This window comes from Medicago sativa, chromosome 6 (assembly GCF_051527215.1).
Source record: "Medicago sativa cultivar Bolivia chromosome 6, Bolivia_mono, whole genome shotgun sequence".
Lineage (NCBI taxonomy): Eukaryota > Viridiplantae > Streptophyta > Magnoliopsida > Fabales > Fabaceae > Medicago > Medicago sativa.
Window position 1 is genome coordinate 65,735,473 of NC_140754.1, and position 72,089 is coordinate 65,807,561.

At 34.3% G+C, this 72,089-nt stretch overlaps 6 protein-coding genes and 2 non-coding genes across 8 annotated transcripts; 4 read left to right on the plus strand and 4 right to left on the minus strand.

Moving 5' to 3' along the window:
- The first annotated feature begins 2,607 nt into the window (after window positions 1–2,607).
- Window positions 2,608–3,015, plus strand: LOC146916395 (uncharacterized). The gene has a single exon (XM_085721613.1). The coding sequence runs from the start codon at window positions 2,608–2,610 to the stop codon at window positions 3,013–3,015; it is 408 nt and encodes a 135-aa protein (XP_085577739.1).
- A 16,827-nt stretch (window positions 3,016–19,842) lies between these two features.
- LOC146916396 (small nucleolar RNA R71) lies at window positions 19,843–19,949 on the minus strand. Its single transcript, XR_015017154.1, has one exon. It is a non-coding gene; the product is annotated as a small nucleolar RNA R71 (small nucleolar RNA).
- Window positions 19,950–23,083: 3,134 nt separating this feature from the next.
- Window positions 23,084–28,072, plus strand: LOC146916397 (uncharacterized). Its single transcript, XM_085721614.1, is given in 3 exon segments — window positions 23,084–23,415; window positions 23,650–24,332; window positions 27,888–28,072. Coding segments are annotated over 3 exon segments (1,200 nt in total).
- LOC146916398 (small nucleolar RNA R71) lies at window positions 23,447–23,553 on the minus strand. The gene has a single exon (XR_015017088.1). It is a non-coding gene; the product is annotated as a small nucleolar RNA R71 (small nucleolar RNA).
- A 1,763-nt stretch (window positions 28,073–29,835) lies between the features above and the next one.
- Window positions 29,836–33,583, plus strand: LOC146916399 (uncharacterized). Its single transcript, XM_085721615.1, has 2 exons — window positions 29,836–30,576; window positions 33,287–33,583. Exons 1-2 carry the CDS (start codon window positions 29,836–29,838, stop codon window positions 33,581–33,583), a joined length of 1,038 nt encoding a protein of 345 aa, XP_085577741.1.
- A 17,461-nt stretch (window positions 33,584–51,044) lies between these two features.
- Window positions 51,045–51,887, minus strand: LOC146916400 (uncharacterized). The gene has a single exon (XM_085721616.1). It carries the CDS (start codon window positions 51,885–51,887, stop codon window positions 51,045–51,047), a length of 843 nt encoding a protein of 280 aa, XP_085577742.1.
- A 6,233-nt stretch (window positions 51,888–58,120) lies between these two features.
- LOC146916401 (putative NADH dehydrogenase [ubiquinone] 1 alpha subcomplex subunit 5, mitochondrial) lies at window positions 58,121–60,404 on the plus strand. Its single transcript, XM_085718528.1, has 2 exons — window positions 58,121–58,504; window positions 60,132–60,404. The coding sequence occupies exons 1-2, from the start codon at window positions 58,189–58,191 to the stop codon at window positions 60,221–60,223; spliced, it is 408 nt and encodes a 135-aa protein (XP_085574654.1). The 5' UTR covers window positions 58,121–58,188; the 3' UTR covers window positions 60,224–60,404.
- A 1,244-nt stretch (window positions 60,405–61,648) lies between these two features.
- LOC146916402 (uncharacterized) lies at window positions 61,649–65,145 on the minus strand. The gene is made up of 2 exons (XM_085721617.1): window positions 65,098–65,145; window positions 61,649–62,719 (listed from the first exon to the last, which is right to left on the minus strand). The coding sequence occupies exons 1-2, from the start codon at window positions 65,143–65,145 to the stop codon at window positions 62,141–62,143; spliced, it is 627 nt and encodes a 208-aa protein (XP_085577743.1). The 3' UTR covers window positions 61,649–62,140.
- Between the last annotated feature and the right edge of the window lie 6,944 nt (window positions 65,146–72,089).

The window sequence follows — 72,089 nt, forward strand, 5'->3', positions numbered from 1 at the left end:
TGACGAAGCATTAAGAACGAGCATAATCTAATTTAAATCTCATCATAATAAAAAGAATAAACTGAATGAAAACTTTATTAATAAATTCAAACAAATTAGAAGGGGTTCATCGTGGAACCCTAATCAAGAGGGAAAGGGTCTCTATTTAGAGCATTAAGTTGAGGTTGAGTTCTGCTTATCATCTTCAGACTGATTGTCAGACAAAAAGTACTAACCAATCTTTGGAAGATTCGTTGAGAGCTTGTGTTTCGAAACAAGGTGTAAGTTGGGATGAATGTTTACCGTTGATTGAGTTTACCAACAATAACAGTTTTCATTCAAGCATTGGGATGGCAACATTTGAATCTTTGTAAGGGAGAAGGTGTAGGACTCTTCTGTGTTGGTATGCGTTAGGAGAGAGTGCTTTGTTAGGACCGAAAATTGTGCAGCAACCACAAAAAGGTTAAGACGATTCAACAGAAGATTAAAGCGTCTCATAGTAGGCAGAAGAGTTACCATGATAAGAGGAAGAAGGATATTGAGTTTCAAGTTGGAGATCAAGTTTTTTTAGGTTGAATCTCGTGATCGATGTTAGATGTGCTTTGAAGTGTCGGAAGTTGACACCGCTTTTTGTTGGTCCGTTTGAGATTATGGAGAAGGTTGGAGCTGTAGAGTATCGGATTGCGTTACCATTGTCGTTGTTGAATCTTCGTAGTGTGTTTCATGTGTCTCAGTTGAGGAAGTATGTTTATGATCCATCACATGTGATTCAAGTGGATGACTTCGAAGTAAGGGATAATTTGACCATTGAGATGTAGCCGATAAGGATTGAGGATCGAGAAGTTAAGAGCTTAAGAGGAAAAGAGATCATTTTGGTGAAAATGATTTGGTTTGGACCAACCGGTGACAGTGCTACTTGGGAATCGGAGAGTCAGATGAAGGATTTGTATCCGGAGTTGTTTTCTTCAGGTAATTTTTAAGGGAGAAAATTCTTTAAGTAGGGGAGAGTTGTAACATCCCATTTTTTGCTAGGATTATTTTATGTGTTTAATTGCTTGTTTGTGTGTTTGATTTGGGATTAGTGGATTTTGTTTAGGCGAGAAAGGTATTTTGATCATTTTTATGACTGAGGGTATTTTGGTAATTTGAGGAGCAAGAGTAAATTAGTAATTTTAGAATGTAGAATATTTTAGTGTTTTAGTGTGAATAGTTATTTTGAAGTGTGTAGTAACTTTTTAGAATTAAGTGCTAAGAGTTTATAGGCCCATTATGAATTGATGTAACCTAGCCCATTATTGGAGTATATAAACATAACTTATGAAGGGAAATTAGGGTTTGGTTATTCATTACACATTTACACACAAAAGTGGCTATAGAATAGAGAGAGAAAAAGAGATAGAAGAGAAAGGAAGAACAAGTGAAGAGAAGAGGGAAACAAGAGCTAGGAATCATATAAAGGGAGTGAAGATTTTGGTGGATTAGCTTTAGCTTAAGGAGAAACAAGGTAAAAGGGGGTTAGGTTTGCTCTACTAAGAATCTATAATCAACTTTTAGCTTATGGGTCATAATTAATTTGATTGATTTGTGAAGATTAATGATTATACGTTTTGATTTTCGTGCTTGAATTTGTGTGGTGAATTTGGGTATGTGAAAGTTGATGAAAACTTGTTGTTGATGCTTAAATGTTATTATTGTCAATTTGTTTACTTTGAGATTTTGGTTTAAATTGATGGAAATGATGATGTTGTTGCTGATTAATTGAATTCATGATTTATATGCCATGAATGTCGTTGGGTAAATGTTTGTGTTGAGAATTCATGAAATTGGTTGTGATTAATGTGATATTTGGCTAAGTTGTTGTGTTTTGATGACTTTTGTGAAAATGGATCAAAAGTGGGGAAGTATGATTTTGATGTTGTAAATGAATTCATGAAGTTGTTATATTGAATTGAGTATAAATTTTGTTTGGATTGATATGTTTTGGTTAGAAATCATTTGAGTGAATACTGTTTTAAGCACTTTTGTAAAATAAGTCATTTTGGGTGGATTGAATTATGTTGTTTTGAGATAGAAAACAATGTTTTAAAGTGGAACTTGAGTGGTTCAAGTGATTGGGATGCATTGGTGAAAAAAGGATTCAAAACGGGATGTCGATTTTTCGTAGGGTTGGCACGACCTTATGAGTCCCAAACACCTAAACCTATTTAATTAGGGTGTAATTGAACTTATATGAGTTGTTTAACCTAGCTTTGCTTTGAAAAAGAAGTGATTTTTGAATATGGTGAAAATGAGACGAACTTTGCAAATTTTGGGATTTAAATGAACTTTGTGAAACCAAGATGCTATGGTTGGACTATTGTAGTGTTAATTGATATATATATATATATATATATATATATATATATATATATATATATATGAATTAATTTTTGAGATATAGGAGCATGGTAACTTACTTTTGTTGAGAATATTGAAAATAGACGATTTTTGTAAAAATATACGAACTTTGGGGAAATGAGGTTTTATGATTTGAAAACTTGCAAATGGCTTGTATTTGTGTTAATATATTATGCACGAGAAAGGTTCAAGCTACTATTAAAGAGGTGTCCAAGTCACAATTTTTCAGAAATGGATATCATGCAAGCCTTCACGAGAGGACTCAAACCAGATACTCGGATGTTACTAGATGCTTCTGCAGGAGGAACAATGAAAATCAAGACAACTGATGAAGTACGTACACTGATCGATAACATGTCTCTGAATGAGTATCGAGGACACACCGAGGAAGAGGCGACCCCGAAGAAGAAAGGTATGATAGATCTCAACACTAAGGATGATTTACTTGCTAGTAATAAACTTCCCAGCTTACAACTAGAAACTATCGCAAAAAGGTTGGAAGCTCATGAAGTTGCACACCTATCTGCAAAAATCAACTGTGAAATTTGTGAGCAAGCTTATGAAAGTGGTGCATGCTTACCAACAAGTTTGGGGTTTTCAGAAGAGCAGGTAAAGTATATGGGGAATTATTCCAGGTAGCAGAGGAATCCATACTCCAACACTTACAATCCAGGTTAGGCTGAACATCCAAACTTTTCTTACATAAGCAACAATGTTCTACAACCACCACAAACAACCCCCCCCCCCCTAAGGAACTCAGAACCAACCACCAAGGCCAAGTCTAGACGAGGTGATATCCCAACACATGAAGAATACTCAAGGGCAGATTGAGAGGCTGACTAAGGAGGTTGATGAAATGCAAAAGCGATACGAAGTTTTCATGAAGAACTTGGAAGTGAGGATGGGACAATTGTCTACTGATCTGGCAAATGCTACAAGAACAGGATTTTTTGGAACAACTCTAGATAATCCTAAGAATGAAACCTGCAAGATGATGGAAGTGGAAAAGGATGAAGAAAAGGAAGTTCATCCTCTAATATCAGAACACAAATTATTAGAAGCATACAAGCTATTGGCAAAGGAATTAAAAACTCTTAGGGATGTTATACAAACCAGGAGAGTTACCATAAACCAATGTTGCAACAATCTTCTAGAATACTTATTCTCTCAAACGGGTAAACTACTTTTCAATAAGATGGTAGCTGTTACTAAGGAAAATAGCAAGGACGGAGACAATTTCCCCAAGGAAAAGAAAGACGTTGGATGTTTCAGTGTACCAGTCACTATTAAGGGATTCTATGTTGGAGAAGTGATGTGTGACCTCGGATCCAGCGCAAATATGATGTCATTATCACTATTCAACACGATTGGTGGAATGGAGTTGAAACCTTGTGAGGTAAGAATAGGACTTGCTGATGGATCTCTCAAGAATGAAGAAGGTGTTATAGAGACTGTGGATATCGTCATCGATGGATTCATATTCCCTATTGAGGTAGTGGTTATGGAAATGAAGGTCTTAAATAGAGCTCAAATGATCTTAGGGAGACCTTTTCTCGCCACTGCCCGGGCTATAATAAATCTGGATCAAGGGAAAATTATCATTAGATTAGGAGAAGACTATATAACCTACAAAGTTTATGGACAGTACCATTTCCTTAAGCGGGATGGAGTGCCAAAAGAAGAACCCATCTGAATTTCAAGGAAGAGGAAGAAATCAAGGAGCCTGAAGGACAGGGGCTCCCAAGCACAAGTTAGAGATATCCGTCAGGCTTGAGACGCTAAACACGCACTGAATAGGAGGCAACCTATTTCGTCAAGCTAATGACTCAAAAGAAGCGTTGAATAGTAGGCAACCTATTGACCGTCTGGACTCAGACGTTACACAAGCGCTGAATGGGAGGAAACCCATAATTTTTATTTTTCGCATTTTTATTTTTGCTAAGCTGAGATGATCTGACTAATCAGTTTCTTTTCTTTTACTGTTGCTTTTCTTTCAAGTATTATCTAATAATTTTTATTTTTTTTTGCATTACATTTACAACCTTTCCTTTTATGCTTAAATTTATTTTAGTCTTAGGTATTCATTCAAAGCATTTAACGAAGAGGCTAGTTTATCCCTACATTCAAGAGCATAGTTTCCTTCTTCAGCCATAGGAGGTAAATTTCTAGGGCTTGCTAGTAAAGGTACTTATAGGATTACCAACTCTTTTCTGAATAGCATAACCGGTAAGATTCAGATCCAAATATTTCCATATCCATTCTAGGTTGTTATATACTTAAATATTTAAATACATATTATGAGTGTTCCATATGAATGCTATTTTTGCTTGAATTTGATGTCGTTCTTTATGGACGATCGATTAGGTTATTATACACACGAGGCAATTTTCTTTGGTAACTTGATCCTTTCAAGACACGCTTTATATATTCTTATTATCATTTTTGAAACCATTTTGAGCCTCCAGATGAAAATTTGCTTTCTTTATTAGTGACGATTCATGTCACAGTCCTGCACTTACATGAACCTTGTTTGATTTCACTTGGAGTTAGATAGGAAATTATTATGACTGCACATGATTTGAAACTAAGTTTGGGGTTGCTCGTTGGAATTAGCAACATTTTAAGTTTAGGGTGGGGTTAACAGTATAACACATTTGTTAGAAAAAAAATGTAGATGATCATGGATCTACACAAAAAAAAATAGAAAAAAAGAAAAAAAATCAAGAGCCAAAATTATGGTGTCTTAAAAAAAAGTAAGTTTTTGTCAAATAAAAAGACAAAAATTTATACTGTTATACCCATTTTGATAGAACCAAGGAAGGAAAGATGGTAGTGCATTAATGTTTAGTAGGAATCCCTAGGTTAGTAAACTGACTCCAAGTTTCTTTGTTAGCCTTCTTTTCCAAATATCTCCACCCTTAACCTAAGCCAAGTTATAACCCTCAAAGTCCTCTAAGTATGTAAATAATCTTATTTTGACTATCTGTTTAGAATTTCTTCAAATTTATAGCAAGGTACATTCATGTGACGACTGGAGTGGGCAAATGTCGTGACCAGCCCTACTGGCTTTAGGAGATACATACGTGTATCACGGAAAAGAGTACGGTTGTGAACATAGGTTACTTTTACCAAGCCAGACCCGCTTGAATGTACTACGGTAATTTAGTTGCTACTCTGCTATAAATGTGATGGATAATGTCCTAAGCACAACTCCCGAAAAGGTATGTTTTTCCCAAAAAATGCAAAGAATAAAATGTTTTTCTTTCGTTACTTGAGGACAAGCAACAGTTTAAGTTTGGGGTTGTGATGACAGGTCATCTTACGTTATTCTTAGCATGTTTCTCAGTCATTTTCAGTAGGATTTAGCAGCAAAAAGGAGGAGTATAAGAACGATTGCCTATGATTTTGGGACTTTTGTAATGTTTCCTATATTTGAGTCTGTAATTCTAATTTTCCCGAAACATAGCAATTTTAGGGGGTTTTTGATGTAATTCACGAAGAAATCATGCAAATCGGCAAATCAAGAACAACTGAAGAATTATCAAGACTTTGGGAAGACAAAGACTGAAGATTCAATTGTCTATGATTTTAGGACATTTGTAATGTTTTCTATTTTTTAGTCTGTAATTTTATTATTCCGGAAACATAGCAATTTTAGGGTGTTCTTGAAGAAATCAAGTAAATTAGGTAAAGCAATACATCCGAAGATTTACATGGGCTTTGGGAAGATGAAGAATAAAGATTCAAGATGAAGTGGAAGAAATAGTCACAACAAAAGGGGAGTTTGAATTGTGACCCTTTAAAAACTATTCCTGAAACTTAAATAAGTTTATATACTCAAGAAGGTTCTTGGTAAATGTTAGTCTAACAAGATTAAAGTATTAGATATATCTATCTATCTATCTATCTATCTATCTATATATCTTTGAATTAGAAGCTTGAGTCTTTCTTATTCAAGAGTTTTGATGATGTGGCACATCTAAAAAAGCTTCTCATTCTCTAATATAATAATATTCTCACTTCACTTATAACTTTTCACCTTTGATATATCTCATTAATCCTCCACTCTCTTGAAAGCTTGCAACCCTCCACTATATCAATTTAATGTCTCATTATTATAGAACTCAAACAAAAACTATTTTATTAAATATGTTAATATATATATATATATATATATATATATATATATATATATATATATATATATATAGACACACACACACACACTAATAATATAACTCAAAATGGTTTGATATGCTTATACTCATTGGCTTCAGCCACGTAAAAATAAAAGCCCATAATAAATTAAAAAATAAATAAATTTTATCAGTTACACAATATATATGATACAACCGATCCATTGCTTTCTTTGAGTATTGAATAAAAAGAAACCATTGTCATTATAAGTAATAAACAATAGAGATAGTTGTTAAATATATTAATTAACTAATTTTCGGTTACAAAATATGTAAAGATATAAACTCCTCCATCCAGCAAGAGAAAACATATTTCATATTTATCCATATGTTCAACAAACAAAATGATAATGTAAAGTTTGGTTTTGGATCATCATCACTTTCTTCAAGCAATTTTTGGGTAGTTTCTTCAATTTTGTATTCTGATTTTTTGTTATCTTTCTTATTCTTCACATATGTTTTAGCTATTCATTAATGGTTTATGTAACAAGATATAGACTCAAGTTACTTGATTATATAAATTGGTTAAATAATATAACTATATTTTTTTTATCATTAGCTAGAGAATTGATATAACATTTATAAGTCTACTTTTCTAACTTTTTTCTTATTTTTTTCTATTGCTTAGTATAGATATACCATTTTTTTCCATGTGAATGAGGAAGACAAACTAGCTAATGTAAGTATATGTCTTTAACCATAATTGTTTACATCAATTCAACTAAAAATTATGGATTTTTGACTGTGATTGTCTTATATAGTAGATTATATAGATCCTCCATATGTTCGATAAACAAAATATTTTAATATAATTTTTGTTTAGATGATTGTCACTTTCTTTAAGCTACTCTTGAATGATACTTTTCACATAGATTATATGGATTTTTGTATCGTAGTTTTTATTTATCTTTCTTAATCCTCATATATGTCTTGACTATTCATTAATGGTGTAAGTGTTTATGTGGCAGGATATAAACTTCGTTTACTCAATTACATAGGTTGGTCACATACTTACCTTTGTAAACTAAACTTGAATCATCACTCTAATGCTAGGATTGTCCCTACGTGACATCTCTAAAAAAACTTCATTTCTACTCTCTTATTCTATCTAATAATATAGTTATAATAAAGTATAAATAAATAATGTGCAATTAAGTTTTTTTTTTTTTTACCAAAATGTGCAGTTAAGTTTAAGTTACATAAAAATATAAAGATGACTTCTCACATTATAAATATAAAAAATGTAATGTCTCGCGCCACTAAATTAATACATAGACCAAAGAGTTGATTTTACGGTTACTCTACGTATGTTCTAATTTAATCTGTCAAAAAAAAAAGCTCTAATTTAAATATGCTTTTAATATTCAAAAATAATTCTATATATGTTCACATTAAAAACTTTTAGAACATAAAGGACCAACTTTTCCTTTTTTAACGAGTAAAGGACCAACTTAAGACCTGAAATAAACATAACAGATCACACATGCAATTAAGCCAAAAATTTATAATATTTATAGTTTGAACTAGCTCATAATAAAAGAAAAAAAAACTTATAATATTTAAGTTAGTATTTGTGCCTCCTCTAATTTTTTGGGCAAGATCCGCCACTCAGGATGATTCCTTGAAATTTGGGGTTATCTTTACGTTTTTGGTCAGACTATTTTTTATTTTTAAATTCCTTTTAATCTGTTTTTTTTCTATGGAGCAATTGTCTTTTCAACCAAAAATAAGGTAAAATATAATTTCCTTTTAATTCCTTTACATGTCTTTCATAAATAGCAAATATATTCTTTAAAAATAAAAGAAAATTTACAAACATGCACCTTTTCTATATAACAAAAGAAAAACAAACAAAAATTATCAAATACAATGCATTTAAGGTTGTACGATAAAAATATCTATACACCTCTATTTATTTTTTTAGTGTCAATAAACCTTAAACTTTTTTTAAATTACCAGTTCTAATTTTAATTCTATCAAAAGAAATGTTCATTATTTTTTCAATTATAAACAAAACATTTTAAACCAAAATTGAGTGTACTTAAATGAAAAAATTATAAGTGCAAACCAAAATTGAGTGTACTTAAATGAAAAAATTATAAGTGCACTGTGTATCAATATTACAGTTTTTTAATCAATTAAATATTTTTTTATTATTTAACCGTATTTTAACAAACCCGTGCAACGCACGGGTTGAACTTGGGATGAAATAAATCTGTGTACATCGAGGGGATTGGGACTCAAGCCATTCGAAATTAATAAGTGATGGGAACCCAACCTTTGTGATTGGAGATCCCATGAATAAGGTTCATATGGGTAAGACCAAGTCACTTATTAGTTCTGCTAGCACAAAAAAAAATTAGTTAATTAATTTTTGCTCTCGTCCCTTTCCTATGGTGTGTGTGTGAGAAGTGCTAGACACTGCATTATTGGGAGGATAAGCGTATAAAGCTTTTAATGAATTTCATATCCCTTATGGGTGGTGTATGATTTGCACCATACACTTGATGAAATCACCTATGTGAGTGTCAAGTGGGGCCGCTTGTATGAGATCTTGGCGAAATATCTGGAGCACTCATGAAATAATCCAGGCACGCACACGACCTATTCGCGCACCACAGCGCCAACGGCAAGAATTGTGGGGGTGTGATGCGAATGGTATACTGCTAACATACATCAAGTGATTTTAGTTCATATAGCTTGCTACACCAACTTCATTGTGTGTTAAGTATTATCAGTCTAGGGCTGGTTCATATAGCTTGCTACACCAGTTTGATGCATCACATCTAGGATGTTAACCCAGGAAGTCCTTTTTCTAACTTATTTTAAACTTTTGAAATATGTGGGGGATTGTTGTATTTTTATACTATTTATTATATTTCAAAAGTTATAATTATCATATTTTATTTCATGCTGATATAAATACATTTTAATTATGGTTTACTTGAACATCATCTCTTGGGATCACATGGGATGAATCCCTCACATACTTCCGAAGTTGCGACACATGAAACACATCATGCAAGTTCGAAAGATGTGGTGGCAAACCCACCCTATAAGCAACCGTTCCAATCCTTTCTGAAATCTGATACGGACCAATGAACCGCGGAGTCAACTTCTTTGACTTCAATGCACGTCCAACACCTGTGACAGGAGTGACCCTCAAAAACACATGGTCTCCTTCTTGGAACTCAAGATCCTTCCTGCGCTTATCATGATCACTCTTCTGCCTATCTTACGACTCTTTCATCTTTTCTCTAATGATGAAAAACAGACATAGAAGCAAACACGCTATACATGACAGAGTCGTTGAATTTGTTGTAATCAGTGGGAATTTAGGCATTAAATGACGAGAAGGTTCAAAGTTCGATCCAAGTCGTTGACAAATTTTCTCCCCCAAACAAACTAACCACTAACACTTATATATAGAAAAGAAACATTATACATGACAAAGGAAAAAAGTGCTAATAGTAGTTGAAAATACGGAATGCATCAAGTTACATCCCCCAAGATTGTAACAAGTGAAATTAGGAATAAAATTACCTTTGTGAAAATTTAGTTAAAGGTGCTAGAAAATGCAACATATGTCTATTCTACACTCAATGTTGTAGATTCTCGTAACACATAATGAACATGTTCAAATAGTCTTTGCAAGTGATTTGTATTTGTAACTAAGTTTCCAAATATATTTGTATTTGATATGAATTGATCAAACGTCTACAAATGTCTTGACTGCGTGGATGTGGGGAATCCCTGACTGCGTATTAAGTAATATTTAACACTAAAGATGGAATTGAGAGTGAGAGTGAGAGTGAGGAATGTTACATAAAAAGGCGATAAGGCGAAATGGGTTGGCTCTTCATCAAATGTTGAATGTTTGGGCGAGTTCGCTTGGGAACGATTCCTAGTAACCTTTTGAATTGAATTTGTTGGAGTCACAATACTGCATATCAGCCAAGGCAATAGGAACAAAAACCCACATGTTTCACTACATACACACATTCAATTCAATTATAACAAGTATCAGCACAAACAAAAAAATGAAAGAAAGTAGAAAAGGAACATTGAATTGAATACATATGTATACCATTTGAAAAAGGCACTTCCATCAGGAGCACGAGGAATGGCACAAACCCTCTTTCTAACTCTTCTTCTACGAGCCATCAGCATTGATTGATTGATCGATGATGAAACAACAACTGATGTTTGTGACCAGCTGCTTTAAGGGACAGCTGAATTTTCCTTTCCCAAAAATGAATGTGATTCAATCATAATAAGAGGGTACTGGTTTTTGCTTTAAGGGATATGAAATGAAACTGGAAAAAGGGTAACACTTTTTTTCCCGCTGATTTGAAGAGTACAACTTTTCCTCTTCCCCAATAATTGATGCGTTTATTTTATTTTTAAAATAAATAAATGGGTAAAATAGTCCATTGAGTGGTCATGATAATGTCTCAAAGTATTGAAATTACAAAAGATTGTGCAATTCGTTAGTCAAAATAATATCCAGCGTTAAAATTGACATTAATTATTTTTATATAGGAATTAATATGATAGTAAATAAGTAATGATAAAGACTGATATGATAATAAATAAATACATTGGAGGACTAAAATGATACTATTAACAAAGTATTTTAATGCAAATTATTATTTTGATTAAGATAGTGTTCAATTAAGGACTATTTTGAAGAAACTATTGTGACTACTCGTTACACATTTAGGGGCCAAAATGATTATTGTCAATTTTTTAAATAGAGTTAATGTTGGCTAGTTTTATTAATTATAGATGAAAATTAAAATATCTCACATAATTATTTATTGACAATCAATATTTATTGGTCCGAACTATTATCTAATGAGCTTCAAGGTGTGTGTCCATCATAAGATATTGTCTGACTTCGGATCCCAAATCGGGTTCGGGTCTAAAAAGATTGAACATTAACCTAGTTCAAAAAAGGTTGCTCCCCAAATTGTAGGCTGAAGGAGTCAGATTGTAGCTTGATATTTAGATGGAAATAGAGTAATAGTCTGTCTGTTTTTGCGGTGCAACAAACTTAAACCACGTTTTGGCTAAAGCTCCAAATTGGAGCTTCTACTTTTCACGTTTTTTATGCATTGGGAAGCGTGAATAGTGCATTGGGAAGCGGTTTCTAACTTCCAAAAGCCTTCCCAAACACACACTAAGGCTCTGTTTGGTAAAAATATCGGATGACTGATAAGCTAGCTGATAGCTTATAGCTGATGATTGATAGTTGATAAGCTACTTGAAGTGTTTGGTAAAATTGGCGGTTCAATTAGCTGACAGATGTAAAATTACATAAAAGGACATTTTTTAATTCACAATAAAGTTTATATCAATTAATGTTAAGTATTTAAAAATTAAAAATTAAACATTGTTAATGATATTATTATTAAATTAATTTTTAATTCCTAAATGTTAATTTATATTTATTTTCATTTGCCTAAAAAAATTAGATATAAAGTGTTAAAAAGTTTAAACGTAACAATAAATAAAATATAGTTTGTACAAATATATATATATATATATATGTATATATATATATATATATGTATATATATATATATATATATATGTATATATATATATATATATATATATATATATATATATATATAGTGAAGGTAAACGTAACGTTCTCATTTTTTTTTTGTTGGAGAAAAACATATTGTCCTTATTCTTATTCTCTACAATTCTGATATATCACACAAAAATAACGTGTAATTTCGCAAAAAAAAAAAAGGTAATATTAAATATTGAAATAGTCACACAAAAAAAAAACGTAACAATTGTAACGAAAAAAAACTTAAACGTAACGGTATAAAAAATATCTTTTTCTATTGAGGAAAAAAAAGGATCTTTCATTCATAAAAAAATAGCATTCATATTTAAAAAATATGTATTTTACTTTATAATATAATAAATGATTAAGGGTAAAAAATGGAATTTAGTTAGAATAATAAGGGTAAAACTGGAATTAAAAGTGAGAAGCTATAAGCTATAAAAGCTCAAATGCTACTTGGAATAGCTTCTGAAAAATAAGCTTGTGAAATAAACTATAAGCTCATGGTGAAAACGTGTCACCAAACAGAGTTTTTTTTGTCAAACGAGCTTATAAGCTATAAGCTATATATATAGTTATAATTTGTGAATAAGTTATAATTTTCTTTGTGGAGGGATAAATTATAATTTTCAAATAGCTTCTACCTACTTAATTTGAAGCAAAATTATACTTTTCAGTTGACAGAGACATTGCAGCATGTAAAGATCGGGGTTAGAACCAAATCCCCCACTTATTCATCTTAAATATAAATAACAATTGATTTGTACAGGTCCAGAAATTAAATAAACCTTAAGCGATTAAATAGTTTTGACAATGACCAAAATGTTCTGGATGAATTAAAGCTTAACTCTTTTAATTTGTTTTAACAAGGACCAGAATGTTTTGGAGAATCATTATATAAGCAGAATGAGAAAAATGATATTAAACTGAAATGTAAAAACTATTTTATCATGGACCAGAATGTTCTAGAGAATCATTATTATAAAAGCATAATGATAAAACAATATTTATAAGCTGATTTTAAACGTGAGTTTATCTTTATATATTTATGTAGTTGTTTTATCTTGGACTAGAATGTTCTGGATGCATTTGTTCAATTAATATTGACTAAAATAATAAAACAATATTAATGATTAAGTCAGGAACAGAGAACTCTGGATTAATTTGGTTGTGATTAATTAGTACCAGAATATTCTAGAGAGATTAATAAATATTATGTTGATTGTGATTGTGTGTGTATATAGTGTAACTTAAATAAAAAGAGAAAGGGAAGAAAAATAACACATGAGATTTATCCTGGTTCACCAAACCCGGCTACTTCCGATCCCCACACCTCATTGATGACAGGTCATCTTATGTTATTCTTAGCATTTTTTTCAGTTATTTTCAGTAGTTTTTAGCATCGAAAAGGAGGAGTATTAGAACGATTGCCTATGATTTCAGGACTTTTATAATGTTTTCTATATTTGAGTCTGTAATTCTAGTTTTCCCGAAACATAGCAATTTTAGGGGGTTTTGAAGTAATTCACGAAGAAATCATGCAAATCGGCAAATGAAGAACATCTGAAGAATTGTCGAGATTTTGCGAAGACAAAGAATGAAGATTCAAGAGGCTTCAGGCAACTTTACATACGAAGGAATTCTGTTTCCAAGTTCTGGGGTAAGTTTTTTGAAGACGAAGACCTAAAAACGACGAAGATCGAAGAAATTGGGCCCGAAAGCACAACCAAATGCGCCTAAGGCATGGCAAAGCTATACCATGCACCTAGGGCATCAAGAATGTGCCTCAAGCATTGCTTGAAGGTAATATGTGCCTCAAGCATATGTTGTGTGCCTCAAGCATATGAAAATGTGGGGGCGCAGGCGTAATTTTATTCTTTTTTGTGGGTAAAGCCTGCGTTTTTAGCCCAAACCCTGTTAGAAATCTCCACTATAAATACTAGCCTTCCTCATTCAGAATTTCACATTCAGAACTGTGGCAGTTCAAAAGGAAGGCTACTTTGGAGCTACGGGAGAGAATTTATCTTCTCCTTGATTTTCTAGGGTATGTTTTTATCTTTAGTAATTTGTTTTTAGTTACCATGTGTAACTAAATCTTTTTAGGTTAGAGTTCTAAGATGAACCTCTGTATATTTTTGTTGGATATTTATTTAATTCAATATTTCGTTTATTATATTTATTTATTCTTTTGTTCGCTATTAAGTTTTATTAGGGTTTTAGTTTTATTTCTTTGAGAGGTGCAACCCTAGATTAGCTACTTAGGTTGTGATAGGACCTAATATTGCTATCACTAACTGGATGCTTATATCTTGATATTTATATCCCTTTACTGATAACTATCTGTCTAGGAAGTAAGTGATTATTAACTAGTCAAAGATGCCATAAGAATTGTTGACCCTAGACGTAGGTACTCAGTGGATGATGCCCATTGAGTCTGGTGGTGCCTTACCGAATGTAGGAATTAACTGGTTGGTAATTAGGGAAACATGCACCTAGTTGTCCGACTTAAAGTTATAACCTAACAAGACCATTCTCTTGAAACCCGTAGTAACGTAGACGTGGATTAGGGTTGCCCATTTGTAGAACTACTAAGAAAGTGTATAGAGTGTTCTATGAGTGTCCTAAGATTCATAGATTGGCAGACCTTAAGGAACCTTGGCCTTCATTGCCTTGGGAAACACTGGAAATCCAATACAAAGTTTATGTTTCAATTACCTTTGAATTAATAAGACCCCTGACGTAAGGATCATCGTGCGATCAGCAGGTACAGTTAGCCGTTGGGTCAGGTGGTGCCTTACCTAAGTATGAACTCCCAACGGCCTCATCACTTGTATAGTCTACCTAAGATAAATAAACGCAACATATTTATTACTTATTATCGAACAACATATATAAAGAGGGGATTCGAAGAATCCTAACCGCTGCTTACTTTTCTGCAACCAAAATAGGTAAACTTGCTCTGTTGCAAACAGGCAAAAATTGAAACCTAACTTTTATACCGTCAAACATACAAAAATAAGTAACAAGAATTGTTCGGACGAAAGGACAATCCATGTGCATAGGATACTTTACTTATTACTTTATTACTTGGTTAACGATTGGTACACTTGCCATATAATCGTCCCATCACTTGTGTGATATTATCCAATATAGTATCCTAATAACAAAAACTTATGACTAGAACTATAAGTTCTTGATCACAACAGATCAGTCTGTTACACCCTATATTATCAACCTCATCAAGCTTCTACAATTATTTGCTTTCGCACAAGAAAGGTTGTTACACTTCTTTCTTAAACTATTGTTACGAATAGACTTGAGAATACAATACACTTTGTATGATGAGATTGGTTTGGGATCAGATTTACACTCAAATCTTTTTTGAGGGTATGATGATATGAACACACTCACAATATGTGATCCACTAATCTGTTATGGGCTGGAGTGTGTTATAGATGAAGAGATTATGATATTTGCACTTAAAAGTGGATTATGATTAAAATCAATCTCTTAACCTCAAAGGCTTCTCAACTCATGTTTGAGATTATTATGAACAAACTCTTGATATTAATCAAAGATATAGTGAGTGAGTTGGAGTTTGTTTGTTTGTGAAGAGTTTTTGAAAGTATTGATGATTTCACTTGAGAGATGATTCCTTTGTTGTAAAAACTCTTTATATTTCCATTCAAGTGTTCCTCTATTTATAGAAGATGTAAAACTTGGTGACCACTTCATAAAATAGTTATTGGGACATGTTTTCCTATGTAGCATGTGCTTCCTTTAATTGCTTAGAGAGAAAGCATGAAATTTTGCACTTTCAAAATGTTATCCTGAACGTTCTGGAATTTCCAACTAGCGTAAAGAAGAAGTTCACGTGTTTGCAAGTTGCAATGAGTTGTTCTCTTGATTGTAGAAGCTTTGAGACCACTTATGATGATGTAATCTTGATGTAATTGCATGATATCATAAGATGATGTGTTTGATGATGTTATATGATAGTAACTTTGAAGATATATTCCTTAATGAGCTAAAAATAATGAAGGCTTTTTGCTGATTTTACTTTCTTGTAGGTTTCATGGCCCATGTGCAATAATGCCTTGATTTGTATTTTGATGTAAATGATTTATTTGCTATGTGAAACCAGAATGTTCTCGTAACAGTGACCAGAACGATCTCCAGAATATTTTCACTGAAACATTCTCATAAAACACATTACCGGATAACAAAATAATAATTGTAATATTTTTTTGATCTTTCAAAACATCAAATGAGGATGTTTTCTTCACTTTGTATGACCAAAATGATATTTGTAGGAACATGAGAAACCTTTCTCAAAGTCAAAATTCTTTTGATTGATTTCTATTCTCCAAATCATATCTTGAATAGTGATGGAAGATTCGTGGACCATCATAAGTCTTTTATGATAGAATCTCCAAGCATATGATCATGAATTTTCTTCTTTGATATTTCTCCAATCAATATCATTAATGAATGACTTAATAAATATCTCATTCATGAATTGATTTATCTTTAAATTTGATTATAATCATTTTGATGAAATGATAAGAATAATTCCGAGTGTAATGTGAATCCTCATCATGAGAACATTCTTTCATCAGAGTTGATAATGTTCTCTTCTATATGAGATGACAATACATTCTCGATTAATTAACCTTGAATTATTTTGTTGATGATGCAATTTATCTCATAATTCCTTTTGGTGATTACACACAATGTTTCTTGTCCATTGAGTATCTTTGAGATATTTTAGTTTAGGCATGTCTTTTCTTCCTTGAATCTTTAAGGCATTGTTGAAAACCCTATGGTGACGATGATAAATCAATTAATCATAAAGTTCATCTTCTTGTTGAATCTTCACTCAACACTCTTTTGATTCAAACAATTGCTATATCTTCTTGAGTTTGTGATGCTACTGGTTTGGTATTACTTCTTGTCTACGTTTGTGGAAAGACTCAAGTGCAAACTTCAGTAGATCACCATTCATAAAAATTATTGTTTATCCCATAAGGTTTGTTATCATTAAAACATTCATCAAAAAGATTTTTGTTTCAACACAAGAGGCCTCAGAAGACTTTACAGAGGGAGGAACTTTGTTCCCAAGTTCCAAGACATCTTACAATGAAGAAAACACATCAACAGACGAAGAAAACTGGCAAATCAACACAGAAAATGCATTGAAGTGCCAAGGTGCACCACAGGGGGCTAGGAGTCCAAGAATAACAACACTAAAGTCGCCCATGCAAGGGGCGCACGCCCCATTTCTTGCGAAAAAGTTACTTTTCGTGACTTTTTCGCCCCTGAATCCCATGTTTTTAGCCCAAGTTAGGTGGAAACTTTTCCTATAAATACCGCCTTCCTCATTCACAATTTCTCGTTCATAATTAGAGTAGTTCAGGAGGAAGGCCATTCTAGGAGCCAAGGAGGAGTTCTATCTTCTCCTATCTTTTCTAGGGTATATTTTCATCTTTTTGTATTTTATCTTATTTATCATGTGTAACTAGATTTCTATAGGTTAGGGTTCTAAAATAAACTGATGAGTCAATAATTAGTGTTTTTTATATAATATTTGAGTCCATTTTATTTATATTTTATTTAGTTTTATTTAATTTTATTTCCTTTTTAGAACTATTTTACTTCAATTGCAAGTTATTTAATTTCGGGAACAAATATTCTAAAGATTGAGTCTTGGAGCAAAAGAAAGGAGAATTGGAGCTGATTTGTGCCAAAAATATGAAGATCTTATACAAAAATATCTTGTGCAAAGAATTTGAAGATCATTCACCAAAATATGAAGATTTGGTACTAAAATATGAAGCCAACCAATAGAAGCTTGACACGTCCCCAATTTGCCTTTTGCTGCTTTTGCTTCTTCGACAAGCTGCCTATTTTAGTTTATTTCTGACCTAAAGCCCATGGTTTCTTGTGCAACACTTTAGTGATTTATTTCTTAGGGCTTAAGTCAGTGTTAGACTATAAATAGAGCAGCCACCAAACTTGTATTCTCATCTTTTGTTCTCTGAAATAATAAGTAACAATTGTTTCTTTGAATAAAAGTTCACCTTGAACGTGAGTGAGTAGACTCTCCTTATCTTGGGATTGTTGGATAAGATTGTTGGATAAGTCTAAATGACATAACCCTAATCAAACCAAGCCTTGAACCCTAATTTTATATAAATCTACTTTCTAATGAATTAACAAATATCAAACTCATGAAGAGAAAGTGGAGGGTTAGTATTTGTTAATTCATCATCTCCAATATCAATTCATAAAGCGAAAGTGGAGTTTTGATATTGGAACAAGTGAAATTAGACAATGATTGCAAAACATGAGAAGTCTAGCAAACCTTGAGACAAATAAAGTTTCGTTCTTCAAGGATTCCATTAGCAATCAACCATGAGAATAGGCGTGATTGCTAGAGGAACACACTCACAGAGACCGAAAGGAGATGTGATAGGCTTAAGAGAAACTTGTCATTAGAAAGTGAATCCAATATAAAATTCTGGTTTAGGGTTTGTTTGTGAAGGACTTGTTATTTAAATGAACCAATAATCCCAAGGCGCTTTTATTTTTATTATTTTCTTTTAATTAAAAATCCAAACTTTATAACTCAAAACTCTTTTCTAATCATTGTTGAAAGTTAATTGAATCCAATATAAAATTCTGGTTTAGGGTTTGTTTGTGAAGGACTTGTTATTTAAATGAACCAATAATCCCAAGGCGCTTTTATTTTTATTATTTTCTTTTAATTAAAAATCCAAACTTTATAACTCAAAACTCTTTTCTAATCATTGTTGAAAGTTAATTGAATTCATAGCTCTTGTCGGAGCGATACGCTTTTATTACTACTTAGGTAAACCGTGCACTTGCGGATTTATCTCATCAAGTTTTTGGCGCCGTAACCGGAGAGTTATTGTAATTTGATTAACTTTTTAATAGTAGTTAGACTAAAAAAAACATATATACATATATATATATATATATATATATATATATATCTATATATATATATATAAAATAAAAATAAACATAAAAAAATATATATTTAATATTTCTTTTTCCTTTTCTTTTTCACCTTCAACTATAAAATAAAATATAAAAATATATAAATCTCTCTCTCTCTCTCTCTCTCTCTCTCTCTCTATATATATATATATATATATATATATATATATATATATATATATATATTATAAAATTAAAATATTCTTTTTCTTTTTGCTTTCAACTTTTGGAGTTTTTTTTTCTTTTGTGCGAAGAACCATAGATCTTGGAGAATTCGTTCCTGAGATTGAAAGGTTATTCCGTGAAAGAGATGAAACACACATAATAATAACGATATAGCTGAGGAGAGCACTCTCAGAGAGTATGCAATCTCATCTTCATGAGTCATACGCTGTTATTGTGTACCCAATGGTTGAGGAAAATTTTGAAATAAAACCTGCACTTATTTACTTAGTGCAGCAAAATCAATTTTTTGGATCACCCACTGAGGATCCGAATCTTCATATTTCAACTTTTTTAAGACTCAGTGGAACCTTGAAGGCAAACCAAGAGGCCATAAGGCTGCACCTCTTTCCTTTTTCCTTAGGGGATAAAGCTAGTGCTTGGTTTCATTCATTGGATAAAGCTTTTCTTGCCCGATTCATTCCCCATTCTAAAATTGCTCAATTAAGGGATGAAATCACACGATTCACTCAAAAAGATGGGGAATCTCTTTACGATGCGTGGGAGAGTTTCAAAGAAATGCTTAGACTTTGTCCCAATCATGGTATAGAGAAGTGGCTTATTATTCACACTTTTATAATGGTCTTTTATATACCACAAAAATTTATGTTGATGCAGCTGCATGTGGAGCTTTGATGAATAAAACTTACACAGCAGCATATGCTTTGATTGAAGATATGGCACAAAACCACTATCAGTGGACAAGTGAGAGAGTCATCACTGCTTCTTCACCCTCTAAAAAAGAGGCAGGTAAGTATGAAATTTCTTCCCTTGATCATCTAGCTACTAAGGTTGACGCACTCACACAAAAATTTGATAAAATGAATATTAGTGCTGTCACACCTGCCCCTGTATCATCTCCTTGTGAAGTTTGTGGTGTATTTGGCCATATTGGCTTTGATTGCAAACTAGGTTGTGCTGCTGAAAATATTGAGCAATTGAATTATTATAACCAAGGGATGAGGCTAAACCAAAACTTTTATAAAACTCCACAAAATCCCTTTGGACAAACAGCACCACCCGGTTATGCAAACAACCAAGAAGTCCCTAAAAAATCCAGCTTGGAACATTTAATGAAAAATTATGTTATAAATCAATCCAAGAAGCTCCAATAGCTTAAAAATCAAACTGGATTTTTGAATGACTTTCTTGCCAAAATCACATCCAAGGTAGACTCCATAGCAACAAACAATAAGATGCTTGAAACCCAAATCTCTCAAGTGGCCCAACAAGTGGCTGCTTCCTCAAAAACCACCAGAATCTTTCCAAGTCAAACTGAAACCAACTCCAAAAGCCGTATAAGTGCTATTACTCTTAGGGATGGTAAACAATTAGAGGACCCTGTTGTGAAAGTTAAGAACAATGAGGGAGAAATAGGGAGTGATGAGCCTTAAAGTGTGAAAGCCATAGGAGATAATGAAAAGCCACTCGTTTCACCACCTCATGAGCCTAAAATTCCATTAACACAAGGGTTTGCTAAATCCCAGTTGGATGAGCAGTTTAGGAATTTTATTGAAATATTTCCAAACAAATTGCCACCTAAACTTAAGGATCCAGAAAGTTTTTCCATACCTTGTGTCATAGGATCTGAAACCATTGAGAAAACCATGTGTGATTTGGGAGAGAGTGTTAGTTTGATGCCATTGTCCCTTTGTGAAAGATTTGGTATAGCGTAGAGAAACCTTTTGATTGTCAAGCTAATGACTTTAAACGAGCGCTTCGTGGGAGGCAACCCACGAGTTTTAATTGCTTTTATTTTGTTTGTTTTGTGTTATTTTGTTTTGTAGGTATTTGTCCAAATTTAATGCGAAAAAGCGAGAGAAAAAAATTATTTGCCTAGTTTGTCAAAAAAAAAAACCACCCTCATTTTCCAGAGAGTTGGCACGGCCCGTGCCTGTGGTGGCACGGCCGTGCCAACCCATCAGCCAAAAAAAAAAATTTCCTTCCCCCTCATTCAACCAACACAAACTTTTCTCTCATCTTCAACTTCTCCCTAAACCTTCAAACCTCCATAACTCTCTCCAAACTTCACCAAATCACACACAATTTTTAAACCAAATCAACTCTAAACTTCATCCCATCCACAATCCACCCTTCAAAAACAACAATCATCCATCACAACCCACAATTCACCAAATTCGTGTGCCCCTAACCCTAACCCAAAAACCTCAATATCTTCATCAATCCTCACCCCCACACTCAAATTTCTTACTTAAAACCCAAACCCATCACTAAATGATGAGTCAATAATTAGCTAGTTTTAATATAATATTTAGTGTCGTTTTAATTAGATTTGAGTTTATTTTATTTTAATATTATTTCCTTTTTGAGATATTTTACTTCAATTGCATATTATTATATTTCAGGAATAAATAATTGATGGATTGAGTCTTGGAGCAAAAGAAAGGAGTCTGGAGCTGATTCGAAGAAAAAATACGAAGTTTCGGAGACAAAAATATGTCTCCCCCAAGTCAGAAGCTTGGCACGGCCCGTGCTAAGGTTGGCACGGCCGTGCCACCTCCCAGGATGGCTTTCTGCTGCTTTTGCTTAGGATTTAAGCTACTCTATTCTTGTTTTGACCAAAAAGCCCTTTGTTGCTTGTGGAACATTCTATTGATGTAATTGCTTAGATTTTAAGTCGAATGTATCCTATAAATAGCGTAGCTAGCCATCACAAACAAATCATCTTTATTCTTGGAATTCAATAAGTGACAATTGTCTTTCTTAATAAAGTTCTTCTTTTATTTCTTTACTTTCTTGTTATTTACTTTATGCTTTTCTTCTTCTTCTCTATGTCTACAATGAGCATGAGTGAGTAGACTTCTTTGTCTTGGGATTGTTGGATAAGTCTAATGACGTAATCCGAATCAAACCAAGCCTTAAACCTTAATTCTATGTAACCCTAATTTCTAATCTAAATTCACCGTTTTAATATGAATTAACCATTATCAAATTGTGGAAGCGAACGCGGAGGGTTTGATAATTGTTAATTCATCATCTCAAATATCAATTCATAAAGTGAACGCGGAGCTTTGATATTGGAATGAGTGAATTTAGACATGGATTGCGAAACATGAGAATAGTCTAGCAAACCTTGAGAAATATAAAGTTTCGAGCTTCAAGGATTCCAAAGGCAATCACCCATGAGAATAGGTGTGGTTGTTGGAGGAACACACTCACTGACTTCGAGAGAAGCTTTGATACGCTAAAAAGAAACTTGTCTTTGGAAATTAGGACTAACGTAAAGTTATAAGTTTAAGGGTTTGTTTGTGAAGGATTCGTCATTACGATGAACCAATAATCCCAAGGCTCTTTTTATTATTGTATTTCCTTTCAATCAACTGAAACCCTCCACTTTATAATCTTTCTTCTCCTCTAATCATTCTCTAAAAGTTAATTAAATTGAACAACTCCCTGTCGGAACTATACTCTTTTTTATTACTACTTCGATAGACCGTGCACTTGCGGTTTGTCCTATCAAGTTAATTTCTTTTTGATTAGAATTCTTTTCTCTCTTTTTTTTTTCTTTTTCTTTCTTTTCTTCTACTTCTTCCTTTTTGTTACCGTTAATTTCTTGGGTTCTCAACCTTTTATGCGAAAAACCAGAAATCTTGTTGAATTCATTCCCGAGATCGAAAGGTTTTTACATAAAAGAAAGAAAGACGCACAAAATAATTCCGCCATGGCTGATCGCACTCTCAAAGAGTATGCAACGCCGTCTACGGCTGAGCCACAAGCTATTATTGTGTAGCCAACGGTTGAGGGTGACAACTTTTAAATCAAGCTTGCCCTACTTAACTTGGTGCAGCAAAATCAATTTTCGGGATCCCCCGCCGAGGATCCCAATCTTCACATCTCTATTTTCCAAAGAATTAGCAGAACCATAAAAGAGAACCAAGAAGCCGTAAGACTTCATCTCTTTCCCTTTTCCTTAAGGGATAGAGCTAGCGCTTGGTTCCATTCCCTTGAAGTCGGTTCCATTACTTCATGGGATCAAATGAGGCAAGCATTCCTTGCCCGGTTCTTTCCCCCCTCTAAAACTGCTAAACTAAAGGACCAAATCACACGGTTCAATCAAAAAGATGGGGAGTCTCTTTATGATGCGTGGGAGCGTTTCAAGGAAATGCTTAGACTTTGTCCCCAACATGGTTTAGAGAAGTGGCTCATAATTCACACTTTTTATAATGGCTTGTCTTATACCACTAAGATGTATGTTGATGCTGCTGCAGGTGGAGCTCTAATGAACAAAAACTACACGGAAGCATACGCCTTGATTGAAGATATGGCTCAAAATCACTACAAGTGGACCGACGAGAGAGCCATCACCAATTCTTCACCCTCCAAAAAGGTGGCAGGTATGTACGAAGTCTCTAACTATGATCATCTTGCTGCTAAGATTGATGCATTAACTCAAAAATTTGAAAAACTAAATGTTAGTGCTATCACTTCTGCTCCTGCTTCTCCTTCTTGTGAAATTTGTGGTATATCTGGTCATATTGGTGTTGATTGCCAACTAGGTAGTGCTATTAATGGTGTTGAGCAAATGAACTATGCTCAATACAACCAAGGGATGAGGCAAAACCAAAACTTTTATAAAAACCCTCAAAATCCCTATGGACAAGTAGCACCACCTGGCTATGCAATCAATCAGAGAGTCGCTCAGAAACCAGATTTGGAAATTTTAATAGAGAATACTATTGCAAATCAATCTAAACAGCTTCAAGAACTCATTAACCAAACCGGATTTCTGACTGATTCTCTTTCAAAACTCAATACCAAAGTTGATTATATTGCTACTCATTCTAAAATGCTTGAAACCCAAATCTCCCAAGTGGCCCAACAACTGGCCACCCTTTCTCAAACACCTGGGGTCTTTCCTGGTCAAACCGAAGCCAATCCCAAAGCCCATGTTAATGCTATTTCTTTTGGGGGTAGTAAGTTAGGAGAAACTATTGCTAAGGTTAAAAACATTGAGAAAGAGATTGTCAAGCTTTTAGGTGATAAAACGGTGATAGAAATTGAGAAACTGCTTGATGAGACCAAAGCTCTTTCCCCTTTAAAACTTGCTAATCTCAACTTGGAGGGTAAATTTAATAAATTTGTTAACATACTTAAGAAAATTTGCATTAAAATTCCCTTTGCGGAAGCTTTGACTAGGATGCCTCTATATGCTAAGTTTTTAAAAAATAAAATTTACGAAGAAAAAGACTATAGAGCATCATGAGACAATAGCTTTGGCTCGGGAAAGTAGTGCAATCATCCAAAAGACACCCCCTAAGCTTAGAGATCCAGGTAGTTTTGTCATACCTTGTATGATTTGGAGTGAGATTGTTGACAAAGCCTTGTGCGACTTAGGAGCTAGTGTTAGTTTGTTGCCTTTGTCCCTCTTTAAGAGGGTGGGGATAGGAGAATTGAAACCTACCGAGTTGGTCTTGAAATTAGCTGATCGCTCTACTATAAATTTAGTCGGTTTTGTTGAAGACATATGTAACACCCTACTTCCAATAAGCGGTAAAACGCGCGAATATACAAATATATTCTAGAAATAGATGCTACGTCATCAAAACAAAACAGCATACATGTATAAATTGTCAAGTATCATAAATATAGCAGCGGAACATATATATAAACCATATGAATAACATCTCCAAAATCTCATGACAATAAATACATCTCTCCGATACAATCAATATCTCAACTCCAAACTACATAACCAAAACAAAATCCAACATGCAAGTACTATCCTAGATCAGAGCCCTAATCTAGACACTTGCACATAAAAAGAGGAACTCCGCTCCTCGACAACATCAAGCATGTAGTCTAAACATCCTGCACTCCATCTACCCGTCCATACGGAAAGGCAGGTGGTAAACCACTGAGGGTTAGCATTACATCATCATAATCCATATGAAAACATAGCATTCAAGGATTCATACATATCACATATACATAACCATCCCTCCTAGAATACTAGCATCACAAGATTATCCCCCATCATTTGCGCTTCAAGCTATCACGTTATCATCATAGCACAACAGACATATTTAATCTTTAATCAAGTCATCGACAAGAGTTCATCATTTATCAACATCCATCAAATGAAAATATTACTCACCTCATTACTCATCTAGCATGCTTAACTCAACAAGTACAATCCATCATTTCAAGTTATAAGCTAGAAATCATCATTATCAAAGGAATCATATATATATATATATATATATATATATATATATATATATATATATATATATATATAGAGGGCATATCAAATGAGAGCACTATTTAAAATGAGAGTGAGAGGGTTAGATCACAACCCTTAGATCAAATCGAATGGCTGATATTTATTTGTGATACTTGCACTGCTGCACACACGTGATTGTCTTCTCTTGTAGTTAACTGGGTAAGCGCTTTCATCCCTCTTCCTTTCTTCTCTCAGAATTATGTTTTTTTCTTTTCCAAATCGACTTCTCCGATTCCAGCCCAAATCATCATGTTTCATCAACTCTATTCCTCTTCTTTTTTAGCTATGAGTATGAAAGTGATTTCTAGAAGAAAACTATTTTGTATCAAACCATCAAACTACTACTAATAAATGAATTTGGGATAAATTATGAAATTCAATGAATAAAATTCTGCATTCTTTAATTAGTGTCAGGAACATGAAGCAAGTGCAGCAGAAATGAAATCCATGAAGATTTAAAAAAGATTAGTTTTTGTTCTTCTTTCTTTTTCTCTTCTATAAACTGAAGGTAGATTACCGAATCATCATCACAGCTCATTTACAAGGTTTGATTTAATGATAACCCATATCCCAAATTTGGATTTGATGTTTCAGTGTTTTTTTAACGGCTTCTATGATTCATACTTAATTAATTTACTGTTAAAAGATGAACCATATGAGAACAATTCATATTTTCCCAACATCTCTTTGGTGTTGATTCTTAAGGTGTGATTGTTTTTTTTATTAAGTCAGCCATGATACATCAAAATTGCCTTGCACTGGATCTTGAAAAATAACATTTGAAAGAAAAAAAAGAAACTGAAATATCATAGGGAGATGAATAGACGGCGAGAGAAACTGAAGCAGGCATATGGGGAATGAAAAAATTATACTGTGCAGCTTTAAAAATTAAGTAACACAATAAAGATTGATCTAAGGGTTGTTATTTCACCCTCTCATCTCTCATTTTAAAAGGTCCACTCACTTGATATGCCCTATATATATATATATATATATATATATATATATATATATATATATATATATATATATACACATATACAATTCTCACCTCATTAGTATTATCAAAGTAATTATCATCAAATAGATTCACCAAGTGTATCAGCACAAGCAAGTAAAACATGCAATTAGAGCATAGTTCGTTATTCACAATCATCAACAAAATTCACAAATGTACATATACACTAATCCACACAATCACCACATTCATCAAAAAATCCACTAATGCACAAATTCACCAAGTCACATATTCAATTATGACACAACTTATCAATTATTCAAATGCATGCAATGTTCTAGACTCTTCTAGATGCATGTGGTATCATATCACCTCAAGGTCGTCACCTTCGATGCAACAAAAACATCGTAATCACCTCAATTGGATATAAAATCCACCACCATCAGTCATGAATGCATGAACATATGACTCGACTCAATGCATATGTTCACACAAACAATAATCACCTCACCATCACCATCATTTTGCATACATGCATTCACCAACAAGATCACCATCAATATTAGCATGTATGAATTCACCACCAACAATCAACATTTAACATATTCAACAAACAACATAACATAAACATGTTCATCCCAATTCAATTAGTATATATGCATCGATAACAATTCACCACCACTTGACATATCTACAATCACCAACAACATCCATAATTCAAGCAACATATAGTTGTCACATATATACACCACCAATCATCTTCACATAAGGTATAACAACTATCCATAAAGGATTCATATACGATTGGCTCTTAAAACTCAACTTCAATCAAGTTCGTCTCTCAAAGCCACAACATTAAAAATAATTGAGCATTTAAGCCAAAACAAGGTAAACAAGTTCAATTGCCTATGCCATGTATTCTCACAAGTCACTTGTGCGTGCAGTAGAGGTTACAAAACCAGACATTTATAAAACAAAACCAAGATAGAACCTTCACACCATAAGTTGAATACTCTAAAACGCCTTAATTGAACTCATAAAACTCAAGTTTTAAGTTAGGAAACAATCCATAAGGTTTGGGTCGACTTAGATATAGTTATGCGGATTTTTCGTAAAACTTCATCAAGACCACCTTGGAGTATTTTCATCATAACTCAAAAACCAAACATCATTTTCAAGTTAAACCAAAGCCTCTGGAAAGCTAACAAAATTATCTACAACTTTCATGTTTACACCGAAGGCCAATTCAAAACGAAAAAGGGTGAAAAATGTGAATGTTTCCAGATTTGCCTGACAGAAAATCGGTGGCCGATTTTGACAAATCGGCGGCCGATTTTTGCAGAATCAAAACTAGAAAACCAGCTCAGAAATCGGTAGCCGATTTTGGCAATTCGGTGGCCGATTTCGGGCTTCACAACAGTTCAAAAATCAGCTTAACAACAAGTTTTTCACTTAGGAGTCACTCTTAAATCACTAGATTCAAACACAAGACTCCCAAATTAAATCAAAACATTACCCATAATCATAACACTTGTAATAAACACTTATACCACTTCAAATCACTTAAACAAGCGTAAGTTTTGAAATTAAAACATCAACACAACAAAATTCATCAAATCACCAAACTTCCACAACTTTCAACAACAACAACAATCCTCATCACCAATTCACCAATTCATGATACCCAATGCATCAATTCATCAACAACACATGTTAAAACAATAACAACAACATTTGAACATGAATTCATCATCAATCTAACAACCACAACATTATTCATCATCAATTTCATACAAAAACCTACCATGTTCATATCTACCCACTTTGACATACAAATTCAAGAACAACAACACAATTATCTTACAAATCATGTCCTCAAACATAACAACAAAAATCATGCATGAATTTCATAAAAATGGGTAAAAGGGAAATGTTATGAAATTATGAGTGAAGCCTAACCCTCTTACCTCTAGCACCAAGAATCTCTAACCTAAGCTTCAATTTAGCTCCTAGATGATGAATTTCTCTTCTAGCTCTAGCCTCCAACTCCTTTCTCTTGTTCTTCCTCTTGAACTCTTATATTCTCTCTATCTCTATCTTAATTGAAAAATGAAATAAAATGTTGGTAAAGCCCCAATTTCACTACCAACTAGTGTTTATATAAGCTCTACTCAATTGGGCTCAACTCACAATGTCTTAATGGGCCTAACCCATTTCTATTCTAACCCAAAATGTTACTGCTCACTTAACAGTAAAATATAACACTAACGGTCACTTAACGGTAAACTAAATAATTACTCCACTCTCCAACACTTAGTAAAAATAATAACTTTCACTAAGCACTAAAGATAACCTTCAACAAGAATTACAAAATTACCTCTGCTCTCAAAATGACAAAAATGCCCCTAAGTCCAAAATGACTAAAATACCCTTCTAACACCGAATTCTGCGAATCCCAACCAAAAATACACACGGAGGCAAATAATCACACACGAGCACATATAACACAATTAAGAATAATAAAAATAAATCTAATCGAAAAATCAGGCTGTTACAACTCTAAAAGAGCGCTTCGTGGGAGGCAACCCACGCATTTATTTGCTTTGTTTTGTTCGTTTTTCATTGTTTTAAGTTGTTTTGTAGGTAATTATCCAAGTTTGATTCGAGAAAGTTGAAAATTTTGAAGCCCCCTATGTCCAGAACATTGGCACGGCCCGTGCTCTCAGATGGCACGGCCGTGCTAGACTTTGCAAACCAAACCAATGCCAAAAACCAGAAGGTTGGCATGGGCCGTGCCCCCAGTTGGTACGGCCGTGCCCGATACCTAGTGCCCTATAACCACAAAATTTTTCTTCTTCTTCCCTCATTCTCACACACAAACATCTCTCTACCTTTAAACTTCTCTCTAAAACCTCCATAACCATCACCCTTCAAACCTTCATATCTCCATCAAATCATCACCAAATCAACCAATTTCTTCCCCAAATCAATTCCAAACATCATTCTAAACAAAACCCACCAATCAAAAACAACTTTCATCCACCCAAACCCATAATTCACCAAATCCTTATTCCCTTTAACCTAACCTAAAAACCACAAATTCATAACCAATCTCCACACCTAAACTCATAAACCTTACTCAAACATTAACCCCAAACCTAAACCAACCTTTTCCACCAAAAATCTTTCCAAACCCTAACCTTCATCAAAACACACAGTCAAACCAAGGTTAATGGCTCCAAGAAGAAGTGGAAAAGAACCAGCAAGATCTTCAGGAGGACCTCCACCAAAGAGGCAAGAACAAGAAAAGAATTATGGAATTAAGTTCAAGGACAACAAGCAAAGGGATAGGTATAAATTTCTAATCTCTAAACCCTTGCATCCTTCTCGTTATCCTGATTCTCATAGTTTGAATGTGCTAGGCATTAGAGATGATGTTTATAGGTTGCTAGGAAACCTAGGATGGATTGATATGCTGAGACCTATGAGAGGTTATGAAAATTTCACCTATGAGTTCTTAAGTTCAATTGTTTTTACAAAGGATAGGTTGAATTTTGATAACCCTAACCATAGAGTAACCTTCCGGCTTATGAATATTGATTATGATGTGTCTCTTCAGCACTTTTTTGATGCATTAGGCTTCGCAAACGAGGGGTATATTTTTGATTCTTGGGATCATAGTCTAAAGCCGGTTGACTATCAACCCGCTGTCTTTTGGGAACGTATCACCGATCTTAGGCAATTCGTCACAAGAGCCAACAAAGCTAGTAACATTCACAACCCCGTGCTTAGGTACCTTCAGAGGGTTATGGCTTGCACTATTTGGGGTAGAACCGATTTAGGGAACACTAGAACCGATGAGCTTTTCATGTTATGGGCTATGCTATATAACCACCCTGTGAACACTTGTTTCTACTTGCTTAATTATCTTGCCGATGTAGGTAATAGGCCTGCCGGTAAAGGAGAGATAGTGGTGGGTGGCATCATCACATACATAGCTAGGCAATTTAGAGTGGGTGAAGATGAGGGGATAAATCCAATTTAGGGAAACAATAGGCTTAATATAGAAACCCTCATCCCTATGAACTTCATAAAACATCATCTGCCAATGCAATATTCACTCAAACTAAATGTGCCTATTTTGTTCTTACTTCCTAACCCATCTCGGACTAACACCGAGGTGGAAGAAAATTTGTTGTATGTTGATGATGATCAGGTGCATGAAGAGCAAAATCTAGATGAGGGAGAAGGTGCTCACTTGCACCATGATGCGGAAGAAGGTGCTAACTTGCACCATGATGGAAGGCACCATGACCAAGAAGCCAGTGAGCTAAATGACAATGAAATATGGGCATGGATGCAAACTGAGGTTGAGAGGATAAGCACCGAGCAACAAAGGCAAGGTGTTGAATTATCGGGGCTAAGAAATGATGTCCAAAGGGGCAACCGCATAACTGAAGAAAACAATGAAATGCACCGAAGGATGATGCAACACTTTCATCTCCAAGGTCCTCCTTATGGACCTCAATGATATATTGTGAGCTTTCCTCTTCCTCTCTTCCCTTATCTATTCTCTCTTTCTCCTACTCTTTCTCCTACTCTTTCTTCTACTCCTTCTTCTTCTGCTCCTTCTTCTTCTGCTCCTTCTTCTTCTGCTTCTTCTTCTTCTTCCTCTTCCTCTCTTCCCTTATCTATTCTCTTTTTCTCCTACTCTTTCTCCTACTCTTTCTTCTGCTCCTCTTTCTTCTGCTCCTTTTTCTTCTGCTCCTTCTTCTTCTGCTCCTACTTCTTCTGCTCCTTCTTCTTCTGCTCCTTCTTCTCCTTCTCCTTCTTCTCCTTCTCCTCCTTCTCCTTCTCCTTCTCCTCCTTCTTCTGCTCCTCCTTCTTCTGCTCCTTCTTCTCCTTCTCCTCCTTCTCCTTCTCCTCCTCCTCCTTCTCCTCATCCTCCTTCTCCTCCTCCTGCTCCTTCTTCTTCTGCTCCTTCTTCTTCTTCTCCTCCTCCTCCTTATCCTCCTCCTCCTCCTTCTCCTCCTCCTCCTGCTCCTCCTCCTCCTCCTCATCCTCCTCCTCCTGCTGCTTCTTCTTCTTCTTCTTCTTCTTCTTCTTCTTCTTCTTCTTCTTCTTCTTCTTCTTCCTCTTCCTCTTCCTCCTTTTCGTCTTCCTCTTCTTCTTCTTCCTCTTCCTCTTCTTCCTCTTCTTCGTCCTCCTCTTCCTCTTCTTCTTCTTCCTCTTCTTCTTCTTCTTCTTCTAAATCCCTCAAAAGAGGAAATAATTCATCAAAGCATGGAGGAAATGACACCCCATCACTAAATTCCTACGCGGAGATGATAAAAAATTGCGGCACTACTTAGGGTGATCATGGAATCTAGGAGGAAAGGATACCCCCTCGCGAACTTCCTATGAGAAAATGGTAGCCCCTAAGAAATCTGCAAGCCCCCAAGTGCTTAAATTGTTAAATTCTAACTAAATTCCCATCTCTCTTATATGAAATGAAGAAAGTACTTTTCTCGGTTACTTTAGTATTAAGGATAGAACCTGTTTCTCATAATATCTGTCTTATACAGGAGCAAGAAAAGGGTTGGACTGCACACACACACTCACTTGAGACTTGATGTTGGGTTGAATAGGTTCACAAGGAATACTTGAAGTTGTGATTAGTGTACATTGAAATAAAACCTTAAGAGAGACATGAGTTTTCAATTGTTTTTCCATATGTTAATCTTTTTGTTGCTGCTATGTCATTGCCTTTTGCTTGAGGACAAGCAAAGATTCAAGTATTCCTTGTGAACAATTGTCTTTCTTAATAAAGTTCTTCTTTTATTTCTTTACTTTCTTGTTATTTACTTTATGCTTTTCTTCTTCTTCTCTATGTCTACAATGAGCATGAGTGAGTAGACTTCTTTGTCTTGGGATTGTTGGATAAGTCTAATGACGTAATCCGAATCAAACCAAGCCTTAAACCTTAATTCTATGTAACCCTAATTTCTAATCTAAATTCACCGTTTTAACATGAATTAACCATTATCAAACGGTGGAAGCGAACGCGGAGGGTTTGATAATTGTTAATTCATCATCTCAAATATCAATTCATAAAGCGAACGCGGAGCTTTGATATTGGAATGAGTGAATTTAGACAAGGATTGCGAAACATGAGAATAGTCTAGCAAACCTTGAGACATACAAAGTTTCGAGCTTCAAGGATTCCAAAGGCAATCACCCATGAGAATAGGTGTGGTTGTTGGAGGAACACACTTACTGACTTCGAGAGAAGCTTTGATACGCTAAAGAGAAATTTGTCTTTAGAAATTAGGACAAACGTAAAGTTATAAATTTAAGGGTTTGTTTCTGAAGGATTCGTCATTACGATGAACCAATAATCCCAAGGCTTTTATTATTATTGTATTTATTTTCAATCAACTGAAACCCTCTACTTTATAATCTTTCTTCTCCTCTAATCATTCTCTAAAAGTTAATTAAATTGAACAACTCCCTTTCGGAACGATACTCTCTTTTATTACTACTTCGATAGACCTTGCACTTGCGGTTTGTCCTATCACTAAACCCACATTTCCCACACAAAATCTCACCAAAACCTAACCTTCACCCAAACCAACCCAAGACAAACTAATAGCTTCAAAAGAGAAAAGGTGGAAAATTTGCTTCATGTTAGTACTAACCCACAGGTACAAGAAGATCATGATGATGATAGTGATGATGAGGATGAGGTAGATGCTCACTTGCACGATGATGCGGTGCACCATGACCATGAAGACGGTGGACAATATGACAATGACCGATGGACATGGATGCATAATGAAATTCAAAGCATAAGCATCAAGCAACAAAGACAAGGTGTTGAAATCTTCGGGCTGCGGAATGATATCCAAAGGGGCAATCGTATGCATGAAGAAAATAACCACATGCTCTTGAGGATGATGCAGCACCTTAGCCTCCAAGGTCCCCCTTATGGACCTCAATAAATTGTGAGATTTCCTCTTCCTTTACTCTTCTCTTCTCTCCGCTTCTCATCTTCTTCCTCTTCTTTTCTCTTCTTCTTCTTTTTCTTTTCTTTTTCAAATCATTGAGGACAATGCTTCTCCCAAGTGTGGGGGGGAACCAATAAAGTGTCTTGTCTTATTTTAATTAAGTGTCGTAGTGTTTCTAAACTCCCTTGAACTTTAATTCATTTGTTATGTTTTCATTGCTAAAGGCATGGATAGCGGCTTGTTTTTATTGTAAATTATGACATAAATTTTTTGTTGTCTCTTCCCAATTGGTTGTTTCTTGTACATGAAAGTGATTTCTTGTGTTTTAAGTGTTCTTGCTATACCAACATCTTGTTTTATTGTGAAAATTCTCCAATGAGAAAAGCACATGGTTGCAACCTTTGAGCAAGTGTATGAATAGGTATTTTAAGGAGCACGTTCTAACTTTAATGGTAAATTGAACCCTTAAAAGTCTTTAGAGTAAAAGTAGTATAAGTTTGTGTGGGGAGAAAAGACTTGAAAAATAAAGAAAGTGACCAAGTGCCCAAAACTGGTTGGTCACTAAGACATTAAAATGATCAAGTGCCTAAAACTGGTTGATTATCAAGAGGGTTGGAAGCAAATATATCTATAAAGGAGACATCATTAGATCTAGGGGGAAAGGATACCCCCTCACTGACTTCCCACGTGAAGGTGGTGTTTTCCTTGACAATCAAATGTAGCTTCTGTAATTCCTTCTTAAAATGTCAAATGATCCAATGATCATATAATTCCCATCTCTCTTATATGAAATGAAGAAAGAACTTTTCTAGGTTATTTTAGTGTTAGGGTTAGAACCTGTTTCCTCATAATATCTGTCTTATACAGGAGCAAGAAAAGGGTTGGACTACACACACTCACTCACTTGAAACTTGTTGTTCGGTTGAATAGGTTCACAAGGAATACTTGAAGTTGTGATTAGTGTACACTTGAAATAAAGCCTTAGAGGAGACATAAGTTTTTAATTGTATTGTCATATGTTAATCTTGTTATTGCTGCTATGTTTATGCCTTTTGCTTGAGGACAAGCAAAGATTCAAGAGTGGGGGAGTTTGATGAGTCAATAATTAGTGTTTTTTATATAATATTTGAGTCCGTTTTATTTATATTTTATTTAGTTTTATTTAATTTTATTTCCTTTTTAGAACTATTTTACTTCAATTGCAAGTTATTTAATTTCAAGAACAAATATTCTAAAGATTGAGTCTTGGAGCAAAAGAAAGGAGAATTGGAGCTGATTCGTGCCAAAAATATGAAGATCTTATACAAAAATATCTTGTGCAAAGAATTTGAAGATCATTCACCAAAATATGAAGATCATTCGCGTTATCTTTAATTTAAATTATAAAAATATTTTAAAAAATATTCCTTTGAAATAATATTGAATAATTGCGCATTTTGAAACAAATGCATCATAAAATTTTGGGTTAAAATGTACTTTTGGTCCCCTTATTTATATTTTTTTTTATTTTTAGTCCCCTTATTTTTTAAACCAACTTTCTGATCCCTTTATTTACAAAGTCTACAAAATTTATCGGCCCTCTCCTTTTAAGTGATATGTTGTTGTATCTAATAACATGGATCTACTTGACACAAGTGACTTGGCAACATCATTAGCCATGTCATTATTGGATTATTTTATTTTAGGCTTAATTGAACCCCTGATCCTTTAACTTAATTTTTTTTTAAATTGGTCTCATAGCTCTTAAAATTTTTCAAGTTGGTCCTTTATATGTAGGGGTGTTTGCGGTTCGGTTTGCTTTGGCTTTGGGTCTAAAAGTCATCTGAACCGCAAGATAAAAATACATGCAGTTTAGTTTGGTTGATTTTTAAAATAAAATCCGAACCAAACCAATGTGGTTTGGGTTGGATCGATTTGTGCAGTTTTTATCGAGACAATTAATTTTTTGTTTTCAACATTAATCAAGTTAAAAATCTAAAACGCAACATATTTCCAGCAATGTTTCCTAGAGTGTTTTAAATTTCATCTAACAATATTCCCAACAACATAAACCAAATTATAAACTTGTGCAAAACAATAATATTATTCTGTAAGGAATGCAAATACTAACATTTTATCATTCTCTTAAAGTTCAAGTAACACAAAAATATTTTAGAAATAAGGGAAAATTACAATGACTTCCCCTGAGGTATCTCTAAATGACACCTAGACCCCCTCTATTTTTAAACTAGATATTTACCTCCCTTAATTGTTCAAACAATGGACAGTCACTTCCCTCAAAAGTTAACGTCCCAAATAGTAACTAACAGAGTTAAGCAAATCAGAAAGTAATCTTTCCTCCATTAAATCAGGAAGAAAGAAAATGCTGGGTTATCTTCTTCCTCAAGGGTTACTTGCTCCTTGTATCGTTGGTGGCTTCACTGACGATCTCCATCAAGTTTTTACAAAATCTATCCTTTTTTTATAGGACAAAAATCTATCTATATTAATTATTTATTTGTGGATTAGTAACTTCTTAAAACTAAGTTTTTGAGCAGTGAATAAGATGAACTAGAAAATTAAGTTGGTGGTGAACTAATTGGGAATAACATTAGAACTACAAAGAAGTGAATTGCTCCAAAAAACTAGTTACTGTAGTTTTTATTTTCAATTTTGTCGGTCGTCACTCGTCAATTTATGATTGGTTTTCCCCAATGTGACGGTGGATGAAAAATTTCATTTTCATAAACTATGGCAAGTTCAACGGAGAATATGAATTAATAACGTTAACAGTGAACTTGGAGGTCGTTGTGATTGTCGTGGTTTATTGGTCATCGTCAAACAGAGACTTATTTTCTCTGCATGTCTATAGTAAGGAATGGGTGCCCTTTCTCCCCTTTTCATTTGATTTTACGGTTTGGTTGTGGTGATTTTTTCTTTTTCCCAGTAATTGAGGAAGAAAACTTGCTGGTTGTGATACAACGTACCAGCAAGATATTGGTAGAAGTAGAAGAAAAGAATGTTCACTTTCATTTTATGGTGGAAGAGACGATTTGGTAGGTGGGTGAACACTTGATGGCAATGAGCTTTATGTGGTGAAAGTCTTTTCGAATAAATTGGAAGGAAATTGGTTCAAAATAATTCCGAAATTGGAAGGAAATTGGTTCAAAATAATTCCGATCTAGAAGCAAATATTGAAACCATGAAGACAAAGTGTTTAGTTTTCTTTTGTTTTTCTTTTAACGGTAGCTTAACAACATCTTGGCAGAGGGAGGCTTATGTTATTTTGTAAAACATAGGCGGTATTTGTGACGTAAGAGCATACCTCAAGGGAGGTTATTGTATTCTTCCATAGAAATAAAAAGTAAAGAAAATTAACAAGAGAAAAATATGTCATTTTATAGAAGTTTTCATTGAGTTTCTCTGAGTATTTGTCTAGGTGACATATGTTTAATTAGTGTTTTTCTTATGTTGCAGTTTGGTTTGGTTTGGTTCAGTTGGTAAAATAAAAACCGCAAACCGAACCAAACCATGCGGTTGAGTAAGAAAACGATTCAAATACATCCAAACCAAATGTGGCTGTTTCGATTGGTTCGTTTGCGGTTTTCTATTGGATTGGTTCGGTTTTGAACACCCCTATTTATATGTGTTTCCGTCGGTCAATTTGATAATATTTCGTCAATTTTAATCCCCTAAAAAAGGAGACCATTGGAGAAAGAAGGTCTATGAGATCTAATAGTGTATTACCAACACTTAATTTTTTTTTCATCTTCTTCCTCGTCTTCATCTTCATACAACTGGCATCATCTTCATATAAAAGAAACCATTTTTTTTTATTACAAAAATTCATCATTTCAACTCCAACAAAAACACAATCAAATAAATCCTTATATCCTGAATTAACATCACTACTAACTAGAAATAGAATGAACATCCTAAACCTATGACTAGAACTACCAAGATCAAGACCTATTTTAACCAAACCCAAATACAATTAACAAACTTAGTTATCACTGATTCTTCAAAACTCATATTTTTCATCAAATATCTAAGAATCATTCATTCGTTTTCTACAGCAGCACCCTTGGAAAGAACCACTGTAACGCCCAAATTGAAAGTATCTAGAATTTTCAATAAGTACGCTAAAACTGATATTGGATACATTAGTTATACAATACAGAAACAACATCAGTTGAAAGTTTAGATACAAAGCCAACATAAGTCTTATGTTACATTATTTCCTCAAAGATAGTCGAACGAAACTTATTTACAAAGTTCATTACAACACATCTCAAAATATAACATATGCATCAATAGAAAGACACAAAGTTGGATCCACGGAAGCACGATCAATCCAAAGCTTTCTCTTTACCTTTGGCACGGGAGACCTGTGAACCTAAACAAATAAGGAGAGGGATGAGACATAATGTCTCAGTGAGCTCTACCTATTCCTAAGCTATAGGTAACCTCGGGGGAAACCTACAGTTACCACGTGTCTACAATACAACCTGACGGTTGATTATACGTGTGTGGATAAGCTTGCCTAGACGGTAGTTCATGCTAGAACCGTCATAGTTACTTCGTATAAAACAAAGGTTTTGATTACATCTTACGTGTCAAGGCGATCGAGGGGAAATAAGATCGCTAAACCGAGATACGTTAGTGCATCAAGGCCTAATACTAACTTTTACATGACACGTTTCTAAACCGGACGAATAGGAAAAACCCTAAAATCGTCTTCAGTAATCTTCATAACTTACTCAAGTCTAACATCATAACATGCATAATCGTTTTCATTAAGTTAGAAGTTAACGTTGAACAATACATTATCTGAGTTCAATTTTACGGAGAGCCCCGGGGTAGAGTAAACCAAAGCACAATCCCTATCTAACCGATGGAAACCTATCTAAGGTAACATTGGTACTCCCTTAGTGTTGTACGGGCCCCTCTTGCGAAGTTTATCCCTTTTCACCTAATGGAAACCTCCTGAGATTCAACCTAGTGTGAATCGCAAGTGGCACGACACCAATGTCTTACTTATACTTTCTTAGTGAAAAGATTAAACTAATCGTCTCACGTCTTAACATATATATATATATATATATATATATATATATATATATATGTATAAGTATTCATGCTTAACGTTCTAATTATCGATAAACTATATCGAGGCTCTAGTTTCAATCCCATTCTTAATGTATAGTTCGCTACCCGATTATAAGCCTTCAATTTCTCTCGCATACCATGCATTAATCAATTAGTTAAATACTTGCTTTACTTTCAAGAAAATCATTTCAATATTAATCCAATGGGATATTGGTTTGAGGGATTCACTTTTGTAAAAAGACAGCACGGAGAAAACCGCCTCGCAAATCGCCAAGACTGCCTGAAGCGAGCAAAACAGTGAGTTTCCTCACTGTCTACTCGCCTAGGCGAGTGATTGTGTGTGGGAGGCGAGCAGCTACTTGCTGTGGCAAGTTGGGGGCGAGCAGGACCCCCTGTTTTGTGGCCTAGCTCGCCATGGCGAGTAATAGCTTGCTCCGGCGAGTTATGACAGTCCAACACCTTCAAAAATGGTATTTTTGACCCAAAAACCTCAAAACCAATTGTCTCCAAGTGTAATATGACTCTAAGGGTCATATGAAACCTGCAAAATCTTAACTTAGCAAGTATTCACAAGTTAAGCAAGCATGGCATGAAAAGGGGTAACAAAACTCTATGAATAAACCCTAAAATTTCATGATTTTCTACAAGAGTAAACACACAATCCCATGGGTGGAATCTAACTAAGAACTCACCTTATAAAATCTACTGTTGAGCTCAAGAACTCTAAGACTAGCACCAAACCCTAGTGAAACAATTTCTAAAGAGAAAAGATCAAGTTGTTGTAGCTTGCTTGAAGAACTTCTAGCTAACACTCTTAGTATCAAACCTTGCTTAGATTCTAGTCTTGATGAAAGATTGAGTGAAGATTAAGTGTAAAGAGGGAGGGAGAACATCAAATTTCTAGAGAGAAAGGAGAGCAAACTTATGCCAAACCCTAGAGAGAGGAAGTGAAGAAAATTATGAAGAATTTTGGACTCTAAGTCCTTAAATACTCCCTTAGCGTGCAATTCCAAAAATACCCTTAGCCTTAGTCGCGCGCATTTTTGTCGTTATCAGGTATTGTATCGTAACATGAATGAGCGGGATATTACAACCACCTGATTTCTTTGGAAGAAACAAGTTGTGAATATTAGGCATAAGTCCATAACACTACCATTAACAATGGTAACATCACCAAGAAGCTTTTTCCTTTCTTCATCATTCCTCACATCCAATTGAATGTGCCATGGCACAATTCGTGTCTTCTTGTTGCCCCTTGCAAAATTTCCAGCCTATTCTAAAACCTAATAAAAAAAATCACAAATTTAATCCAAAACCCTAATCAATCCAAATCGTATTAAATTCAAGATGATTGTTTTTAATTAATAAAAAATTATGAATAAATTCTAAAATTGGAAAAAAAAAATCAAATTGTGTTATGAAACCCTAGATATGGTGATATGTACGTTAAATTGAAGTTGAAAGAGGGGTGAAGGGAAATTACCTGGGCGGTGAGATATTCAGTACGAATCAACATGGAATTGAATACCGGTTTTGCTGCTTCTTGAGGTTGTCTTCTTGGCAGCACCATAACTTAAGGTTTTGTCTCTACCAGCCATTAATGATGAAATTGACAACGAAAAACACAGATTTGAAGAACGACGAAGTTTTTGAATCGGTGAGGGTGGGAGAAGAATGAACGAATATTCGGAAGAGTGAAAGTGAAAAAATGGGTGTGAGTTTTGAATTAAGTTTGAGGTTGAAGATCTACTAGATTTATGGTTGAAGGTGATGAATTTGATAAATGGATGTTGGTTTTAATTATCAGTTAGTAGATAGTGTTGAAATTGAAATGATAAATTTTTTATATAAAAAAAGTTTTTTGATGAAGATGATGAATGTTGTATGAAGATAAAGATGAGGATGAAGATGAAGATGAAGAAAAATAAAATAAATTAGGTGTTGGTGATACACTGTTAGATCTCATACACCTTTATCCAACGGTCTCCTTTTTTAGGGGATTAAAATTGACGAAATAGGATCAAATTGACCGACAGAAACACATATGAAGGACCAACTTGAAAATTTTAAGAGCTATGAGAGCAATTTAAACAAAAGAATTAATTTAAGGGATCTCATGTTCAATTACTCATTTATTTTATAATTTATATATTAAAATTTGAAATAATATTGAAAATGAATTTATAAAAATCATAATATAGGTTAAAAATTGAAAATAACAATAACAACTAAATGCGAAAAAAATCTATTAACTATCAACGTCATCGTCCCCTATTATCATAACCATTAACCACCCGCCACCATATCTTTACACTCTAGCAACCATCATTTTTCATCCCTACCATGGAAACATTTTTTGTTATGGGTTCTCTCTCCTCTCTACGCTTAGATCCTCTTAACTTGAAGAGGCTTTTTGTGGTAACCTTAAACACTTGAACAACCACAAATGATTGATCAAACCTAGAAACCAACAATCATAAGCACAATCCGAAACCGAAAATCGAAACCAATATCCAAAAATCGAATACAAGAAATTTTATATCAGAGGGAAACCCACAAACAGATCGAACTGTGAAAGCATCATCAAACAACGCGGAATCAAAGCCATAAATTGCGAGAGAAATTGAAAAACAACTACTTTGAAGAAATCGAACAAAGACGAAATAACCCCATAACGAGTTGGTAAAGGACAAACCCATATCTTTTATCAAGAGAAACATAGAGGTGTTATTTTTTTTATCTGAAACCCAAATTTAACTACTAAAGAACGAACCCATATCTTTTTTTTTTTTTGGTACAAACGAACCCATATCTTGATTATGAAGGAAGGTTTTTTGTTTTTTTATTTAAACCCCTCCAAATTTAAGTTTATGTTTTTTTTTTTATGTTTCGATTTCAAGGGTGTTCATGATGATGAATTTGAAGGACTAATTTTTTTATTAATTAATTTTTAATATTTTAATTTATAAAAAAATGATTAATTACAGTAATAGTGATATGGAAAATATTTTTTCCAACTCAGCGTGAAGTAATTAATGACCATGCATATTACTTGAAGAGGAGGGGGATTGGAAAAATTAGTTTCAAAGGGACCAAAAAAGGTAGATTTTAGAAATATCAGGATAAAAATTAGTTCAAATTCCATTCCCTCAATCCAATGTTGTTTTCAAGTTTCAGGTTTCTTTCTTCTTCTAATTCCACTTCCCTTTATTATTCTTTATTAAATCACTCAAAATCACGTTTACCCTTACGGTTAAGATTTTACTCTCACTTTAGATCCATTCCCAATGATTATGATGTTCATAATGCTCCGAATGCCTCATACTCCATCCATTGTTGAATTCACCAAGATTTTATCTTCCATTGTTAAGACCAAAAACCACTACCCCACTGTTCTTTCTCTTTCAAGACAAATGGAATTTAACGGAATTATTCCAGATTTACCTATGTTAAACATCTCGATTAATTGTTATTGCCACTTAGGTCATGAATTTTGCTTTATGGGTTATCTCCCGACCACCGTAAACTTGACTACTCTTATCAATGGTTTGTGTCTTAACGCTAAGGTACAGGAAGTTAGCTACGGGATTTCGCTAAGGTACACGACCATGTGATTGCACGTGGATTTCGTTTGAACGAAGTTAGCTACGGGACTTTGATTAATGGGTTGTGTAAAATGGGAGAAACAAGAGCCGCCTTGTAGATGTTGAAACAAATTGAAGGGAAATTGGTAATTACATTTTGAGGGATTTATCATTACTAATTACGATATGATAATTTTTAAGTATATTATTGTTTTGTTAAAAAGAACATGTCCAATTGTTCACCCTACTTCAACGACGGTTAGCATATCAAGGTCACTTATAACCTTGACTCTAACAATGTTCATAGGAAAAAATCCCCTCAACAACAATCCAATTGATTTGGGTGAACTTGCTAATGTGTTTTACGAGTGGCCTAATAATGGTTATGCAATTAAGTAGAAAAGAAGAGCTTGCCGAAAGATCATATGACAAGAACCAACATATTTTAACCTAAATAATCTGGAGGTTTTGTATCAAGCTTATGTATCCATAATATTTTCAGAATAGTAATACTTATCTAGAATTCAGTCTTTCTTCAAATAGTATGTCATTTGAATATAGTTTAAGCGCAAGTATAATGTCATTTTGGTCTGCTATATCTATGCTGCAGTTACTTAATTAAAAAGAAAATTCTTGGTAAATGTTAGATAAAAGAAGATTAAAAAGTCTTTATATATTTAACACCTAACAATCATAGAAAGTACACCATACTATGATATCATCATATTCAACACCTAACAATCATTCAACACCTAGCCCCCTATCTCAGGCGCAGCGCCGCAAAATGCATGTTTTCGTGTATTTCGGCCACGGGTTTTCGCTATTTTTCGCTAAAAAACGCTTAGTTAGGTTCCTTATTCACCCAAAATGATCAAAGGCTCAACCCAAGGCTCAAACACATCGAACACGCTCATTTCTCGACACATGAAACAACTTATGAAATTGATTGAAAACGATTTTCTCAAAACACAAAGTTTTCAACAACAACAATTCAATTCTTTCAAAAACAACTCAATCAACAACAACTCAACTTATCAACACTCAATCCATGAAATGACAATAACAACAACACTTAACAACAATCAAAACTCATAATCATGAATTCAACCACAATTCAACAACACAATCTTACAATTCATCAATTTTGAGCAAAATTCACAAAGTACCCATTTCTATATCACTTGAGCTTGCAAATTCAACATAAACAACTTAATTATCATCAAATTCACATACCCAAACATAGCACTAAAATAAGAGCACGAATTTCACCAATTAAACTCACAATATTCACTTTTCTCAAATAAGCACTTTTGAATATAAGTAGAATAGAGATTATAACTTAAAGATTATGATAGAATACTATCCCCCTTGCCTCAATAGAGCACAAACCTAGTCTTAGCTTCACTTTAGCTCCTTCTTGATCTTCAAGCTCTCCTCTTCTAACCCTTTTTCTCCTTCTCTAGCTCTTTCTCTCTCTACCTCTCTCAAATGTTATGTGAAACGAATGTGAAACCCTATCTCCTCTAAAGACTAGAGTTTATATAGGCTCCACACTAATGGGCGTAACCCTTAAAAAGTCTTAATGGGCTCAAAGCTCTCATTAACTAACTCACAAAGTTTCTACTCGCTTACGGTTAAAAAAAAATAATGAACAGTTACCGGCTCTTAGGTAATTACCACAACCCACTAGTAACTTAGTAAAAATAATGGTTCCCACTTGAAACACTAAAATTAACCCTCACAGCGAAATTACTAATTTACCCTTGCTCACAGAATGACCAAAATACCCCTCTAACAACGAATTCTAATAATCCCAACCAAAATACACACAGAGACAATTAATCACATACAAGCATATATAAACATGTATGAATAAATAAATAAAATAAATCTAACGAAAATCGGGCTGTTACAGTTAAAGCATCCGCAATCGCCTCATCGTTCCTACGTGATCCTCCAGCCATCTCAGTTCTACAAAAAAACCCAACAACACATAAGAAACCAACACAAGTACCGAAGGTAACTAAGTACCATTCGCATACAACATGTATTCTATAACTTCTGCCCTTAGGAGTCCTATTACTAACAATACTTCACCCTAAAGATTCACCATGTCCTCAAGGTGAAGGATAACATAAGTGTCCACCAAGGTCCCATAACTTCAAACAAAAACATAGTGTCTTACATAAAATAGGAAAATTACCTCCAGGACCAAATTTTCTCACTGTTGTCAGTCCTATTGTGACCATTTTTGGGACAAGCGCATCGCCAGCAATGGAACTTTCTCGTTCATAGACTTTATCTTACGAATATCTGAAATTCTGGCACGTTAAACTTAAGATGTTCTAAGTGATGATTCAACACCAAACACAGAAAAGCAGATGTTGTACACGATATTTAGATCATTAAGCTAACCAACATAAACATAATAAAATAAAAAGCAGACAAGAAAGAAAAGAGGCACAGAGGAATTGTTAACCCAGTTCGGTGCAACTTCACCTACTCTAGGGGATACCAAGCCAGGAAGGAAATCCACTAGTGCAGTTCGTATTCAAAAGCTCACAGCAAACCATGTTTGCACTGATGACCTAGGACCTACCCCACCAGATTTCAACCTAGGAACTCCTAGATCTGAGATCCCATCTCACTCCCTTACAACTGATCACAACCCCTGTGATTCACAAATTACAGATGCTATAAAATGAAGTTACCTTCAAAAACAGCAACTGAACACCGTACTTCACAGCTTTGGTGCAGTTCACAAACTACCTAACTCTTTACAAAAAGAGAGAGATACCTGGAGAAATTAATGGAGAAAGAAAGAAAGAGCCGTCAGGTAGAGAGCTGTGATGGAGAGAGTCGTGAGAGAGAGAGAGAGAGCTGTAAGGGAGAGAGCCGTGAGAGAGAACCTACGGAGAGAGATGTAGCTGTTAGAGGAGTGACAGTCAACCAAGCAAATTATGTTTCTTTCAGACACCATGTTTTCCACGTCCAATTAACCTTAATACACAGTATATAGTTTTTTGATAAACATAATGATACTCATGTAATATAGTGGATTATGCACCACTCATTCAATCATTCAATGATTAGGGTATTTGTCTGCTAAAAAAATAAAAAATGTAGCAGCTTTGCATTGAAAATGTTTTTTTTTAACTTTTAAAAGGTTGAATTTATCACTTTTCAACATGATATTTCTATTTTTGTTTTCTTAATCAATGCTCCAAGGACATTCTTTAACATTTTCCTTAAAATAAATATAAATGTTAAACAATTTTTGCATAGGATACAATACAAATACACAGCCAAACTCCAAGTTTCTTAAAAATTTATCTTTATTTATTCTTTTTTCCTTCTTTTTCTTTATGAAGTTACTACTTAAAAAAAGAAGTTATTAGTATAATAAATAAATCAAAGAAAAATAAAGCGTATACGACCTCAGAGAGGACTCAGCTGATGCTATCTAAAGATGCTTGTTTAATAACTCCAAAAGTTCATTCAATTTCAACAATTGACTCACACATACCACACCAATCCGGTCAAACTATTACTATAATTTTAGCAAGTGTATATGAAAATGCTTTATGTAAGTGGTGATTGCATTCTTCAATTCAAACTCCCACCTTTTAAATCTTTTTCTTAATAATCATCTATCCTTTTTAGTTTCACTTTTGCATTAAGTAAAATACTTTTCCTATAAAATATTTTGCTGTGATTCGAACATTTTCGATTTACTAGTATTGAAATATAATAAATTTTGCCTTCAAAATCTATTCTAACTTTTCTTTTGAATTCAAAAGTCTTAATAAGGCCAAGCAAGGATCATTAGTCTCATGTTAATGATCAAAGGAGTTTTTTTTGGTGGTGACACTCAAAGGAGTTTTTTTTTTGTGGCGTGGCCGGGGTTTGAACCCCGGACTTTGCATATTTTATGCATTGTCTCTATCAACCGAGCTAAGGGAACAAGAATATATGCGTCTTACACACACTTTTGAAAGATAGGTCAATTTCCTAAACATATTATATAGATCAAACGCCTCGACACAAGAGGCTGAGATATACTTGAAACAACCAAGCATACCACAACCTCACTACAACAAGCAGCTGCTGTACGGCCAGCACAGCAGGAACAGCCCAACAGAACAGCAGGATGGGGACTCATGACAGTCCAGAAATGAACAGCAACAGACACCAAAACACAGCAAAGTGGCAGTAGCCCACTTAGATATTTATCAGTTACTACAAGTACTGATTTATCTTACTAACATATTTCTAACCTGGTGCATAACTTCAAAATATGATACCTTACAGAACATACAAATGATGCAATTGTTAAACAATTATTAGTAAAGAATTAAAATTATTAGTAATCACAAAAAAAAAAAGAATAAAATTTGAAGTGACTCTACAATTTTTTTGGAAAGGAAATTGTATGTGCTTATGACTTAAGGAATGGGATTGAGTTCGTCCATAGTCATTAAATCAATGTAAATTATATACATACTAATTATATACCAGTTTGTACCTCCCTGCCATTATCACATTAGGGTTAGTCAAATATCGTTTGACCATAAGTTGTATGTTTGACTTGTGACTTTAGAATTGATACCATTACAAAAATCAGCTCTACCTAAAAGCTACTATATCTAGCTTCTGTTGACACATAGAATCAATGGTCAAACTTATTAACATATATACACACAAAAACAATTCTGATGCAAACTATTCAAACATACTCAATGGATAAATATAACTTTTTTCTGGACATTTGATTTGTTTTTTAGTTTGGATTTGTTTTATTTCAAAAAGTTTGGATTTGTTTTTTTTTTTTTGGAAAAGTTTGGATTTAGTTTGACATAATATATATATATATATATATACGATAAAAATATTAAAAAAAGGGTGTGCTTTGCAGTAGCTATACATTTTTCATAAAAATTAAAAAAAAATCGAAATATGCTATCAAGGGGATCGAACAGGGGACCTGTTAGATAATAGTGTTTCTTATAAAAAAAAATGGAAAAAAACAATAAAATACAGTTTCAGGGAATCGAACAAGGGACTTTAAGGTGATGATGTTAATCCTTTACCACTCAGCTACATTAAAATAGCGCTTTTTTAAACTAATAAGCGCTATGTTTCTCAAGCATACAATAGCGCTTTTTTTACCCCAAAAAGCGCTATTTAATACAGATTTATATATAGCGCTTTTTCATCAACCCAAAAAGCGCTATTTAATACTGATTTATATATAGCGCTTTTTCATCAAAAGCGCCATATACCAATATAATTTTTTTATTTAAATATTTATTATTTTTATTGAACCAATAGTGACACTTTTGAAATTAAGCGCTATATAGAGATAGAAGCATAGATAGCGCTTTTTCAAAAAAGTGCTAGCAAAAGCCTCCGTGTTTTGATTTATAGCGCTTTAGTGTTAAAAGCGCTATTTATGAGGCGCTATATTTTCCCAATTTTGTAGTAGTGAGCAGTACAGGTCAGTAAACTTGTTGGGCTTCAGAACAATTCGGTGATCCATTACTCAGTCAACATGGCCGGATAATGAAACTCCTAAAAAGTAGGCACTTTAATAGGAACATTATGATCACCTTCAAAAGACTTTCCTAAGTCGGTACCACTTCCTTAGGAAATCACATACGTTCTGATCTTCTCATAACTGCACATGATTTTGACCAACACATGCTGGCGTGGATTCCTTAAATCAAGCGAATGGGTGCGTAAACATAGGCAAGGCACAAAACATACATACCAAGCCTGGATGTTGGAACATTGTGTTCCACATCTGAAGTGAATATTTGTTTTAGGCAAAAGTGAAGCCAACATACAAATATCCAACAATCTCCCCCTTTGGCAAATTTTTGGCTAAAACAACTCGAGGCCAATCCAATCAAACTGAAGAGATAACACACACATCCTTTCCTTCAATCTTCACAAAAAAAGAAATCTACCTTGAAGAAAGGTTCACATCCTCATATTACCAATTGGTACCCTAAATACAGTTCTCCAGTCATCACACATAAACTTCAAGACTTAGAAGAAGTATATCACAAATCTTAGAACCTACTTCCACAATTTTTACAAATAAATCATCATATGCAATAGTAGGTAAGAGAAACAGGTACCATACTAGAAAATCAGAGTCTTGCAGCAGCAGACATATAAGGAAAAATAAATTCCTATAACATCCTAAACAGACAGTCAACTGTCACAACACACTACTCAGATAAGCATGAAGAGAATAAACTCCCAGACAGCATTCAGTAGCTCAAACAAGGATATTCCAACATCCATAGAAACATTCAGGGACACAGATAAATACTCCCCCTCAAGGAGCGCAATCAACATTTCTAATACTCCCCCTGAATATATGCATAAACAGAATCTTGTTCAACCTAGAGTAACATAAAAACATGCACACATCTAGAGCAGATACCAGAATACCAGAATCAGGTGTCTCAATTTCAATAAGCACGTTATCATAACAGCAGGCATGCAAAAATACTTAACACCAGATCAAAAGATTGCAGACATAAACTAATGTACGCACACAGGAAGCAGAGATGTGATGTGTTCCAACATCACCTGACACAACCATCATGGCATCTACTTTTACTCCCCCTTTTTAGCCATAAAATATGCCATAATAAGAAGGGTTAATACGTTTTTACCCCCTGTAATTTGGGCGAGTTCTGGTTTTCCCCCCTGTAAAAAAGAATCTTTCGATTCCAACCCTGAAATATGAAGATTCTTTCGAAAACCCCCCTGATCCCATCTGCCACACTCCAGGTGCTGACGTGGCTCGCTGAGTCACCTTTTCTGATGACGTGGCGCGCTGACTGTATAATTAATTTTATTTTTTATTTTTTTATAGGATACACGTGGCATTTGTGATTTTTTTTAAACAAAAGCTAAAAAACGAAAAAAAAATTAAAAAATTCAAAAAATACCGAAAAAATTTTAAAAAATTGGAAAAATTAATAAAAATGAAAACAAAAATCTGGAAAATTTTAAAAATAAAAAATAAAATCTGGAAAATTTAAAAAAATAATAATTTTTTTGAAAAAAATTCTGGAAAATTAATAAAAATTGAAAATAATGAAAAAAATACTGAAAAAATTTAAAAAAATTGGAAAAATTAATAAAAATGAAAACAAAAATCTGGAAAAAAAAAAATTCGGATGACATGTGTGTATATACATACAACATCTTTTGAACTTCAAATTATTGCCTCAATGCGTCTCCTATTGGGATTTCTCTGTGAATTTATAGTTAAACTAGTTACGAAATATAATAAGTTGCATTTACCTAAAAATTAAAATGCTAATTACATAGGCAAGAAGTTTTAGATGAGAATTTGGCTCATGAAAACGATTAAGCAAAATAAGTGAATTTTGATTAAATTCTAAACATCCATTTGAATCGTACAGATTCATACCTATAATTAGAAATCGATTCGAAAAAGATTTTATAAAAATTTAGGAATAAAATTTTCGAAAAATATCTGAAGTTAAGATTTTAATAATTAAACTAAAATTGATTTTTTTTCTTCAGATTATATGATTTTCAAAATTTAATTTTCATATTGTAATTGGATTATAAAAAATATATATCCAGATTTTTAAAATTTTAAATATTTTCTAGTTTTTTTATTTTGCAAAAAAATCAAACTTTTTTTATTATGAAAATTAAATTCCAGTATTTTTAAATATCTTCTAAATTTCGAAAAAAATCCGAACTTTTTTCTAATTTTTTAAATTTCGAAAAAAAATCTAAATGTCTTTTCTGCTTTTTTCTTTTATTTGTCAAAAAAAATAATCTGATTTTTTGTTATTTTTAAAATTTAAAAAAAATCAATCTTTTATTTTTTAAAAAAATAATCTGATTTTTTGTTATTTTTAAAAGATTTTCAGTTTTTAATGTTTTTTTATTATTAAAATGATTTAATGATGTGGTATGTATATACACACATGTCATGCAAAAAAAAAAATTCCAGATTTTTGTTTTCATTTTTATTAATTTTTCTAATTTTTTCAGTATTTTTTTCATTATTTTCAATTTTCCAGATTTTTTTTTAAAAAACTATTATTTTTTTTAAATTTTCCATATTTTATTTTTTATTTTTAAAATTTTTCAGATTTTTGTTTTCATTTTTATTAATTTTCCAATTTTTTAAAAAATTTTCGGTATTTTTTTATTTTTTTAGATTTTTTTTCGTTTTTTAGATTTTTTTTAAAAAAATCACAAATGCCACGTGTACCTTATAAAAAAATAAAATATAAAAATAATTATACAGTCAGCGTGCCACGTCAGCACCTGGAGTGTGGCAGATGGGATCAGAAAAGATCGAAAGAATCTTTTTTACTGAGGTATAGTTTCAGCTACTTCGAAAGAATCTTCATATTTCAGGGCTGGAATCGAAAGAATCTTTTTTACAGGGGGAAACCAGAACACGCCCAAATTACAGGGGGTAAAAACGTATTAACCCTAATAAGAATACCAAATACTTAGATAAAACAGTCTTCAAATTGCAAAGATGCTCAGAACATAAGAGTACCAAGATAAAGCAGAAAGTATACAATTACAGCCCATAACACATAAAGTGTTCAAATTATCCAGGGCATAGCCCACAAAACAAAATACCAAACAAAGAAAAGGAACAGAAAAAAAAATCATTCTTCTGCCTCAGAGCTGCTTCCAGATTGCTCCTCTTCATCTTCTTTACTCATCTCCTCATCTTCATTTCCTGCTTCTTCGTCATCTTTCTAAGACTCATCCTCATCTTCAACTTCCTTCTCACTTTCAGCCTCCTTATCTTCTGCACCAGCGTCCTTTCCTTCCAAAGTATGGATCATGAGTTCAAACTTAGCCTTTCTCTCATCCAGCATGATACAAGTGTCCTTCAAGGCTGCAATGATCTCTTCCTTTGTCATAAAACATGTATTAGGAACAGGAATAGATGTTTCAACAGGATCTGGAGCATGATTATCTCCAAAAAGTTCCTGATGGAAAGTAAGAGGAGATTCCCTCTTCATTGGCATATCATCAGCAGAGATGAGAGCAAGATGTTGACTAAGCATGATATTACACAGCAGAGTAGGAAAAGCAATAGGAAATCTGACAGCATCAGTCTTGGCATGCTTTACAGTTTGTTCAAACACATATCGACCAATATCCATCTTTTTCCTAGTTCCTATAGCATAAATAAATCTACCCAAACCTGTTGCAATGTCTGAGGAGTGAGTAGTGGGAACCCAATTTGCAGCTCCAATTCTGTTTAGAACAGCATACTTCACGCTCAGTTTTTCGGAGGAAATCTTCCCTTTCTTTGGCCAAAACTTCACTTTATTGGCTGTGATTTCTTTACAGATCTGGTTGTCAGTAGCCTCTACCTCAGCAGCCCCTCCTTCAACCCCTAGAAAATTGTTGATGATGTTGGGGAAGAAGTTGACACATTCTCCTCTAACGTATACCTTTTGATAATCTCTCCTGAAAAGATTATCACAGTCCTTGGGAATATTCACCAGAAATTCTCTAACCAGCTTTTCATAGCACTCTCCTAGCTTGCACACAGTTTTCTCCAGACCAGCCTCTTTGATTAAACTCATTACCTCTTCAATCTTCAAGGCTACTTCACTTAACTCTCTTTATAAAGCAAGTCTCCTATGGTAAATAAATTTCCACCTCTGAGCAAAGCTTGGAAGATGGAATGACACTTTGTCAATAGGCACGTCTTCTACAATCTGTAGATCTTTCTTTCCATCAGCTTTCTTGGATTCAAAGGGGATCATGTTTGGCACATCCATCTCAGCATCATATTCAGACTCACTTGAAGAGACAGCCTTCCTTTTTCTCGAACAACCAGCAGCAGTTTTCACCATCACTTTACTCCAACCTTTCTTGGGACCAACACCAGCAGATTTTGTCATGCTTTTGGGGGTTTCAGTCATTGTAATATTTGTCTTCTTAGAGATATTACTTGCAAAAGGAACAACTTTTCTTTTGTTACTTCTTAATCTCTTGGCCATGCTATCACCAAGGGTCTGTGCCAAAGGAATATCCTCCAGATCGAGTTTGTCAACATCCACCACATCTTTATCACTTTCTTTCTCATCAGAATCTGCTTCTTCGTCATCCTTTTTAGTATCATCATCAAAGTCACTACCTTCTTCCATTTGAGATTTCTCAACAAGCTTTTCGGGATCCATCTCCTTTTCTGTATCTGACTCAACACTAGGTATCCTTTCATCACTCACAGCCTCCTTTTCACCAAACGACTTGGCAGGTTGACCCATGGATGTGCTAACATTCGGTTCAACATTGTCTTGACCTAGGGTTTCTTTCGGAACATTCTCAACAGAATCATCACCACCGGTTTCTGTATATTTACCTTCTCAAACTTTTTGAAGTCCAACAATTCTGCATATTTATCAATTAACATTTCTTCTGTAGGGATGTAGCAGATTTCTTTTCCAAGAGTTCCACTGAAATTCTTCTGAATTTTAATCTGATTAATTTCTAGAGGTAAACCTCTCTGAGAACCTCATACCATTTCTTGCGAGTGTGATGAATTTTGACCTTTCTGATGTTCCAGCATCCTGTCCAACATGTCAGCCTGTTCTTCTGGAATCCATTTGTAGCAATTATTCTTAGTCCTACTTCCTTTCATAAGTACCAGTCCATCCTCATTTGTTACCCTGCATCCAAGTTTGTTGAAGCTCACTTTCAGACCTTGGTCACACAGCTGACTCACAATGATTAAGTTTGAGAAGAGTCCTTCAACAAATAAAACATTATCAAGTTTGGGTAGCTTATTACTGATCAACTTACCTTTAACTCGTATTTCTCCCTTACCATCATCACCAAAGGTAACATACCCTTTCTCACAAGGTTTTATGTATTCAAAATAGTTGTCATTCCCAGTCATATGCTTGGAACAACCATTGTCAAAGTACCAAACTTCATTAGATGTTGATTTTTTTGAGATATGACCTACCAAGCCAACATTGACACTCTTAGGCATCCATTTGTGATTGAATTTACTTGGATAACCATACAATTTGTAACAGAATGGTCTAATGTGTCCTTTTCTCTTGCAATGATGACAAATCCAAGGACGAGTTGTCCTTTTCTCATACAGATGTTGTTGGGAAGGTTCAAACATTTTCTTGTTATTAGAAGTGCCACCCTTACCTGAAGTATCAGTAACCTTATTATGCTTGTTAGGTTCTTCTTTTCTTATCATTCCATGATCTTCCACAGCATATGAATTTTTTTGTTGCGTTGTTTTCGATTCAGAGGCTGATAATTAAATTCTATACCTTTTGCTTGTCTCTTGCCCTCACCTTCTATAACATATTCAGAATTGCAGACCCATTTTCCATTATTCCAACTTGTTTCTTGAACTCCTCAATTTGTGAGTTTAAACATGTTACCTCAACATTGAGTTCAGATACCTTTGTCAGAAGTGTATTTTTTTTCTGAAAGAAGTTGACTATTTATCTTCTTCTTTTGTTCTCCCAACATCTTACAGATTTCTATACTTCTGGCATGCAGATCATCATAGGCAGTAGCTAGATCATCATAATCTAATTCTTCATCACAAGACTCATCATCAGAATAGATTCTTCATGTTAGAGCAGTTACTTTTCAAGGGAACACACCTTCACTTATTCTTTCAGAACCATCTTTCTCAGACCAAGCAACATCCACACTTTTCTTCTGTTTATTGTGAAAGTTAGCACATTTTGTTGTTATATGACTAAAACCTTCACATCCATGACATTGATCTTCCTTGAATTCACTTTCTTTGTCCTTTTGTTTTTCTCTGATGTTGGATCTAATGTTCTGACCATCTGTTCTGGACTTCCAGTTTGCCAAACTAACAATTTTGTTGAAAAGTTTTCCAAGGAGCACTACAGATTCAACCAAGTTTTCATTATTTTCAGGATTCCCTTGGGTTTCTTTAATACCAGTAGAGAAGGCATTAGTATCTTCCTTTTCAACCCTATTGTTGATGATGATTTCAAAATTCTGTAGAAATCCAATGAGCTCTTCCATCTTCAATTTAGAAATATCCTGAGCTTCTTCTATAGCAGTGACTTTCATGTCAAATCTTTTAGGTAGAGACCTGAGAATTTTTCTAACCAGTTTTTCTTCAGACATCCTTTCCCCCAAGAGTATCAAAAGCATTAGCAATGTCAAGAATATTCATGTAAACTGAGTGGTTAGAAGCTGTAGTCTAGATTTTTTTTACTTTTGAGGTGCCTTCATAAGTAATTTCTAGAATCTCCCAGGCTTTTTTAGCAATATTGCACTGTTTAATCATTCTGAACACATTTTGATCAACCCCATTGAAGATATCATTTAGGGCCCTAGAATTAGCAGGAGAAGATTCATCCTCAGCTGTAGTCCATTCTTCCTCTGATTTCAGAACATTAGTCTGGTTTCCATTTTTGTCAAGTGCCACAGGATGTTCCCAACCTTTTAACACTGCTTTCCATGTTTTGCTGTCAATAGATTTAAGGAAAACACTCATCCGTGATTTCCAGTAATCATAGTTGGTTCCATCCAGCAATGGTGGTCTGTTCACTAACCCTCCTTCCTTGTCCATAATGCCCGAAATATCCTCCTCTGGATCTCACCCTAAAAAACAGGCAGGGTGCTTGCTCTGATGCCAATTGAAATTCTGGCACATAAAACTTAAGATGTCTTAAGTGATGTTTCAACACCAAACACAGAAAAGCAGATGTTGTACACGATATTTAGAACATTAAGCTAACCAACATAAACATAATAAAACAAAAACAGCCAAGAAAGAAAAGAGGCACAAAGGAATTGTTAACCAAGTTCGGTGCAACGTCACCTACTTTGGGGGCTACCAAGCCAGGAAGGAAATCCACTAGTGCAGTCCGTATTCAAAAGCTCACAGCAAACCACATTTGCACTGATGACCTAGGACCTACTCCAACCAGATTTCAACCTAGGAACTCCTAGATCTGAGATCCCATCTCACTCCCTTACAACTTATCACAACCCCTATGATTCATAAATTACAGATGCTATAAAATGAAGTTACCTTCAAAAACAACAACTGAACACCGTACCAGCTTTGGTGCAGTTCACAAACTACCTAACTCCTTGCTTAAAAGCTTCAGAGTAGTGCACAATTTACAACTCAAAACACAGTCCTAAGCATGCATCAAAATGATACAAGAAAGGCTCACAACAAAAGACTCAAAACCCTAAAATGATCTAATCTTGAAATAACGGCTTCAACCCCGAATTTGGTCTTGTAGTCTTGTATTTATACTGAAGCAGTACAGGTCAGTAAACTTGTTGGGCTTCAGAACAATCCGGTGATCCATTACTCAGTCAACATGGCCGGGTAAGGAAACTCCTAAAAAGTAGGCACTTTAATAGGAACAATATGATCATCTTCAAAAGACTTTCCTAAGTCGTTACCACTTCCTTAGGAAATCACATACGTTCTGATCTTCTCATAACTGCACACAGTTTTGACCAACACATGCTGGCGTGGATTCCTTAAATCAAGCTAACGTGTGCGTAAACATAGGCAAGGCACAGAACATACATACCAAGCCTGGATGTTGGAACATTGTGTTCCATATCTAAAGTGAATATTTGTTTTAGGCAAAAGTGAAGCCAACATACAAATATCCAACAATATCAGCAGCCACCGTGTGAGAGCCGATGTCAGGTGGTTTCGACAATGGCAGTTGTTTGTCAAACCGTTATGGCGGTGGGGGCATATTTGGTCAATCTTTGAATCTCAATTCTCTAATTTTCCCCGTTGCCGAATTTCTTAAGTGTGATAGCAATGTTGGCTTTGGTAGTGAGTCTTATGCTTGCGATGGATTGTCCTCTCTGTCACTTATATGGACCTTTACTACTGTTAGCCTGTAAATTTACAAGGCTCGTTTAATGCAGTCAACATTAGTTCACTTTTTACTCTTGCAGGAATCGATGTTATTTCTTCAATTGAAGGAGTTTCGACGAGCAAAACCATTGAAGTCAAGCAACTGCCTTTGAAGCGGGAATATTCGAATTTCAAAAGAGATGTGGTTTCCTCGATGGAGAACGTGGGAGATAAGCGGTTGTCTATATGGAAGGAGTGCTGATCGTGGGATTAGTTTCTTTCAAGTTATTTTCTATGTATAAATAAGAGTTTTCCATAGAGAAAACGGATCGCAAATCACCTATACAGAATTTTAAAACACTCGAAGTACCGGTGCGAGAGAAAAGAGTCATAAAGAATGTATGTAACGGATTTGTCGAACCACCTTTATCTTTAATGCATTGTATTTTATATTTCCTTTAAGTTTCTGCAATTTTAACTTAATTTGATGGGGTAATAGTCATTTTAATCCTTGAATTTGTAATGAGTATGCACAATAGTCTCTCATTGTGTCGAAATTCCAAAATAGTTCATGATTTTGCACTTCATTAGTCAATATAGTCCCACAATATTGTCATTAACTTTTTTCATATATTAACTAATACGACGGTAAGTAAGTACTTATAGAGAGTTATATAACAATAAGTAAATATATTGATGGACTAATATGACAATATTAATGAAACATTTTAACGTAAAAGAAGATTTTGACTATCATAATGGACAGTCAATAACTATTTTGAAATTTCAATATTGTGGCTACTCAGTACATATTTAAGGGACCAAAATGACTATTACCATAAATTCAAAAGGAAAGAAAAAGGTGGGGGTGCAAATAATAAAATTTTCCATTTATTAAAGTAATGGATCAAAACTCAAACCATTATTCACAGCCCAAAACCATTGAACCTTAACAACAACACTCCATTTCCACACCAACAGAGAAAGAGAGAGAAGGAAATTTTACCCAATACCCCTACATATATACTTTCACCCCTGCAATTCTTAAAAAAAAAAAATCCAATTTTGTCCTTTTTACCATTTAATTTTTTACACATTAATTTTCACTCACTTTCAACATTTTTGAGTTCACCCCAACATGACGAAACCATCTCAAACCTATCGATTTGTATTTTCTTTTTCCGAATCAATATACAACGTTTCCGAGTTCAACCAAATTTTAGAAATACTTGTGTTTACATTTCCGGCAACTTTACCAGAAACCTCTTCAAATCCTTTCCGGTAGCAAGTTTCTGAATTATTTTATTTTTAAATTATGTGAATTCAACTTGATTATAGTATTGTAGTGGGAGAAAAATCATCTTGTTTGATCAGATTTGGTACTGGTTCTTGACAGAGGACAACAAAAAGAGCAAAGAATTAATAAAAAGAATAGCAAACTAAATAACATTAACAAACTTAAAAATAAAAAACGAGTAGAAACAAAGCAACACTGTAACCCTGTAACCCAGAGAAGCAGTTTTTCGGAAACAAAACAACACCCAAAATCGGAACAGATGTGTATCACAATCTATGCAGTTTTCGGGAATATCAGAAAGATCTCAACTAGAAAACCTCAAACAGAAGGTCGATTGTGATTTCTAGAACGCTTGTCTTGGGTTTTCGGTAACCGTTCGATTGATGGCAAATATGCAATCAACGATTCTGGTGACTGTTCAATTGCCGGAAATCTGCAATCAACGATTCCGGTAACCGTAACACTATCGAAAACCAGCAAATGCCAATTCCGATAAAAAATATAATCGAAAAATTGAATAAGATTTCATTAAGAAACACAACATAATCTCTCTTTATCTCCCAGCGCTTCCGGAAAGGTGTGGGGTGAAATGAAAATGATTAAAGAATTTTTTTAATTTATATAAAAGGGTAAAATGGGTAGTTTGAATCAAATATTAGGTTGAAAGTATAAGTGTATCGGTGTGGGATAAAATTTCCGAGAGAGAATCACGAAGAACTCAACACGATCGAAGATGTTTCTCCGAGCGACGGCGCGGCCATTGATGACAAGAATAAAAACAACAACAGGAATCGTAGGACTAGACGTTGTCCCAAACGCAAGAGAAGTGTTAATTAACCTCTATAGTAAGACACTAGACGAGATCAAAAAGGTTCCAGAAGACAAAGGGTATCGTAAAGCTGCTGTTGAAAGCTTTACGCGTCTTGGACTTAAGGTTTGTCAAGAAGAAGAATATTGGATGAATATTGAGAATCGTCTTGGTTGGGGTCAGGTTGAAGAGCTTATTGAAAAAGCTGAAGATGAACTCAAACTTATTTGCCTTATGAATGGTATTTTTTTTGTGATCTGGTTTGTGTTTTTGTGAGCTTATTGGCAATTATTTGGAGGTTGTTGTGAATGAATTTGCATGTTTTTTTCTACTATTTGTTGCAAATTGGTAGTTAGGATCTAATATGAGAGGGTGTTAAGTAATTAGTAGGTCGTTAATTAGGTTTAAGTAGATTATTAGTAAGTGGCCTATCATATGATTAAATAACAAGAGGCCCCATTAGAGTTAAATACTAGAATGTTCTCTATATAAAGCGGAATTCTTAGGTGTTTTAGAGTAGGACGGAATAACTTTTCTGTTTAGGGTCAGAGTAGGATTCCTCTTTGAGTTGTGTCGGAGCTTTGCTCTGGGAGTAGTTAGAGAAACTCTCTTCTACTTTTTACTATTTCCATTCGTATGAATAAAGGCACCATGTTTTATTTAATTACCATCTGTTTATTTTTTTGTTTGGTTGTGTTGTGTTACTGTTAATTCGATTCTAGGATCCATGGGTTCCTATCATTTGGGATGCTGAAAAACTGGGGAATTTTTCTTGATGATAAAGTATGATGTTCAGATTGTTTTTCTTTTGTATCATCGGGTTGGTCTAAGATTAAGATATCTATTAGTTATGCATAGTGCTCTAGTTTTTGTTGTAACTTATCATATTTTACCTGGTACATAATGCTCTATGTTGTTCATTCATGTGGTGTGATGAATTTGGGCATATTTTATTTCATATTTGTGTGTTTTTACCTTTCTAGAATTGTGTGAATGAATACTGAGGGAAACTGGCGAATATAGATGTGTTTTTTCCTTGTTATACCGTATCTATTGTGTCCATTCTGTGTAACAAAAAATGGTACATAAGTATACATTGAATGATTTGTCACACCAAATTACAGGGAAGATTACAGATAAGTTCATGCACTGACATTACAAAAGCTTCAAATATCTGTGAAAGTTTATGTAGCACTGACACGTATAGTTGAAAATATGTCTAAGTGTCCGACATGTGTTGGTATCTGACATCAACATGTGGTTACATTCAATTATTGGTGTCTTGTGTCTGAGTCTTCATCAGTGTTTCATAGTTAGTACTCATAAACTCAAACCCCTAGATACCCTCGAGTCCCCGACACAAGTTGTGCCCACTTTTGATGTAATTTCGACATGACCTTCATAAGTCACTACCTTTTTTCAATGAGAAAACAAAAGCCATCAAGACTATAAAACCCACATATTAATCAACATAGAAAGAAAATTAAAATCCAATTAATCGCCAAGTTCAACTTCATTTTTCCTTCGAAAAACCTATTTTCTTACAGCCTAGAACCACAACTGTATCCAAATAGAACACCAATCTGTTTTTCTCTAGTAACTCTTCTGTTTCTCTGTGTCTGCTTCTGTTTTTCTTGTCTTGCTTTCTATTCCACTTTGTCAACATTTCTGTTCTTTACTTTCCTCTTTGTTCCAAGTCTCCCTATTTGTCTGTCGTTATCTGATATTATCGAGGACCTTCTAAAATACAGTCTCTTAATTTTGTTCAGTGGTTCTTATTTTTCTGGTTGGTCTCTCAGCAGCCTTGTGTTATGACGACTAGTGAGTTTAATTTTTCTTTTTATTCTCATTTGTTGTGTAAAATACAGGTTTGTCGATGGCAAAGATAGAAGAACTTGTGGCTGAAACAAGAAAAGATGGTGCTGCTGGAAACCCTAATGAAGAACCCAAAAAGCCATGAACGTCAGCTATATTAGAGCTTTGAATTCTCCTTTTGAATGTGGTTTTCCTTTTATTTCATCAAACTAAATTGTTTGTGTTAAGTAGTTTCAGATTCAACAGTCTTTCAGGGACCAATCCTTTGCTCCAAAACAACTTGAACTGGTTGAAATAACAAGAAATAACATTGAACTTTGCATGCATGAGATGACTTTGGTATTAAGAGTTTTAATATATTTATAAAGCAAAGTACTATTTGTTGAATAAATTAACATTCTGGTCTTTGAAACGGTTTTACTTTTTGCTACTAACGCAGCAGAGTTTGCAACATCGTTCATAAATAAAATCACACTCCCTAGTCCCTGTGAGCATAGCTCAGTTAGCAGGGACATGCATTATTATATGCAGGGGTTGGGGTTCGAACCCCAGACACCACACTTATTCACCCTTAAAAAGGTGAATTCTAGCCACTAGGCTTCTTGAAAGAAAAAAAAATCACATTTTCCTACGACCATTCATAAATAGATTTCTATCTCACTTTCAAAATTTTATTTATATGATGAGTTTGTTCAACCAAAATATATATACATCCAACAACCTACGAACATTCGCAATGTGGGACCATGATAAAACTTCAATATTCACCCTCACGTCTGGTGTGCCCTTCTTACAATTGTCAATTTTCTATACTAATGTTAAATGGATTTTGATCTTACTTTCAAAAGTTAGCTCATCTTGTTCAATTACATATTTACCTCAAACGGTTCGAGAACACCTTCACAATGTGAGATTCCTAAACAACTTCAACAACTAAATGTTTTACCCTCATACTACGCCTCCCTACGGCTAAAATTACCACTCTCACTATATACAAACCCTAGTGAATAACAAGACTTACAATTTGGATCAAATTATTTGATGTATCATGAAATTATTTCTTCTTTCCAACATTTGACGTTAGATACTTGTGATCAGAGGAAGGACAAATCCCTTTCTTAGATGTAAACTTCTCTTTAGAATTTATAAAGAACATGTAAAAAGAAATTCCATGAGTTGGTGGACGGTGGAACACAGAGATCCTTTTCTTTTCTTCGAAACTGATGAAGTCGAGATCATTTTCTATATATTGTTTGTAAATGCTAAATAGACCAAGTTGAAATGGGCATGGTATTAAAATAGATAGAGTTATTTAAGTTTTTTTTGTCCTTATCAAATTTTAATTTTAGTTTCTAAAAATAAAAATTGGATGCTTTTGTTTTCTTAAAATTTGCCATTTCGTTTTTGTCCTTTTTTTTTTGAAACGGCAAATTTTATTAGGCAAAGTCAGCGCAAGGAGCACATAACCTGCAATAGGAGGAAAAAGAGTACATACTACGAGAGCCATAAAACCAAGGAACCTCTCCACCAAGATAACAACTCGATAAAAAAAAACCTAGAGTCCAAATTCTATGACAGAACCCTAGAGTCCAAATTCTATGACAGAACAGGAACTAAAACAAAATGGAATTACAGCCAAAACAACACCAAACCACAAAACAGTTCTCCTAACAAAACACCTTATAAGCACAGCTGCTGCCAACTGCTACTACAGCACCACAAAAACCGCCCCAACAACTGGACTGCTAGCAGCACAGCAACAACACAACCGCAGAAAAACCAACCGCAAAAACAGCACTGCACCAGGTTCTAAAAAACACTCCCAACAGCTGCGAAACCGCCTAGGAAACCACCTCCAAGCCAACTGCACCACTTGCCAGACCCCACGACTGAAACCCCCCACCTGGCACCACACCAGACACCTACCGCAAGCCAGCAAAGGGAAGGAAAAACCAGCAAACACACCAACTGCCACACCAAAACAGACAGACCTAAAGGCCCTGCCAGCACAACAATACCTGCAAAACGAACACAGCACCAGAAAGCATATGCCACACCTCCCTTAAGACACACGGATAAGACAAGCCTTCGGGTTCCAGCACCACTCGTAAAAAAGACAAGTGGGAATCTTCAAACGGGAAAGACTCCACCTCCAAGACAAAACTTTAGCTTCCTCCACAATCACCAACACCTCACTATTCTTGTCTTTAAATTTTTTATCATTCCTAGCCTTCCAAATACACCAAATAGTTGCGTGCCATATTAGACGAAGGCCTTTAATGATCCTCTTATTGGAGACTCCCGCATTCCAACAAGCCCAATGAGTAAATACATTCTGAGGCATAATGAACATATTATCCACCCACTTAAGCAACTCCAACCAAACTCTTCTAACCACTACACAATGCATAAAAAGATGGTTAGTAGTCTCGATCTCAACCTCACATAGAACACATCTCACCGAGACCTCCGGAGGGAGCGCATTCCTTCTCCTAAGATTTAACCGCGTTGGAATCCTATCTAGCAACACCTTCCAAGAGAGAGCAACAACCTTAGACGGAGCTTGACTTCTCCAAACTGGATTAAAGACACCACTCTCCTCGGCACTCCAATTATTCTCCACAACCCAACACCCCTCCAACTTCGAATTTTGTCCTTAATGTTCATAATTTTGACATATCCTTGCTATTTCTTAAATATAATATGGACACACATGAGTTGAACATAATAGATTGATATAAGTTGTACACATTTTAAATATAAAAGGGTCATAATTTTGACATTAATATAAATATAAATTGTTCATTGTGACAAAAAAAAAACATGGTGGAAGTTTTTGGGAGGATGAAGACATCTCATTTTTATACAAATTATATGATCGGCACGTGGGCAAGCTAAGTGCAACAACGGACACCTCTACATGTTTGATATGACTCTTTAGTGTATATTTGTTATAACTCTCAGGTGTATATGGAAGTGGAGAAATGATAAACCGTGAAATGATGCTGAGATCCCTTCCCTTGTGACAGTAAAATTGGCGAATGATCAACACAACCAAACAACTATGATACAATTTCTCACAATTCAAGTAAAGGAGAAAGTACACCATACTATGATATCATCATATTCAACACCTAACAATCATTCACACATCTTCATATAGCCATATCAAACTATAGCCCTAGCGTTGTACCTCAGGCGCAGCGCCGCGAAATGCTTTTTAATCTTCTTTTGCATTTCTTTTCTAGAAGGGATATATATAATATACCTTATCTACTTTCTGCTGCTTATACCCACAACTTACGACAAATATTCAATTAGGTAAAGGTTGCCTCTCTTCACCTGCTTAATGTCGACAGATATTCAAAGCTTTCTGGAATTTTTCACTATTTCCATCAAATTGTTATGATCAACTTACGATGGATATTCAATTAGGTAATTGTTACCTCTCTTGCTACAGTAGTGCCTGATTCACATCATAATGCTTGCTTGGGTAATTTTGGCTTTGCCAGACAACTAGAGTTGGAGCGCCTGGGACATGGAAAACCAATTTAGGTTGGCGTGAACTGGAAGTATTGGTGGCACAATTGACTAGTTTCCGTCAATAGCTTCCAGAACATAATCATTTCTACTTCCAAATCCGATATTTGTTTAGGCTTTTTGGTAATTGTGGAAAAGATGATGATGCCTTTAAAGATAGTTATAAATCTTGGTGGTAGAATCATCGAGTATTAACGGATGTAGCTGCTATGGCTGATTTCTTGAGGCTTTTCGTGATCACAGCGGTAACGAGAAAGTTGTTGTGGACAGATGTAGTAATGATACATAGCTGGGAGATACTCCCAAGAGATTGGACTTGCTGACAATGCTTAAGGTCTCCACTTCTGGTTGTTACATATTCTGTTAGCGTCTTAGCACATTTCCAATTCTACTTTCCTATGCCCTTTTTAGTTTTTAGCTATGAAGCACGGACGTGGCGGGAATCTGGCGTGTCCCTGTGTCTGGTGCGGTTCCGACTCGGATGTGCGTGCGACACTGGTACGATTCGCGTCAGACACGGATTCAACCGTATCCAACAAAAAAAGTCTATTTGGTCGGACACGGATGCGACTCTGCTCTAGTGTAAAATATATATAGTCGTGTCTGTGTCTTGCTTTTTTTTTAGATTAGCCGTGTCCCGTGTCCTTGTCTGAGTCCGTGCTTCATAGGTTTTTAGCTTCCACCTTTTCTGCTAGCGTCTCAGTACTGAGGTGTAGCTACTTGTCAATAGGTACAGCATGATGAATGAAATGGCAGAAAAAAAATTAAATCTGATATTTTTTTTTAACTTGTACACTTTATTACTTACATTCCCTTGAGCTTGATTCTTTCTCACAAAGGGTCGTATCAAAGAAAAACATATTTTCATTAGTTAAACTATCTTGCTATTTGTTCAAAATAACATTCTCTTTCTTTTTTACTATTTGTGTGAAATTGTTGCTTTTTAAATGTTCAAATGATTGAATCATTCTTAATTTTAAATGTTTTGTTTTCATTAACATTTAAGTAATGAGTTTGCTGGGAAAGGTTCATTCCACCATTACACATTGTACTATTTTTTTTCAAGGATGGATGATAATCAACAACCACCTCATTCTATTCATCTAAATAGACACTAAAATCAAGTTAATATTTAAGACCTTAAACCCTTTAACCAACTATATTCCATATAGACATTAGTCACAATCATACCTAATTTGTTGTCTTCTTTATTTCTTTGGCTGCTCCATTTATTATTACAATAAGCTCTTCAAAGGGATACAACAAGCATTTATTTATCCCAACTATTGGCATTGAACCAATGCTCAATATTCAAAATTATTGGAATTTCAATGTGAGTGATTATTCCCATATCGATCATTAGCTCATTGTTACTCCCGTTATTCTCTTTAATTCTCTATCAAGTGGTATCAAAGTTTTGGTTTGGCTTGACGGGGGAGCAAGACAGGGGCAGAGCTAGGTAGCATTGAGGGTGTGCACCTGCACAGCCTGGATTTCTGAAATTTGCATCAGTTTTCCTACTTTCATTGCTATTTGCACACCCTGATATTTCTGTTTTGCACCACCTCATCCTAGATTGGGTATTACTAACACGCGCAGGCTCTGCATTGTTTGGTGTGCACACTGACGCTCACATGTACCACTAATAGTACTACAAATGTTTTGACTTTTTAAGTGTTATTATAAATATGAGGAATGAGTATTTGGAAATTTTTATCACTTATATAAAAGCCAAAAACAAAAATAACATGGGTATCGAATTCGTGTTATATCTGCACTGCATCTACAATTAATCATCCACTACACCAATCAAACACATTTTTACTGTATATATTTGCAAATATAGGTTAGGTGATGTATATTATTCAAAACAAAAATCTTTTGACTCCTTTTTTTCAGAGGAATTATTTCACTCTCACTAGTTCTATTTTTTTTAATTCTTTTTCTTATAAAGACTATGATTATGATTAATTGTATATAATGTAAATGATATTACTCTTTTGAATTCTTAGTGGGTAAAAGTAACACAAATATAAATTTATAGTTTAAATTAATAAGAAAAAGGGTTTAATTTCTATGCACTAACTCTAAAGTTATTTTCTACATGCATTCAATGATCTGCTTCCATGTCAATTAATGAATATGACAACTTATTGTTTTCGATGGTAAATGATCCAACAACACATTATTAAACGCATGTGTGAAATAAGTTTACATCGTCATGTCGATTGTCGATGCATACTAATTAGATACAATGAGAAATGAATAGATCAATGTGTATGTTTGTGTGTGTGTGTGTGTGTGTGTGTGTGTGTGTGTATTAAAATTCATAATATTAATAATTAATGAAGTTAAAAAATTTGCACCCCCTGATCCAGGGTCCTGGATACGCCACTGGAGCAAGAGTAGATTTGGGTGTAATGGAATCTTGTATAAGTCTATTTGGTGGTTAAGTCATGCGATGTGTTCAATTGATTTGAATTTGTCTTACCTTGATTATGAATAAGCTAAATATGGAAGAAATTTTTTTTTAAGAAGCTAAAAGAAGCTAAACCACACCTAAATTGGTCACAGAGAGGCTAAACTACACCTAAATTGGTCACAGAGAGAATCGAACATGAGACCTTGAGAAGAAGCACACTCCCATGTCCCTAGCCAATACCACCAGACCAACCCAAGTGGGTTAAATATGGAAGAAAACTACTGAGAGATAACCTTTATACCCTAAGTTTAAGGTTTTTGAAAGAGATGTGGTGTTCAATTTTCTTAGATGTCTTGATCATTAGCATTAGCATGTTGTTGTTCCCCTGCAACCGGACTCCTCTAACAAAAATGTATTGTACTTTTATATTTGTTCATTGAGCTGGAACGAAACTCTTTAGATATTTTAACTCAAAGTTATATTGAAAATTATAAAACAAAAATGAAAACTGGCAACTAAATTAAGACTGCAATGTATGTTTAATATTACCGTAGCTATTTTTCATGTGACCTTATAGCATATTTAATAGGGCTTATATATATAGAGAACCAAGAATATATGCCTAACTATTTTTATATAACCATATATCATAAGCTGCCTCCTTTTTCCATAAAGGGATGGCATTTTCCTTTATGATAGGGCTTCAATGGGCAGCACTTTGGTGCCATTAATGGCACCAAGATAGATGTGTTGTGTGGCCCAGATGCAATGGCAATGTGTTTGTATGGCCCAGATTTAATGGTACGGTGTCATTAATGGTACGGTGCCATTAATGGCACCAAAGTGCTACCCGGCTTCAATGATGTTGAATGATGAAGAATCAGTGACAAAATGTTTGGCAGAATTGCCTTAAATTGCATATGCTAAGTGGTCCATGTGTGTGACCAAATGTGTAAAATAATAAACCAATGAAGCAGCCATGTGCCCTTGCTCTTAATAAGGGAAAAACATGTGATGTGAGATTCTGTGTAGTCAAATACTAAATGAGACTTGAGTGGAGGAAAAAACAAAAGTAATATAAAGTTTTGGAGATTTTTGTAACTATATAAATATGATGAATTTAATTGAAAACACATCACAAACAACAACCTGTTAAGTTGTGTATTGTCAGAGTTAACTTGAACATAGATATATTATTGGGGAAGATTTAAAATGTTTAATTTCATATTAAAAGGATGAGCAACATGAATTCTGAGTTAAAGGAAGAACAAATAAAATTTGGTACAACTTGCTTGTTCATTGGCAATTAGTCTTACATGCTATAAGAATGGAAATATAATTTTCAATTCTGGTGTTTCCTGCTATGGTGGGACTTATTAGAGATTCTTTTATGACACTTTGTTTGCATTGTATTTTGTTGTTTTTCGATTTAAAAATTATTCCGAACGAAATTACTGGGTGAGTCACGACCAGGTGGCTTTCTTTAAGATGTTTCGCGGCACTACCCTAGTTTGAGCAAGGTAGACTATCAACCACGCAGTCTCTAGGATAAAACAGCCCAGATCACTGTTACGAGTATATACTGCACAGTATATAGTCGCTCGAGAATTACACCTCAAAATATGGTTCAATCGTTTGATCGAAGCCACTCGATACGGTACGTAACCGCTCTATTCGAAACCGAAAGGGACAGAAAGGAGTAGAAGCAGAAGAATGATTCGTTAACACAAATCGGAGGGAGAAGAGAGAAACCGCACAGGAAGCATCGACTGTGAGATTTGGTGTGTCGAATGAGTGGGCGAGCTCTCCTTTTATAGGCAGAGTTCGTAACAAAAAACGGGTTACTTGGGGATTAAGTATGCCTAATCCTTAAGTAAACGTTAAGCAAACGTGTTTTGTTTCTTAATTTTGGAAATATCCGGAAGTTTCTGGATACGCGTTTTGGATCGGGTCGGATTGTAGGGCACACCCTTGGAGGTCACCCCACCCTTATATAAACACTTACTAGTTGGGGTGACTCTCCAATGTGGGACATTTTTAAGTCACATACCCACACACTAGTTTCTCATAGTGTTTTCTTTCTTTCAATTTTCTCACTAGAATTAACAAGTGTTCCAACATATTTTTTGTCAAATAGTTAATGTCCATACAAAAAAATAGTTTTGTCTTCAAATATTGGTCAATTTAGAAGTCATAAAAGTAGTTTTTGCACCAAGTTGAAAAATATAGGTCCAATTGGAAGTAATAAAAGGTAGTTTTTGAACTGGGAGTCGAAAAACTTGGATCAAGTTTTATTCCAAACCTGGTTTTAAAATAAAATCATACACACATAAATCACTTCTACTGTCTTCACGTCAACCGAAAACTTGGCTTGTCGATTACTGTTTCCCTTTATTAAGGGCCTATTCATCAATAATGTCAACGAAAACATACGCTTATTCCGACCACCCAAGCCATCGGTAATTTCAAACCTACAAAAGGTTTTAGGCCAGTCGATAATAAGTTTAACTTTTGTAGTGGATATTTCATCTTAACATTTCTCCGTCGTTTCAACCCCAAACATCCATATCACTAATCTTCGTCATTTGCACTCACACCATTGATTGCGATTCACATGGCCTCGTTCACGACTTGCTATCAACTCGCCACCATTTACTACTTTTTTCATTCCGGTTCGATCACTGGCAATTTTATTTTTCAAAGATTCGAATTTGTCCACATCAATCTTTCCTTATTTCCACAAGCCATTGATCTACTTGCTGACATATTCACCTGAATGTAAAGTTGTATTGCCAGTTGTGTCGGGTCGGGGTCGGGCCGGTAAGCAGATTTTGTCCAATCCTACCCCATTGGAGAGCATGCTAACACTCTTGAACATGTTATGTTGTGTGCCTGAACCTCAATGAATATATGTACAAGACTGTGAGCATTATCCTCACATATTGATCATGAACGTCCCCACGTATATATATATATATAGGAACAAATGCTACCTTTTGTTTTATCAACAACAACAAAATGCTACCTTGGGCCAACCTTCACTGTGGGCATTTTCCCGCATACTAGGCCGTGTTGCCCTACTTCGAAGGTTCTTATCTTTCTTTTTTTGAGTTTCATTTTATTTATATATATATCGTTAGTATAAAGATCTCAACATTCTATTTAGAGCTCAATATTTCTTAAAATATTCACAAAAATAATGAAATAGAGAAATTTGATAGGGCGTTTGTATTAAAAAAAAACTATTCTATAGAGAGTTGTCTACAAGTTGTCATAAAGTTGTTCTACAAATATCATTTCTCTTTGAAATTATACAAAAAAGTTAATTTTCTGTTATGAATTGCTTTATTTATTTTGTGTATTAAAGTGAGGATTCACCAAGTGGACAAGTGCTCGCTTAGCGAATTGAAGTTACTAGCGAGTGAAGTAGTTGCCCGTTCACAGTGGCGGAGCTAGAAAAAAAAACCTTGGATGGGCCATAAATAGTGATGGAGCTTAATTTTTTGTGGGCGGCCAATTTGTTTAGTGTATGAAAATATATTTTTTTTTATTCATACAGTTCATCATTGGTTAGTTTGAATCACTATAAATTTGTTATTTATTGAATATAGTTCAAATAAATATTTTTAAATCTAAATCGATTATCAACTCGAACAAAGTACAAATCATTGATCGAACAACTAGGTCATTGATTGAACCTCATGGTTGAATTAAATGACTCGACTTCTATAAACAAATGTATATGTATGAAATTGAATTGCATCAGACGACTGAGTAAAAAAAATTATAATGAATCTCATGACATAGTAATGTAAAAAACATCATTACATAAGAAAATATACTTATAATCAAGTACAATAATGAAATATATTTTTATTAAATAAAGAATATAGCATTCTTCCTTGAAATTTCCTTCAAAAATATAGCATTCTTCCTTCCCTCAAAAATAAAAATATAGTATTCTTCCTTAAAAAAAAAAAAAAGAATATAGTATTCTTGTACTTAAAAAACACAGTGTTTATACATTTAAATATTTTTATGATATAATGTTATTTAAGGATATTTTAACGTTTACATTATATGTTATGTCTTGTATAAAAAAATAGAGTAAAGAAATAATTGCATCAAAAAATAAGTGTAAAGAAGGAATGATTGTTTTAAATTGAACAAAAGAGTTGCGTTTTAACGCTTATGCGTGCAGGATCACTGATAGAGCGATAGAGATAATTACAATAAAAGAAAAAAAAAAGGAAAAAAAAGCTTAGGCAGGAATTGAATAATAAGCAATAAAAGAAAGAAAAAGGAAATAAAATGGCTTAGGCAAGAAGAATTGAACAATGCACATTGTGCTTGCCAAAAACAGTCTAAACCACTACAATGCGCTGCACAACTAGTATTTAGGAGCACAAAATAATATATATACCTAATTAGAATTATTAATTTTGGGGTGGGCCATGGCCCACCTTGGCCCATGAGGCGCTCCGCCTCTGCTCGTTCATCCATTAGGTCACTAATGGTGCCTTAATTTACTAAGCAAATTGACACTCACTTAGCAAATATGGTTTTGCAATCTTCCTTCATAATAAATTTGACAACTCAGGTATCAAGTGTGAATAAGAGTTTATGTTGGATGAAAAATGGATATGAAAAATAAGTGAAATAACTCATATATGTTTTAAAAAAATTGGTTAATATTTGATGTTAAATTCAACTTAAGTAGTTGCTCCATTTTGGTTAATATGTGAGGTCAAATTCCACTTATGATGAGTAATATTTTCCTGAGAATGATAGTCAAGCGGGATGTCCCGTTGGTGATGACCCAATGGCGGTGCAACCAGTGGCGGTTTCACCGCCCGACGACCCCGGGCACTTGCTCGGGCTCCAGCCAAATTTTTTTTCCAATTTCTTATGTAAATTTTTTTGAATTTCTTATATAAACCCCTATAAATTGGGCATTTCCTTAGATTTTTTGATTATTTGCTTGCAATTTTTATGTAAAATCCTATAAATGTGTTGCAATTTTCTTTGCCCAGACTTTGTAATAATCATGGCTCCCCCACTGGGTGCAACCGTGCAAGTATATGCAGGTGAAAAGAATTTCGATTGAGGGAGAGCCCTACTCATATGAATGAATGAACTCACCCTTAAATAGTAGGTTGTTTTCATCAAGTTTGGGTAAGAGTCTCACATGACATGAAAAAGTAGATATTTAGCAACATATAGTGTAAAGACCCATAGTATACTTTAAAATTTTAAATGAAGATGCGGTGAAAAATCTCACTTGTGTGATTTTGGCTCAATGGGATGATTCTTGGGACTCTCCAAATGACTCGGCAGCAATTAAGTCATATATAAAAAACTATAATATTATCTTCAGTAATCACCAAGTAAATGAATAAACTATGAATAGAATACGCTACAATTGTGTGCAAAGATAAATATTGAATTGAATATAACAAAGAGTGGACTTCATCACTATTGGGGGAGTTTTGTTAAAGGTAATTTGTTGACTAGAAGAGTTTTGTTACATGTTCAAAGAGATCTTATTGGAGTAGAATTTTTTCTTTATAGTGTAGCATTAAAAATATAATCCATTCGTAGACTAGACATATGTTAGTTGCTATATGTTTTAATTTTTTATTCAATCTTATTTCATTGGTCCTCGTTTACTCTGTAGTTAAACTGTTTTTTGTTCTGCACTTCATCATATACTTTGCTTATGCATGTGGTTATTAAGAGAGAGTACGCATTGAGCATATGGGCAAAGCTTAGGTTTTCTCTCTTTGCGACTACCGTTCATGGGTAGTCGCAACAACTCAAGTGGTTTGAAGTGGACTTAAATCAATCGAAAACGTGATTAAGGACAATGGTTAATTTCCTCAGTTATGGGCGTGGTACCGAAAATGACCCGTGCTCAAGTTAATTTGTGATCGAGGTGGGTGTGAGGTTTTAAAATATAATGTGTGGAAAATTTTCCTATGTTAGTATCCTATAATAGATAGGGTATATGAAGGCGGGGGTTGAAAACTAATCGAGGAAGATTTTGCTT

What these genes read in the sequence shown, in the direction of transcription:
- LOC146916400 (XM_085721616.1), bottom strand. Translation starts at nt 51,887, where the DNA reads ATGAGTTTAATCAAAGAGGCTGGTCTGGAGAAAACTGTGTGCAAGCTA.
- LOC146916399 (XM_085721615.1), top strand. Translation starts at nt 29,836, where the DNA reads ATGGCTCCAAGAAGAAGTGGAAAAGAACCAGCAAGATCTTCAGGAGGA. An exon ending in CCGGTAAAGGAGAGATAGTG is followed by an intron (nt 30,577 to 33,286) that starts GTGGGTGGCATC and finishes ACTAACCCACAG; the next exon opens with GTACAAGAAGATCATGATGA.
- LOC146916402 (XM_085721617.1), bottom strand. Translation starts at nt 65,145, where the DNA reads ATGAAAGTAGGAAAACTGATGCAAATTTCAGAAATCCAGGCTGTGCAG. An exon ending in CAGAAATCCAGGCTGTGCAG is followed by an intron (nt 62,720 to 65,097) that starts GTGCACACCCTC and finishes CAAAATTCGAAG; the next exon opens with TTGGAGGGGTGTTGGGTTGT.
- LOC146916395 (XM_085721613.1), top strand. Translation starts at nt 2,608, where the DNA reads ATGGATATCATGCAAGCCTTCACGAGAGGACTCAAACCAGATACTCGG.
- LOC146916401 (XM_085718528.1), top strand. Translation starts at nt 58,189, where the DNA reads ATGTTTCTCCGAGCGACGGCGCGGCCATTGATGACAAGAATAAAAACA. An exon ending in ACTTATTTGCCTTATGAATG is followed by an intron (nt 58,505 to 60,131) that starts GTATTTTTTTTG and finishes TGTAAAATACAG; the next exon opens with GTTTGTCGATGGCAAAGATA.